Source organism: Anolis sagrei, chromosome Y (genome assembly GCF_037176765.1).
Source record: "Anolis sagrei isolate rAnoSag1 chromosome Y, rAnoSag1.mat, whole genome shotgun sequence".
Taxonomy (NCBI): domain Eukaryota; kingdom Metazoa; phylum Chordata; class Lepidosauria; order Squamata; family Dactyloidae; genus Anolis; species Anolis sagrei.
The window spans coordinates 65,888,473-65,959,775 of record NC_090035.1 but is presented as its reverse complement, the minus strand read 5'-3'; the positions used below and the strand labels follow the sequence as shown (position 1 = coordinate 65,959,775).

General features: G+C 42.0%; 4 protein-coding genes across 4 annotated transcripts; all 4 read right to left on the bottom strand.

Annotated features, from left to right (window-relative positions):
* Positions 1-609: 609 nt before the first annotated feature.
* LOC132780643 (galectin-7-like) lies at positions 610-7,394 on the bottom strand. Its single transcript, XM_067462149.1, has 4 exons — positions 7,300-7,394; positions 6,213-6,301; positions 3,590-3,791; positions 610-1,146 (listed from the first exon to the last, which is right to left on the bottom strand). Exons 1-4 carry the CDS (start codon positions 7,324-7,326, stop codon positions 868-870), a joined length of 597 nt encoding a protein of 198 aa, XP_067318250.1. The 5' UTR covers positions 7,327-7,394; the 3' UTR covers positions 610-867.
* Positions 7,395-23,530: 16,136 nt separating this feature from the next.
* LOC132781582 (galectin-7-like) lies at positions 23,531-29,318 on the bottom strand. The gene is made up of 4 exons (XM_060785858.2): positions 29,220-29,318; positions 26,825-26,913; positions 25,444-25,648; positions 23,531-24,026 (listed from the first exon to the last, which is right to left on the bottom strand). The coding sequence occupies exons 1-4, from the start codon at positions 29,244-29,246 to the stop codon at positions 23,787-23,789; spliced, it is 561 nt and encodes a 186-aa protein (XP_060641841.2). The 5' UTR covers positions 29,247-29,318; the 3' UTR covers positions 23,531-23,786.
* Positions 29,319-44,648: 15,330 nt separating this feature from the next.
* LOC137095657 (protein NKG7-like) lies at positions 44,649-54,533 on the bottom strand. Its single transcript, XM_067462420.1, has 5 exons — positions 54,511-54,533; positions 52,401-52,645; positions 47,923-48,072; positions 46,346-46,480; positions 44,649-44,719 (listed from the first exon to the last, which is right to left on the bottom strand). The coding sequence occupies exons 1-5, from the start codon at positions 54,531-54,533 to the stop codon at positions 44,649-44,651; spliced, it is 624 nt and encodes a 207-aa protein (XP_067318521.1).
* A 3,302-nt stretch (positions 54,534-57,835) lies between these two features.
* Positions 57,836-60,967, bottom strand: LOC137095528 (lens fiber membrane intrinsic protein-like). The gene is made up of 4 exons (XM_067462287.1): positions 60,670-60,967; positions 59,402-59,566; positions 58,963-59,097; positions 57,836-58,297 (listed from the first exon to the last, which is right to left on the bottom strand). The coding sequence occupies exons 1-4, from the start codon at positions 60,842-60,844 to the stop codon at positions 58,236-58,238; spliced, it is 537 nt and encodes a 178-aa protein (XP_067318388.1). The 5' UTR covers positions 60,845-60,967; the 3' UTR covers positions 57,836-58,235.
* Positions 60,968-71,303: the final 10,336 nt, after the last annotated feature.

The following is a 71,303-nucleotide window of genomic DNA, read 5'->3' as shown; positions in this document are numbered from 1 at the left end:
GCAAAACCAATATTTTATTCTATGTTAGGATATTTATCCAATGCTGAGGGGGTTTATGTTGTGCTCTCACTTCAAGAGTTTAATTCATAGTACCTACTAGTTCCATCTAAGGCAAAGATAAAGGTTTCCCCTTGACATTAAGTCTATTCATGTCCTACTCTGGGGGGTGGTGCTCATCCCCATTGCTAAGCCGAAGAGCCAGCGTTGTCTGTAGACACCTCCAAGGTCATGTGACCAGCATAACTGCATGGAGCACCATTACCTTCCCACCCAACGGTACCTATTGATCTACTCACATTTGCATGTTTTCAAACTGCTAGGTTGGCAGAAGCTGGTGCTAACAGCAGGAGCTCACCCCACTCCCTGGATTCGAACCTCCGACCTTTTGGTCAGCAAGTTCAGCAGCTCAGCGGTTTAACTGACTGCACCACTGGGGGCTCCCTAGTTCCATCTAGAATAAACAAAACACGGAGTGTGCGGTGGTGCCATAGTCAGACACACGCTTTAGATTTTTAGAAAGGTGACTTCAGTACATTTAGGGAAAAACTGAGTTTGATTCCATGATCAGGAATACTCCCTAATTCCAGAAATAAAGTCCAGTCTCTGTGATTCATGCCAACAAGCAATGCTGTTTATTCATGTATAATGATGACAGGTTTTGCAAGTATCCTCATATTCAAAGCAGTGGCAGAGAGAGTGGAGAGAATAAATGCTCATAGAAATCAATCTGGTCATTTTTCATAGCAAAAATTTTTTTTCAGGTACATTCTGTTGGACTAGATTACATAGGTAGCAAAGTGTGCGTAAGCAGGATTTCATGACAGAGGATTGGTCACATGCCTCCAATTCTTTAATTGCACCATAAAATCAGTAACGGCGGCAGCCACAGCGACATGGAACGCAGTAACAGCGATAACAGTACCATCTCACGCATGGTCTGCAAGGCCTGCAACATAAAACTGGGCGGCAACGCCTGGGGCAATGCAGCATGCCAGGTGACTGCATCTTATCTCCTGGCTGGTTGTCCTTTTCATCCAGCAGACTGACAAACTCAAGCTCCACATTTCCTTCCACCTGCAGGAAGTGTATTTTCTCAGGAGGGATGTGTTGTTTATATTGGTAGGTCTCTTCCTCATTGACCACCACCTAGAATGACAGGGGATAGAAACTGTTTATTTTGCATGGCACCCTCCTCCCAGAGTGGCACTCAAAGCAGCTTTTATAAACAACTAGCTTGGGGACCCAGCAACGCCTGGGTGATTTGAAAAAGGCATTGTTTGGTTTTGGGTGTTAGGTATTCCCAGTTTGGTGGGGGTGAACAACAATTCCCAGAATCATGGGTGAATGCTCCCCAAATTTGTCCAGTATTCAAAGTTGGCCTTCTTGGGTCTGTGTGCCATTTGATTGAGATCTGTTGTCAGTTGGGTTTTGTGTTCTCTGGATGAGGGTGAACTACAACTCCTAGATTCCCAGGTCAATCACCCCTAAACCCCACTTGTTGGCCATGATGGTTCTTTGTGCTAAGTTTGGTCCAGATCTGTCATTGGCTAGGTCCAGTGTTCTCTGGATAAGGGTGAACTACATATGAAAGATAGATAGATAGATAGATAGATAGATAGATAGATAGATAGAGATAGAACCAGCGCGAACTTTAAGATCTTCCGGGGAGGCCCTTCTCTCGCTCCTACTACCATCACAAGCACGGTTGGTGGGGACGAGAGAGAGAGAGAGGGCCTTCTCGGTGGTGGCCCCCCACCTCTGGAATGCCCTTCCTAGAGAAATAAGACAGGCCCCATCCCTCCCCTCCTTTTGTAAGAGCTTGAAGATTTGGTGGTTTAAACAATCCTTTGAAAACGACTAGTTCTATCTCAGCCCCAGATATTGTTGAATATGGCCTTATCTTTTTCTACCACTTATCCAGGTCACTTCCTCCTATTAGGTCCCAGAAATGAACAGCCATAGACTATACCTATTATTGTTGTTGCCTGCTATAGCATTTCATCTAATTTCCCGGGCCCTCTAAAAATTACACTAGCCTCAGCCCAGCCTTTTTAAATTGCCTTGAACAGGCAGGATTATTTTAAATATATATGTGCTATTGTGATTTTTTATGCTTATATTGCTTTGTTAATTTTATGTTTATGTTGTTTACTCTGTATGTATTGATGATGTTACTTGGAAACCGCTCTGAGTCCCCTCAGGGAGAGAGAGCGGTATATAAATAAAGTTTTGTTGTTGTTGTTGTTGTTGTTGTTTAGATAGATAGATAGATAGATAGATAGATAGACAGACAGACAGACAGACAGACAGATAGGTTACCAAAGTTAAAAGATAAGTAAAACTTGCCAAACTAGAAAGCCATACCTGCTTATACATTAGAGGCATGTTTAAATAAAAATGTGTCCAATTACCGGTGAAGGACAAGGAAGGGTACCAGTCTAATCTGCCATAAAAGGGAGTTTCAGAGGTGGAAGCAGCCACCAAGAATTGACAGATGCTACAATCTTTGTCCATGGCTCTCCAGATGGCTTACGCTGACCATAGCTTCCATCAATGGAAGTCTATGTAAAATGTCAGGTATGCTGTATTTGCTTGCACAAGGTCTGTACCCGTGGTTGCACCAAAGCAGCTAAGGGCACCTAGGTTGTGAGCTCCCTATCCAGAGACTGGCTGCAAGAATGCACCTAGGAGTCATCCAGCTGTTCTGAGAAATATGCAGATGAAGTGGTAATGTTGTGTGTGTGTGTGTGTATATATGTGTGGAGCATAAAGGCTATTTCCTCTTTTCTCCCAGGTCATGCAAGGAAGCACACAGATATAGCTCCAAGTGCATTTGAGAACTAGGGTGAAAGGAGAACACTTCGATCAGTTAGTTGAAAAGGCTATTTTCCAACTGCTGCCACCACCGCAAAGACCCCTTCCACACAGCTGAATAAAACCCCACTTTCTGCTTTGAGTTGTAATATATGGCAGTGTGGATTAAGATAACCCAGTTCAAAGCAGATATTGTGAAATGTTCTGGCTTGATATTCTGGGCTTATATGGCTGTGTGGAAGGGCCTTAAGACAGTTACATTGGTAAATTTAGGTAGTATGTACCACTTTTACTGCAATGTACAGTTAACTTAATGGTTCCATATTTTATGATGGTTATGTATAAAGATTTTCCTCATTTTTATAGTCCCACCTCTCAAAAGACCTTAAACATCAACACCAAAATACGTTGGCTCTTGTGCAAGCAAGTAAACATCTCTTTATGGTATCTTGAGATGTCATCCTTTCATACGGAGTGCTTTAACCCAACATCTCAGTGTCCTGCAAACTTTAAATGCAACCTATGAATGTTCCCTCCCTCAATTTTTGAGAGAAGGAAGAAAAATCCAGTGATTTCAGTGGGGAATACTCTGTTCTTCTATTATGTTTTCTGCATAGAGAAACTGCAAGTCGCTTCTGGTGTGAGAGAATTGGTTGTCTGCAAGGACACGACCTGACACAACCCAAAAAAAATCTGCATAGAGGAAGTAACAATGTTAGCTGCCCTCCACCATATAAAAGCTTAGAATATCATTCCTCATTCACACTATTCATACCTTGAAGCCTTCTTCTTCAAAGATAAACTCCAGCTGAAAATCCTGCCCTTTAGCAAAAGGGAGATTGCTATACTTTTCTTCCTCGTTTAGGATTTTGTTCAGGAAGCTTTTCAATGCCATCTCACTTGAATCATCCAACTTGATCAGAAACAATAAAGCGTCCGCGTCTTCATCCTTACCACACAGGAAACTCACAACGAAGCTTACAGAGAAACAAAATGGTGATTGGTGAATATTGAGTGTGCTACTCAGAATGAGAGCTACCCAAATGAAAACTAGTCTTCAATGGTCATGCAGAAGAGGGAATTTCCATAGGTATTGCTCTCTAGGCATGCCTAATCTACTCCTTTTGCACAGCCATTAAAAGAAAGAAGGTGCTCAGATGTTTACTCTGGCAACCATACTGCACATTGGATTTCCAGCCCTTTAAATCTTAATTTGCATTTTATAAGTTTAGAAACAACTAAAAGAAATTAAGGAAGAGGTCAGTACATATGCATCATGGCTTCAAGCTTTGTGATTCATGGTGAGATAAGAAGTCTAAGCCTTTTGTACCTTATAGTGGGTTGCTTCAGTCTCATGAGCTTTGCCATTGGTTGAAGATATGATGTAGTTTCAGTCCAATGAAAGATACAATAATTGAACCCATGCTGAAGCTATGCTTTACTAAATACTTGTTATCTACTTCATCACACTAGAGAATGAATCCACTTTAAATCCGGTTGCTTCTTCCTGAAGAATTCTGGGGTTTGCAGTTTAGGGAGGAGCCTTTAAAAGCCTCATTAAACTACAAACCCCAGAATTCTGCAGGAGGTAGAAACCAGATTTAAAGTGGATTCATTCTCTAGTGTGATGAGATCCGTTGTCTAGTAGAAATGTGCAAAACAGCAGAAATCTGTTTTGGTTTTGTTTTTAATTTTGGATGACCCCTGTTCCATTTTGGGGGAAATTCGGGAGATCCGGAGGGGCAGGGGTGCATTTCAATTTGTAATTAGAAACCTGGAGTTCCGTTTTTGTTTAAGGAAGATTCGATACATTCGCACCAATGAGGAAACTTGCAAGGCTTGTCTTTCCATCATTTTTATGGCTATCCAGATGGAACTTGAGACACTTGTAAGACACATTTGTGACTGCAAGTCTGCCAAGTTTCATGACATTTTGCTCATCCACTGATTCTTGGGAAATCTATAATTTTTTAGCAATAACATTTTTAAAAACCACAACAGGAATTTCTGGGATTTGAAATCCAAAACAGCACATGCCACAAGAGGATAAGGTTAATGGACAGAACCAGCCCCCTGATTGGCTGAGAAACATGATGCAGCTGACTGTGTTCAGGAACATTCAGGAGGCTTGTTTCCCTGTCATTTTAGGACTATCAAGATGAAACTTGCTATTCTTGTAGGTTACTTTATCAACTATAAGCCACCCTAATGCCAGAATATTTAGCTAATCTACTGATTTTGGGAATTTTAAACAAGTTTTTACTAATGACATTAAAAAAAACCAAGGTATCATCTGGAATTTTTCCAGAGAAACAGAACAGAGGAATTATCTCCCTGATGCTAATTCAACTATGAAAAAACTGTCAAAATATAAATGAACCTAACAAACTTTTCCCGGAATACCGGAGTGGTGGGGGTGTTTTGTTTTGTTTTGGTTCTGTTTTGGTCTTTCAGCATTTTCTTTCAAATCATCTCTACTACTGAAAGGAGGAAACAACTTGCAGGGGAAAAAACAGGGAATTCTGGGACTTGAAGTAGAGGAGAATGGAGGGAAAATGGCCTGTGACTAGCTGAGGCAGACTATGTGATGCAGCAATTATGACTGTGCCCAACTTCATCTCCCTGATGCTAATTCAACTATGAAAAAACTGTCAAAATATAAATGAACCTAGCAAACTTTTCCCGGAATTCCGGAGTGGTGGGGGTGTTTTGTTTTGGCCTTTCAGCATTTTATTTCAACGGTTCATATCCACAGATTGCTGAATTTGGCCAAAACTTGAATCGACTACCAGAATTTCGCACACCCCTATTGTCTAGTTCTGGGAACACTACCATAGTTCCATAGAAGAAAGGGAATAATACCTATATACTTAACACACTGAGAAAGAAATGTCTTTGAAAAACCTCTTTGGTAAAGTTAGGATGGGAAAATGAGGCAGTCATTTTGTCTTCCTATACAGCAGTTATAAGCCAATTGTAAACAAGTTTCCTAATAGGTATATCATCTTTGTTTGTTAACAAGTCTCCACCATATTTTGTTTTAAGTGCATTCAACCCCACAAGCAGTTTAAATAAAATTTTATTGTTCCTGGATTTTGTTGTCTATCAGTTCTCTCATTGTAATTGTTTTTTTCTTCCCTACCTCTACTTTGGATTTGTATTCCAATTCTTTCATGAAACATTCCACATTTTCTGGACTTTTTGCTATAGTGTACCATGTCACAAAATTCTCTTGATTCTCTTGAAAAAAATATTCCCATCATTCTTTAGTATAATGCATTACTACAGTACCCATTCTATACCTTATTTACATAGATAGAGAGATAGAGAGATAGATAGGTAGATAGATAGATAGATAGATAGATAGATAGATAGATCTAAGTGATAAGTGAGCCCACCTTTTACCATCCTTGGGCACTGAACCTCGGATCCTCACACGTTTTCCTTGATCAAGTCCATCTGGTAACTCAGTGCAATAAGGGACCTTCTAATAGATAGAAAAAAGTAAAGGCAAAGCTGTTTTAGGTGCTAATGCACAGCATGAAAGAGATACTAGCTCTGCAATTTTAAGTTCCAAAACCAAGATGTTACAAACAAAAAAAAAATTCTGACTAATGGTAGCTTTAAAGTAATCTTATCATTGAACTATAAAAAAGATAGGAGTCAAGGTCCAAAAGGGTAATGAATGTGTACGCAACACTATATTTAGCCAATGTATTCATGATACCTTCAATCTTGTACAGTAAACACACACACATATACACTTCAATGTGACAGAAACATGGAAGAATCGTTCAATACATTGTTTTAGCTGCTAGACTGCTTTATGCACAGAGATGAAAAGGAAGGACTATTCTGTCTCAAGAATATTCTTTTGATGAAATTGTTTGACTTGGCCACTTTGATTAAAGGAGAACCATTAACTACCTTTTAAGACAAATTTGCAACTTATGATTGTATTTTTGAGAAAACATTGAAGGAATTATCAGTATGGCTATCAGTATTCAGCTTTGATTAATAGTGCTTTAACAAAAATAAGGACAAATGTTTCTCATATTATGAAATTAAAGAAAATACGGGAAAGGAGCAATTACAACTATTATATTAAGTGAGTAGTTGGGAATAATGCATTTCTTCCCCCCCCCCCCCGCCCCCGGTTTTGTTTTCTGTACTTTTGAATTTTAGTTGAATTATAATAGGATAGTTTAATTATTTTAGTTGCAGTTTAGTTGTTTGTGTTTATGTAATTTTTATTTATACATTATATAATTAATAATATTTGTAATGGTTTACTAATATAGAAAACACACAGATATTTGAGACAAAGATTCTTCCAACCCCACCTTTCAGTCCCATTTTAGAACCTGTGGAAGCAAAGATAAATTAGCACCTTACTCAATATATCTTTCACCATCTCTTCGGACAAAATGTTGTCTACTCCACAGAGATGGAATTGAGGAGCTAAGAAAAAGTGATCATTCTTACCAATTTCTCCTCTGGAACATGAGCCATGGTTTCAAAAACTCTGGAGGAAGTTCTTCTAGTGATGTTTCCAGCTGCTTTCTATTGTGAGACAAGTAAGCAGGGAGTACCTTATATGCAGCTCTGAAAAGGTGGCTCTCTAAACGCCCAAACTGTGCCATCCAATAATAGCAATGATTTACACCCAGAGGGTGTAAATCATACTCTTTTCTTTGGAAAGAGTCAGACTCAGGACAGCGGTTTTCTCTTGAAAAAAGGTTGAAAAATGTAAAGGGGAGAGGCTGAAGAATTATACACAAACCTGAAATCATTGTTGGGTTGAAAACTACCTCTTTTGGGTTATTTTTTATAATGAGGTAGCAGACAAAAAAGGAGCATAGGCAATGGTCCCCAACATCCCTTCCAGATCTAATTAGTTCTATTAGTTTATTAATATGTTTGCAGTTGTGCACCTTTTACCACTCTGCTTTGGACTGTAAAACTTCTTTCCTCGTAGCTCGAGGATGATTGTCCTCCAAGTGTAGTGTCTTGGCGGTGGGTCCGTAGATGGCTCTGGAGCCCTATTCTTGATCCACATTTTCTCCCACAGTGAGGACATTGGTTTCCAGGTGGAAGGTGGTCCTGGTCAGGGTTAGCTTGATATGCCTTCCTCTTGGCACGTTTCTCCCTTTCACCCTCCATTTATGCCTCTTTGAATTCTGCAGCACTGCTGGCCACATCTGACCTCCACTTAGAGTGTTAAAGGGCCAGGGCTCTGTGTCTATGCCACAGTTTTTAAGATTGGTTTTAAGCCCATCTTTAAATCTCTTTTTCTGTCCACCAACAGTAACAACGTTTATTACAGTTTATTATCCACCAGACTTTAAGAAAATTTTGACTGACTGACTGACTGACTGACTGACTGACTTCCAGGTGCTCCAGACAGACTAAAGAATTTTTGGCATGTATTCACTTGGCAAACCTAATACAGTGTAGGCATGGCACACAATATAGCTGCTTATCAAATCAACCGAGGGTGCATCCACACTGTGAAATGAAAGCCACTTGTATGGACATTGCTCAATGCTATGGAATCTTGGATTTTGGGGCTTCAGGAGTGTAGCACTGAGCCCATCTTGTCTGGCTAGGAACGGACACTTTGCCCACTTCCCCTAGTGGCTGCAAGACCATACTGGGATTCCACCCAGCTGGAACATCTCGTGCAATTCCAAAGAAATCCAGCATTAGGATGTATCTATGGGCATATTGATGTGAAAGTAAGATCATTATTCTTTTATCAGTGTTTGGGTTTGTTAGAACCTGATCCAGACTAATATATGTGTCAACCCCATGTTCAGCTGTAATTAAACAGAGTTTTAGCTTATTTTTATCCACTTAGTTGGGTCTCACTAAACTGTTGTTGACCATACAGAGCAGAACTAATGCCTGAACCCAAATTGAGGTCTCCCTGTATTTGGTTCTCACATAGTGACAACTACAAAAATGATCAACATTATCACGTTCTCCTCCCATCATGCCATCCTTGCTGGCTACACTTCTTCCCATCTGTATCTTAAGGGTGGAATCTGAAAATCACTTTCCTTAACTTTGTCTGATATATTTTAAAATCTGTTTTTGAATCATAGAGTTGGAAGAGATCACAAGGGCCATCCAGGCCAACCTCCTACCATGCAGGAACACACAATCAAAGCACCTCCAAGAGATGGCCATCCAGCCTCTGCTTAAAAACCAAAAGAAATGGGTAATGGTCTATGGGCTTGACAAGCTTTGTCAGCCTCTATTATATCTTGCGTTTTTGCTCCAGGTTATTTTATCTTGAGTTATCTTGTCAGCTCGCAAACCACTTCTTTCATAACCCTGAGCAGGGAGTCCCCTACCACCACCACATATCTTTTTGGAGGTTTGGCAGGAGCCATTTTATGTGTTGACTCTTCCAAGAGCATCTGCACAATCTTTGCTGCGCTTCTTCTGGTTCTACATAATCACTGATGAATTGATTCTGTAGCTCCAAAACTATGCCCCATATTCTAGGCAGAAGTTAATAGAGTTCTTGCAGTCATGAATTCCTTGACTGAATTGCATGTCACCTCACTACCTCTGACGATGCTTGCCATAGATGCAGGCAAAACGTCAGGAGAGAATGCCTCTAGAACATGGCCATATAGCCCGAAAAAACCTACAACAACCCAGTGATTCCGGCCATGAAAGCCTTCGACAATAAATTGCATGCCGTATGTAGACATGGTTAATCTTGACTGTTCTGCTCCGAGCATTCGCCTTCACAGAAGGGTCCCACATTCTAGTTTGAGAATCTGGCACTGAAGCTGAACCACCACCACAGCAGGGCTGGGATTATCCCTTCCATCACTATTGATGGGTATTGATGGGTACGACCCATCAATAGCTGGTGGTAATCCTGTTACCTTCCCTGGTGCAATGGGCTCTTTCCACTTCAGTTTCCACTTCTCTCTCTCTAATTCTCACTTACTATCCATGTTCCTTTTATTTTATGTTTATATTTGCCATTTTTGTTTGTTTGTTTTTGAGAGCTGAGATTGTGAAATTGCACACACACACATATATAATAAGAGTATGACAAAGTATGATCGCTGGACCATGAATAGTCAAATCTATGCAATTGTATCATTGAATAAATATATAAAAATTATAAGAGTATGACAAAGTAGAGCCCCCGGTGGTGCAGTGGGTTAAAGCACTGAGCTGCTCTGGTGGGAAGGTTACGGCATTCCATGCAGTCATGCCAGCCACATGACCTTGGAGATCTCTATGGACAACGCTGGCTCTTCGGCTTAGAAATTGAGATGAGCACCACACCCTAGAGTTGGACACGACTGGACTTAATGTAAGGGACAACCTTTACCTTTACCTATGACAGAGTATGATAGCTGGACTATGAATAGTCAAATTCATGCAATCGTATGATTGAAGAGAGGTGTGACATCAAACGTGCTCAACCCAATATGTAGCAATGATAATGCAGCTATAGTGGAATAGTGGGTTTCTGCAATAAAGTACCCAAAAGAGCAGAATAACAGAATAACATTCACTTCCCTATACCAGGTACAACTTGATGTACTTCTGTCATGCTTGCAAACACAAAGACCTACCTTTAAAAACCCCTACACATTTTACTCATTTTAATTAGTGCTTCTACCTCTCCCCCCCCCCCCAAAAAAAACAAATGTTTTCAAGAAAGTAGTTGTTTTGTGGATTATAAATGTTTTAATTGGCTTCCCAGGAACACTTAAGCAAATTGAAACACAAACAATGCTTTGGTCATTTTTTTTCTCTTCACAAGAAAACAGCCGGGGAGGTGTGTTTCAACACCACTGAATTTCTATGGAAAGCTCAGGTCAAGTAACTAAATGTCCTCGTCGTTCTTTGAAGCAGGGCTCTGCTCGAGGTTATATTGACCTGAGATTTCCTCAGAAATTCAGCTTCATATCATGTCTTTATAAAAGTTTTCTACACTTGGCCAGGAACACTGAATCTGCCTCAGAGAGAAAGCATATTTCTTTTCGCTAGACAAAAAAGAGAAAGTTGGGGTGGTCTCCATTCCCAACTAAGGATACCTCTCCAAGGTAAATCTGTCTTGGATGAGAGGAGACCACGCCTGTTTAGCACTAAACCTTTCTGTATAAATCGTTTTTGAATCCGTGCTCTCCCCATCTTCATATATGAGCCCCTTTTTCGTTTTTAAAATCTAAGAACGGCAAAAACTCGAGGCTTAACAGGTTCGAAGTAGTTCACCCCTGAACTCCTGTATTTTCATAGTTTTGAAGTTTAAGCTATATGCATCCTAAAATAAACTTTGGATTCTAAATACTTTTGGCATTGTGTTTATTTGTCAATTAAGAAGCATATCTTAATGTTTTCTAACTTTTGTAACAAGGAAAATGCAGAATTCAAAAGATGAAGAAAACCTCTTTTGATTTAAGATAACATTGGTTGTTGTAGGTTTTTCTGGGCTATATGGCCATGTTCTGGAGGCAATTTTTCTCCTGACGTTTCGCCTGCATCTATGGCAAGCATCCTCAGAGGTAATGAGGTCTGTAATAGCTCTGAGGATGCTTGCCATAGATGCAGGCGAAATGTCAGGAGAAAAATTGCCTCCAGAACATGGCCATATAGCCCGGAAAAACCTACAACAACCCATGGATTCCGGCCATGAAAGCCGTCAACAATACATAAGATAACATTGTGCATTATCACATTACACTTTGTTGTTGTTGTTGTTGTTGTTGTTTATTCATTCAGTCACTTCCGACTCTTCGTGACTTCATGGACCAGCCCAAGCCACAGCTCCCTGTTGGCCGTGGCCACCCCCAGCTCCTTCAGAGTCAAGCCAGTCACTTCAAGGATACCATCCATCCATCTTGCCTTGGTCGGCCCCTCTTCCTTTTTCCTTCCATTTTCCCCAACATAATTATCGTCTCCAAGCTTTCCTGTCTTCCCATTATATGGCTAAAGTACTTCATTTTGCTGCTAATATCCTTCCCTCCAATGAGCAGTCGGGCTTAATTTCCTGAATTATGGACTGGTTGGATCTTCTCGCGGTCCAAGGTACTCTCAGAATTTTCCTCCAACACCATGGTTCAAAAGCATCTCTCTTCCTTCGCTCAGCTTTCCTTATGATCCAGCTCTCACATCTATAGGCTACTATGGGGAAGACAATTGCTTTAACTATGCGGATCTTGGTTGCCAGTGTGATGTCTCTACTCTTCACTATTTTATTGCGATTGGTCATTGCCCTCCTCCCAAGAAGTAAACGTCTTCTGATTTCCTGGCTGAAGTCTGCGTCCGCAGTTATCTTTGCACCTAGAAATACAAAGTCTGTCACTGCCTCCATGTTTTCTCCCTCTATTTGCCAGTTATCAATCAGTCTGGTTGAATTTTGATGTTTAACTGCTAACCAGTTTTTGTACTTTTTTCTTTCACCTTGGTTAGAAGCCTCCTCAGCTCCTCCTCACTTTCAGCCATCAAAGTGGTATCATCTGCATATCTAAGGTTGTTAATGTTTCGTCCAGCAATTTTAACTCCAGTCTTGAATATATCAAGCCCTGTATGTCACATAATGTATTCTGCATACAAGTTGAATAGGTTGGGTGAGAGTATACAGCCCTGCTGTACTCCTTTCCCAATCTTAACCATTCTGTTGTTCCGTCATCTGTTCTTACTATTGCTACTTGGTTATTGTACAGATTCCTCAGGAGTCAGAAAAGGTGGCTTGCTATCCTCAAACCACCAAGAACTTGCCACAATTGATTATGATCCACACAGTCAAAGGCTTTAGAATAGTCAATAAAACAGAAGTAGGTATTTTTTTTGAAACTCTCTGCCTTTCTCCATTTCTCGAATTACATTACAATTCTACATTTCCTAGAATGATTCCATCTTATGAGATATGGGATTTGCAGTTTGGAGGTGGGGGAAAGGCTTTCAGAATGATCAGTCAGAGAGTTCTGGGGCCCCAAAAAATGGCAAACTTTGAGCTTCCATAACATGAAGCCTTGGAAGTTACATTGGGGTTATAGCACTATAACTGTGTAGTGTGAAGGACCCCAGAAGATACAAATAAGTACCATACCAAACAATTTGCACAACAGAACATTCCAGATCTGAAAAGAAGTTCTGGGGTGGAGTTTCCAATGCTCTCCAGCTGCAAGTAAATGTTGCAACTACTTTAAGGAAGTAGTTGCAACAGTTGTCCTACAACTGACCTGGGTCATAAAAAATACAACTCACTAGGCATTGTGTACAAAGGAATGGGGCACCAGCTCAAGCCATAAGAAGAACCAAATACAGTAGAGTCTCGTTTATCCAACCTTCACTCATCCAACGTTCTGTATTATCCGACACAGTCTGCCTCCTGCCCGGATCCACAGCTGTTTCAATACATTGTGATGTGTTGGTGCTAAATTCATACATATAGTAATTACTACATAACGTTACTGTGTATTGAACTGCTTTTTCTGTTGATTTGTTGTAAAACTCAATGCTTTGGCACTTAATTTGTAACATCATAATGCAATTTTTTATTTAATAGGCTTTTCCTTAATCTCTCCTTATTATCCAACATTTTCTCTTACCCAACGTTCTGCCGGCCTGTTTATTTTGGATAAGCGAGACTGTACTGCATGAGTAAAAATTCTGTGTAAACCTGGCATCTCTTCTAAACAATTGTGAAAACAGACATGCCAATCATGATGAGAAAACCTATAACCAAGCTTGGGGGGGGGGGGGAGAGGGCAGAAGTTATGTTAAAATAGCATACATATACCTATTTGTCATTTATTCATCATCTCTCAACCTACCAGGCCCCCCAAGCCGATGCTCTAAGACTATTAAAACTTGAGACACCAAATGCATAATTAAAACCAATCAGCACCTTGGAAAGCCAATGCAATTTTAGATTGCATCAATACAGGTGTAGTGTTTAGATCACTGAAAGTAACAGTAGCACTTGGTTCTGCTTTGATTAGGCCTCACCTGAAATCCTTTCTCTGGTTCTGGGGAGAATATGAATAAGCTAGCAAGGATCTAGAGAACAAGCCCTATGAGGAGTGGCTGAAAGAGCTGGGCATGTTTAGCCTTCAGAAGAGAAGGCTGAGAGGAGACATGATGAAGGCCATGTATAAATATGTGAGAGGAAATCATAGGAAGGAGGGAGCAAGCTTGTTTTCTACTGCCCTGGAGCCTAGGAAGCGGAACAATGGTTTCAAACTACAGCAAAGGAGATTCCTCCTGAACACTAGGAAGATCTTCCTGACTGTGAGAACTGTTCAGGAGTGGAATACGGAGACAGAGCTAATTAAAGAAAACATGATAAAATGGGCTAGAGACTTCGGGCACTCCATCCTGCTCAGAGAATGGGAGATCATCTGGAGGGAAAAAATCAAATATGCAAAGTCAGCCAACATAATGGAAAACTGGAAGAAAATGTTTTTCCGATGGCATATTACTCCTCAACATCTTGCCAAATTCCAAAAAGGAATAAACAATAACTGTTGGAAATGCGGTAACCAACTAGGCACTTACCTCCACGCTTGGTGGCAGTGTAAAAGAGTAAAGAACTTTTGGCTGGAGATACATAAGCAAGTACAAAGAATTTTACAGACTAAATTCGAGTTCAAACCGGAGTATTACCTCCTCCATCTGCTGGACTTCAGTCTTGATAAAAACAAAGACAAGCTATTCTACCACCTGACGGCTGCAGCAAGAATACTAATTGCAAGCTTGTGGAAAAAGAAAGATCTACCTACAATACAATCCTGGTTGCTTAAAGTAAGAGACTTGATGGAAAATGATACTCTGGCAAACTGGATTTATGACAAGAACAAGAAAAATAAGACAGACTGGCATCTGTTAAGAATATTTCTAAAAGAAAGGAAAAACATATTATTACCAGAGTAGTGAAGAGATGTGAAAGTGATATAAAAGTCAAGAACTACATAATTGAGAGCTCAGGAATTTAGCTTCCCGTAATCTAGATTGGAAGTCAACTTTGTTTTTTAAAATGGTTTCACCTATCACTTCCCCCTCCCAGCCTATCCTTTCCCCTCCCTAATCACACCCCCCCCCCGTTTCCCCTCCCTCTCCTCAGTAGCAAGCAATATTGTTAATAAATTTTGCAATGCAAAATTGTTAATAAAGACATTATAAAAAAAAAGAAAAGAAGTGGAACTGTCTGGCCCAGAGTGTGGTGGAGGCTCGTTCTTTTGAGGCTTTTAAGCAGAGGCTGGATGGCCAACTGCTTAAAATGTGATTTGCCTGTTTCTTGGCAGGGGGTTGAACTGGATGGCCCACGAGATCTCTTCCAACTCTATAATTCTATGATTCTAAGCTAGAACACATCCAGAGAAGGGCAACCCAAATGATCAAAGGTCTGGAACCAAAGCCCTACGTGGAGTGGCTTAGGGAGCTGTATATGTTTAGTCTTGAGAAGAGAACATGAAAAAATGACATGATATCCATGCTTAAATATTTGGAAGCATGTCATATTGAAGATGGAGCCAGTTTGTTTTCTGCTGCAACAAGGACATGGAGCAATGGATTTATTTTGTGTCAAAAGCATTGCATACATAAGTATAAAACTGATAAAAATAGAAGGAGTACAAGGGGCTAAATAATTTTTGACCAAAACTGGGCAACAGTGACCACATTGTCTGTAGCTTTAAACAGTTCATAGAATAATAGAATCATAGAGTTGGAAAAGACCTTGTGGGCCATCCAGTCTGATCCCCTGCCAAGAAGCAGGAAAATCGCATTCAAAGCACCCCCAACCAATGGCCATCCAGCATCTGTTTGAAAGCCTCCAAAGAAGGAGCCTCCACCACACTGGGGCAGAAAGTTCCACTGCTGAACAGCTCTCAGTTCTTCCTCATGTTCAGGTGGAATCTCCTTTCCTGTAGTCTGAAGCCATTGTTTTTCATCTAGTCTCCAGGACAGCAGAAGACAAGCTTGCTCCCTCCTCCCTATGACTTTCTCTCACATATTTATACATGGCTATCATCTCAGCCATCTTTTCTTCAGGCTAAACATGCCAAGCTCTTTAAGCCGCTCCTCCTTGTTCTCCAGAACCTTGATAATTTTAGTCGCCCTTCTCTGGACACATTCCAGCTTGTCAACATCTCTTTTCAATTGTGGTGCCCAGAATTGGACACAGTATTCTAGATGTGGTCTAACCAAGGCAGAATAGAGGGGTAGCATGACTTCCCTGGATCTAGACACTATGCTCCTATTGATGCAGGCCAAAATCCCGTTGGCTTCCTCTGTACATGAAGCAGGGCATCGTGGACAAGCATACAGGTGCGGAGTTGTTTGTTCTGCTCCACGGTTTCACAAGGTGGAGTAGATTTAGATAGTTCCATTAGGCCAGGTTGTCTTTTGATCTGCCTACTCCACTTCTGACTCTGTTCAGGGATTTCCAAGTTGACCATTCTTGGTTTGTCCCTGGAGGCAGACCCTTGTGGGCAGGCCCGTAGCCAGGATTTCAATTCGGGGGGGGGGGGGGGGCTGAGTTTGTTTCGGGGGGGGGGGGGGGCTGAGTCTGAGTGAAAGAGAGTCTACCCTAGCAAACCTTTTGTATCGTTACCCCAATACCCCCATGCATATGGGATATATTGAGTATGGTGATTTATGATATGAATAAACATAACAGTTTAAATAATGCACCAGTAAGGCCATTTCGCGAACCACCATGAGAATTTCAGGGGGGGCTGAAGCCACTCAAGCCCCCCTCCCCCTGGCTACATTCCTGCTTGTGGGGGACCAATGGATGCAATCTACAGAAAAAGACATCCTACCTGACTATTAGGAAGAACTTCCTGATGGTAAGAGCTGTTCAACAGTGGAATATGTTGCTGCAGAGTGTGATGAAGTCTCCAACTTTGGAAGTTTCTAAACAAAAGCTGGATAACCATCTGTTGAAAGTGCTTTGATTGTATGTTCATGCATGGCAAAGGGCCGGACTAGATGGCCTTCATCGTCTCTTCCAAACAATTCTATAATTGGTGGGAATCAGAATGCTTTTTGATTGTAGATGAACTATAAATCCCAGCAACTACAACTCTCAAATGTCAAGATCTATTTTCTCCAAGCATATTATTCTGGCTGGTCCTCAAGCATGGGCTTTGCTTTCTGCCCTACCCCAAAAGATGAATTGCTCATTGATGGAACATCACAGCTGTTAACATTATTTTATCAAGAACATGGCCACACGTTTATGAAGTCTGAGTCAGCCAACTGATTACAATATGAACTCATCTAAGCACTACAAGAATGTTGCCAGTGTCCATAACTTGGACACTGCCCAAGGAAAGTGATTGTGGATGAGATCATTGGGGATTTCCCACTGCTTGTGGAAAGTAAGGTGCAGGAAGCAATATATATAAATGTACATGTTTCTTAAGTTATATATTTGTGTGTTCTCATCTCCACATGAGCCTAGGGAATTTCCACACTGCAAAATTATAGCACTATGATTCCACTTTAACTGCAATGGCATTTATAAGTTGGTGAGACCCTAGAAATCTCTGGTGGTGTTTATCATTTGTACAGTTTTATTTCAAATGTGGTCTTTTCCTTTTTAAAGCCAAAAGACTCTCAGTCAATCAAGCTGTCTTTCAATTGTCTGCATCAATACTATTGGAGCCCCTAGGTTAAACCCCTGTGTCAACAGGACTGAAGACCAGCAGATTGGAGGTCTGAATCCAGTGTAGAGCACAGAGGAGCTCCCTCTGTCAGCTCCAGCTCCCCATACAGGGACATGAGAGAAGCCTCCCACAAGGATGGTAAAACATCAAAACATCAGGGCACCCCCTGGGCAACATCCTTGCAGACGGACAATTCTCTCACACCAGAAGCAACTTGCAGTTTCTCAAGTCACTTCTGACACCGAAAAAAAATCAAGACTATTGTAAAATATGTCACAACTCTATATTGTGTCTATATTGATCTTTTTCAAAAAAAATGTCATGATAGACAATGAATATTTTTCCTACAAAAATACTTTTTGTATGGAAATCTATAACGATGTTTGGGGCACCCTTAAATTTATATGTCTTCTATGTTCTCCTGATATTATTCTGGCTGGTCCTCAAGCATGGGCTTTGCTTTCTGCCCTACCCCAAAAGATGAATTGCTCATTGATGGAACATCACAGCTGTTAACATTATTTTATCAAGTGCTTGCCTTATAAAGTGCTTGCTAAACTCATTGTGTGATGGAGCTTTGGAATTGGACCAATGCAGATCCAGGAAAGGAAAGGCTTGCTGTGATGGTAAGGAGGATTTTCCAACTTTTGGGGGAGGGGGGAGGTCAAGATACAAGATACACCTCCTTCGATTTCCTGAGCCTGGGGAGCATGGGATTGCTATGAAGATGCCATCTGGTGTAGTGGATGACATTGGGTCATTTTTTAAACCTGAAGTCAAGCTGGATAACCCAGGTTAAAGCACATAGCCTGTGTACATTGTTTGGATGCCCCAGGCTGATGCGAGTGCTACACTGCAATTTGTGACAGTGTAGATTGGACCAATGTATCCCAATATATGGTGAAGTTCATCCACAAGAGTTTCTCTTTCACTCACTTGAGCATACCTTAAGTCAGTGTTTCTCAACCTAAGGGTTCAGAACCCCTGGGGGGGGGGGGTTATGAGGGGGTGTCAGAGGTGTCACCAATATATCAGAAAACACAGTATTTTCTGTTGGTCATGGGGGTTCTGTATGGGAAGTTTGGCCCAATTCTATCATTGGTGAGGTTCAGAATGCTCTTTGATTGTAAGTGAATTATAAATCCCAGCAACTACAACCCCCAAATATCAAAGTTTATTTTCCCCAAACTTTACCAGTGTTCACATTTGGGCATATTGATTATTTATGCCAAGTTTGGTCCATATCCATCATTGTTTGAGTCCACAATGTTCTCTGGATGTAGGTGAACTACAACTCTAAAATTCAATGTTAATGCCCACCAAACCTTTCCAGTATTTTCTGTTCATCATGGGAGTTTTGCATGCCAAGTTTGGTTCAATTTCATCGTTGGTGGAGGTCAGGATGTTCTCTGATTATAGGTGAACTATAAATCCCAGCAACTACAACTCCCAAATGATAAAATCAATCCCCCCAACCCCACCAGTATTCAGATTTGGGTGTATTGGGTATTTGCGCCAAATTTGGTCCAGTGAATGAAAATACATCCTGCATATCATATGATTCATAACAGTAGCAAAATTACAGTTGTGAAGTAGCAACGAAAATAATTTTATGGTAGGAGGTCCCCACAGCATAAGGAACTGTATTAAGGTGTCGTGGCATTAAGAAGGTTGAGAACCACTGCCTTAAGTGTTTTCAAAAAGATATTTCTAAAGAAATGACTGGATTCTTCCACCAGATGTCTCAGTTCACTTGCTTTAATGTTGTAGAGACTCTCTGCTCATTTCAGCTTTAACCATCCACATAAGAGACAGACAGAGCAAGATTGCTAACATGCCTAAAGCAAGTGCTTTTTCAACTGTAATTTGTCTTTATAGGCCAATTTAAAAGATTTGCACCTCAACAAAGAAACATCAAGAGGCCAAAATAGATAAAAGCTTGTATCTTCACTGCCTTCCTGTACTTATTTTGGAAAGAAATTCAGTGTAGACCAGTTCCAGAAACCTAGTAGTTTAGTCTTCCAGTATTGCCGTCCCCAGTGTTGGGGGAGCATCCTCGTGAAACACATTTGTGTAACCCTCAATTTTCTTTTGCTATTGGCTTCTGTGTGGCTTTGGACACATCTACATGGGCTACAAAATCCATTATCTGCTGTTTCACAATGCTGTCCTAATAAAATTTATAGATATTTGATACACTGCACTCAAATTACTAAGTATAAAATTACAGCCCGTCAGGGAAAAAATAGAAAGTTATCAGTTAATCCAGAAATACAATTTTATTTATACATAGCCAGGAATAATTACTCAATTAAGATTGTCCTACTCTTGGTCTCGCCTTCTTCGCAGTCATGACTAGTGAGGACAAGAGACAGGGCCTTCTCAGTGGTGGCCCCTCAGCTGTGGAATTCCCTCCCTAGGGATATTAGATCAGCCCCCTCCCTCTTGACCTTCCATGAGAGAGTAAAAACATGACTCTTTGATCAAGCCTTTGGGAAAATTGTACAATACACAGATATAGAAATATGTGCAAGGACTATTAGAATGGCCCGGATTACGGTTATGGATAGTGTGGTTTAACAGTGGTGATATTGGTTTAAACGTTTTGATGTGTTTTATAATTCTATTTAAAATGATCATTTTAATTGTATATTATATTTAATGGCATCAAAGAGTTGCCTTTGTGTAAAGCTACCTTGAGTCCCTCCAGGGATGAGAAAGGTGGGGTAGATATGTCGTAAATAAATAAATAAATAAATAAATAAATAAATAAATAAACTACAGTACCTGATAAGTAAGTGTGTGGATTGCTAAAAATTTAAAGGAAGTACCAACCACTTTATTTTAGAAGCTGATTCCATATTTCAAAATTGTAAACAGGGATGGGTGCCCACACATCCAGCAGTGTTGTAATTTAAAGAAAACATCCTTTGAATTGGAAGGCTTTCATGCTTTTTATAAGGTAGAGTTGTGTTTGTGGTATGTGTCATTGTTATTCTTTAATTGCAATTGTTTTCTCAGATAGTTAGGTGTTTGTCATTGGCTAATTCTTTGTAGTTTGTTGGTTATACAATAGAGTCTCACTTATCCAACATAAACAGACCGGCAGAACATTGGATAAGTGAAAATTTATTTAATTTAATTTATTCGGAACATTTATATCCCGTCCTTTCTCGACCTCCAAGGAGGGACTCAAGACGGCTACAAGCAGGCAACAATTTGATGCCGAAACAATAAAACAAATCATAAAATACAGTCAAATGCCTAAAAAATACATATCAATATACATTAAAACAGTTCACCAGGTTAAAACATTGTCCAAATCCATCCAAATTGTGGTCCAATAAAATCTCAACATTGCCAGTAAAATCAATCTAATCTGCAAACGCTTGCTCCCAAAGCCAGGATTTAAGTTTCTTCCAGAAGATCAAGAGGTAGGGGGCAGATCTAACTTCCTTAGGGAGGGAATTCCATAGCCGAAGGGCTACCATGAAGAAGGCCCTGTCTCTCATCCCCAGCAAATGTGACTGCAATGGTGGTGGGACCGAGAGCAGCCCCCCCCCCCCCCGGATGATCTCAAATTCCTTGATGGTTCATAGGGGGAGACACTTTGCACAGGTAAACTGGGCTGGAGGGATTAAGGAAAAGCCTATTAAACATCAAATTAAGCACCAAAACATCATGTTTTACAACAAATCGACAGAACAAGCAGTTCAACACATAGTAACGCTATGTAGTAATTACTGTATTTACGAATTTAGCACCAAAACAGTCAAGAGTTCTTTCTTTCTCCCACCCCGGACACTATTCCGGACAGGAGAAAGACTGCATTGGATAATACAGAACATTGGATGAGTGAAGGTTGAATAAGCAAGACTCTATTGTAATAAAATTTGGTGTATTTAAAATATTTGTAAATCTTTATTTTAAATAATCATTTTTTAAAGCAATAACAGGAACAACCAGGCACAGTTGTAAGAAAAAGATAACAAAGTAGATGTTCATTAATACACTGTGAGACCACATATTAACCCCTGAATTATTTCAATATTCATAATTCATGATGTGCTGCTCAGACCCCTGCACTTTGACCTAGAATGGTCCCACAAGGTTCCATTCTAGCTTCCATGCTTTTTAATATCTACATGAAACTGCTGGGAGGGGTCATCTGGAGTTTTGGAGTTTGGTGCCATTTGTACGCAGATGACACACAACTCTACTACGCCTTTCCACCTAACTCCAAGGAAACCTCTCAGATTCTGGACCAGTGCCTGGCAGCTGTGAAGGACTGGATGAGGGCTAACAAGCTGAAGCTTAATCCAGACCAGACAGAGGTCCTCCTTGTCAGTCACAAGGCTAACCGGGATATAGAGTGGCTGCCTGTGCTTGACAGGGTTACACTCCCCCTGTCAATACAGATCCGCAGTCTGGGGGTCCTCCTGGATTCAGCGCTAACGCTTGAAGATCAGGTGCCGGCACTGGCTCGGAGGGTCTTCACACTATTAAAGCTTGCGCACCAGCTGTGACTGTACCTCAAGAAGTCAGAACTGGCCACAGTGGTCCATGCCTTAGTCACATCAAGATTGAATTACTGTAATGTACTCTACATGGGGATGCCTTTGAAGATGGCTTGAAAACTGCAATTGGTACAAAGATCAACAGCCAGAGTACTAACTGGAGCTGGCTATAGAAACACACAATGCTCCTATTAAACCAGTTCTATTGGTTGCCAATAAGTTTCTTCAAGGTGCAGGTTATTACCTAGAAAGCCCTAAACGGTTCGGACCCTGACTATCTTAGTGACCACATCTACCCCTATGAACCTGCTCGAGCATTGAGATCTGCCGGGGAGGACTTCCTCTCAGTCCCACCACCATCACAAGCATGGTTGATAGGGATGAGGGAGAGGGCCTTCTCGGTGGCTCCCTGTCTTTGGAATGCCTTCCCCAGAGAGATTAGCCCTCACACTGTCCTTCTTCCAAAGGGATCTGAAGACTTGAGTGTTTAAACAAGCTTTTGAGAATATCTAGCCCAAAGGTCCGCAATCAATAACACAGCACCACACTTTTATCTCATGCCCTGTTCCTTAGCTACAATTTGCACTATCACATTCCCTTGTCTTGTTTACAGTTTAGCCATGTCTTACAGTAGTTGGCAACATAGATCATTGGGCATCGTTCTGAGTTTGACCTGATATATATATATATATATATATATGGTTTTTACTTTATTGTATTTTATTGTGTGTTTATTTTCTGATTTGTCTTGGCACATTGTGCCATATGTAAGCTGCCCTGAGTCCCTTTGGGAAGATGGAGGTGGGGTACAAAATTAAAATTATTATTATTATTATTATTATTATTATTATTATTATTCACCAGAACCTCCTTCGGTTCATCCCTTGGACTACCTGTTCTGTCTCTATCACAGCTCTTCCTTATCTGGGTCATTTCCCCTCCCTGTCTCCTGGCGGAGTCCACCCTCTAAGTTTGTGCCCTTTCTTCACACCATTCTGATTTTCTATGGGTTAAGGTACACTTATGAGAGACAACACACTGGATTGACAGAGATCTTGAGTGACAACTGCTCAGTGGGAATGACCAAATTGAGAAGCATAACAGCCTCAAAATGCTTCAAAGAAGAGAGGTTATAAAACAGGGTGCTCCAAAGTATGGTGGCAACTTGAGAGACTTTTGGAGTCAGTGCAGTAAAAGAAACGATGTTACTACTCTTGGGTGTTTTGAGCATCATTTAGAAATGTGTAAGAGGGGTTGAAATGTAGTCAATGAATTAATTATATTTTAAAACCAGATTGAAATGCAATGGCTGCTGTCACCACATGAGCTCCGTAGTAATGAAAGACTAATTTATTAAAGAGTCACCAAATCAGTTGCAACGAATTCAAGGTGCCAGAGAATTCTGTGTTGCTTTTGCAAATACAATTTACAATTTGAGTTCATACTCCTTCAGGATTCTAAAATGTTATCATTTGCTCCTACTGTTTGTCTCAGTTCCAAAAGACACTCCCTCCCCGAAAAAATACAGACCAATCTCTGTCATTTAGATCAGAAAACAATGCTGTTTATTCATGTATCAAGACAAGTTTTGCAAAGTATTCTCATATTCAAAGAACTTGAGATAGAGTGAGGAGAATCTTATAGGAATCAATTTTTTTCCCTGTTGGAATAGATTAGTTAGGTGGCAAAATGTAAGTACGCAGGTTCACATGACAGATGATTAGCCAAGTTCCCCCAATTATTTTATTGTGCCATAAAATCATCAATATGTGACACAACCACAGCAACATGGAGTGCATTAACAGCAACCATACCATGTCACACATGGATGGCAAGGTCGGCAACATGGATATGGCACACAGGGCCTGTAGCAATGCAGCATGCCAGCTGACTGATTCTTATCTTCTGGCTGGTTATCCTTTTCATCCTGCAGCCTGACGAACTCCAGCTCCACATTTCCTTCCACTTGCAGGAAGCGTATTTTCTCGGCAGGGATGCGATATTTATGTTGGAAGGTCTCCTCCTCATTGACCACCACCTACAATGTCAGGGAACAGGGACTATTTATTTGTTTGTTTGTTTGTTTTGCATGCCACACTTCTGCCAGAGAAAGTGGCTTTTGAAAACAAATACATTAAAAACATTTATCACATAATCTAAAAACAATGAAAATCATATGAAAATACAACTTTTAAAGCAATTAAAACATATCAAAGTTAAAAGGTATGTAAAACATATAACACTTCCTTAAAAATGTCTCCACCTTCCGGGGAAAGGCAAGGAAAGGCACCACTTTAGCCTCCTGTAGATGGAGTTCCAGAGTGTGGGAGCAACCACAGAGAATTGACTGATGCTGCAATCTTTGGCTATGGTACTCCAGGTGGCTCACATCAGCCTAACCACAGGATCTATTAATGGAAGTCTCTATAACATACCAAGTACAAGTATACTGCACTTCCTTGTTCAAGGTGTACCAAGGCAGCTGGAAACTCCCAGGTTCTGGGCTCCTTATTAGGAACTTTTTGTAAGGATGTATCTACAAGCAATCTAGCTGTTCCAAGAAATATGCAAATGAAGAAATGGTATTTGTTTTTGTGTGGAGCATAAAAACTATATCTTCTTCTCCAAGCCATACAAAGATAGTTGGAAATGAAAATGTCTCCACCTGACAGCTAAGGCAAAGGAGGGGACCTCATATGACCTCATCACATGAGTCTTCAGCGGAGTCATAGGATGCTTTCTTCCCAGTTGAGCCACAAAGCCTCACACTACCCATCAGATGATACAAGCTCACTTCCATCGAGGTTCTATGGCTCAACAGGGGTGCAAATGTCCTATGACACTGTGCCCAGAACACAGGGGGCTTTCTGTGTGCAAGGTCTGCCTTGGTTCATAGGTGTATCATGGCAGCTGGAAGCTCCCAGGTTCTGTGCTTCCTTATAAGGAACTCGTAAGAATGTATCTAAAAGCCATCTAGCTGTTCTAAGGAATATACAAATGAAGAAGAAATAATATTTGTTTTTGTGCGGAACATGAAAACTATGTCTTCTTTATCCTCCAGGCCATACAAAGATAGTTGGAAATGAAAATGCCACCATCTGTCAGCTAAAGGCAAGGCAAGGGACCTATCTTGTCTGCCATAGGCTTATGACCTCATCCGATGAGTCTTCAACAGTTATAGGATGCTTAGTTCCCAGTTGAGCCATGGAGCCCCACACCACACATCAGATGATGCCAGCTCACTTCCATCAAGACATTGTAGCTCAACTGATGTGCGAGTGTCCTACGACACAGTGCCCAAAATGTAGGAGGCTTCCTGTATGCAAGGTCTGCCATGGTACATAAGTGTACTAAGGCAGTTGAAAGCTCCCAGATTCTGGGCTTCTTATTAGGAACTCATTGTAATAATGTATCTGAAGGCTCATACAAACACTCCTCATTCATCATATTCATACCTTGCAGGCCTCTTCTTCAAAGATAAAGTCCAGCTGAAACTCCTGCCCTTTAGCAAAAGGGAGTTTGCTATGCTTTTCTTCCTTTCCAAAGTTTTTATTCAGGAAGCTGTTCAACACCATCTCACTTGAGCCATCCAACTTGACCAAAACCAACAAGGCATTGTCGGCTTTTTCTTCCTTTCCGCACAGGAAACTTACAGCAAAACTGACAGAGAGACAAAGCAGGGATTGATTAATAGTGTTACCCAAGGGAAATTTTGCCTGTATAGTTGTATAGAAGAGGGAATTCCAGGCAGGCATTGCCTGTTACTTCTGCTGAAACTCCTCCTCCTAAACCAATGCTTCTCAACCTTCATAGTGCCGCGACACCTTAATACAGTTCCTCATGTTGCGGAATTATTTTCATTCTTATTTCATAACTATAATTTTGCTACTGTTATGAATTGTATTGTAAATATCTGATATGCAGGATGTCTTTTCATTCACTGAACCAAATTTGGCACAAATGCCCAAATTTGAATACTGGTGAGATTGGGGGTGATTGATTTAGTCATTTGGGAGTTGTAGTTGCTGGGATTTATAGTGAACCTACATTCAAAGAGCATTCTGAACCCCACCAATGATAGAATTGGGCCAAACTTCCCACATAAAACCCCCATGACCAACAGAAAATACTGTTTTCTGATGGTTTTTGGTGACCTCTCCGACACCCTCTTGCAACCCCCTCAGGGGTCCCGACACCCAGGTTGAGAAACACTGGCCTAAACAGTCACTAAAGAGACCTGGGCAATCATACTGGACATAGGATTCCAACTCTTTTGAATCTTGGTTTTTTTTTGGGGGGTGGGGGGGGGGGGGGGGGTGGGGGGGTTAATACCAATGGTTCCCAGCCTTTAGTCCTCCTGCTGAAGGAGGACTTCAGCTCTCACAATTCCTAACAGCTGATAAGTTGGCTGGGATTTCTGGGAGCTTAAGTCCAAAACACCTGGAGAACCAAATATTGGGAACCACTGTTTTATACGTTTCTAGTTTTTATACAGAAAGAGAATATCTTTCAGGAAGAAGTGTATGAGGCAAAGCTAGGAGAACCTCAAAAAGTTGTCAGCATGTATGTATCATGGCTTTAAGCTTTCTGATTCATGGTGAGATTAAAAAAAATCTAACATTGTTGTGGCTGATTCAGCCTCATGAGATTTGCAACTGGTTGAAGCTATGGATAAGTTTCAGTCTGATGAAAGTGACAGTAACTGCATCCATGCTAAAGCTATCCTTGAAAAACTTTTCCCAGCATTTCCTTAGGAGAAATAATTATTGTAGCACCCATTGTAAGTCTCATCTGTGCATGTATCACCCACACTTCTGAAGCAATGAAGAAATTTACCTTTTCCCATCCTTGAGCACAGAACCTCGGATCTTCACAATTTTTCCTTTGCCAAATCCATCTGAGAACTCAGTGCAATAAGGGATATCCTAAAAGAAGGTAGAGGTAAAAGTAAACCTGTTAGTTTCAAGTTGTGAATATAGACCATGAAGCAGATGCTAGCAATGTGATGCTAAGTTGCAAATCCAAGATGCAGCAAACGAAATGCAGTTATCGCCTTGAGATATGAATAATTGAATTTTGAAAAATGTGGCTTGTTGTACAAACAAGGATGGATGATGAAGCTTCAGTCAAGACACCTTTTCCCCATGATAAGTTTCAGGAGTTAATTTCCCTTCCTAGTGGTAGATTTCTATCACTTCCTGTTGTCCTATCCCTGTTCTTAATTATGAGTCATTTGTAAGTCGGGTGTTTGTCTGTACTGGGTGCATTTAAACTGCAGAAGTAATGTAGCATGACACCACTTTAACTGTCATGTCTAAATGCTATGGAATCATGCAGTTTATAGTTCTTTGAGGTATTTTACCCTTTTCTGTCTGAAAGCTCTGGCAGCACTAGAAAGTACAGCTCCCATGTTTCCATACCATTGACATATGTCAGTAAAAGGGATGTCAAGCTACATGAATTCTATGATGTTAACGTACCTTCAGTCTCATCACCTGCCAAAGAAATGCCACCTTTCAATGAAAGGTTTAATATAAATAATAAAATGCACTAAACTAGCAATTGCCCTTTATTCTAGGACAGCATTTCTCAACCTGGGGGTTGGGACACCTGAGGGGTCGTGAGGGGGTGTCAGAGGGGTCACCAAAGACCACCAGAAAACACAGTATTTTCTGTTAGTCATGGGGTCCTGTGTGGGAAGTTTGGCCCAATATATTATTAGTGAGTTTCAGAATATTCTTTGCCTGTAGGTGACTATAAATCCCAACAAATACAACTCCCAAATGACAAGATCTATTTCCCCCAAAATCCACCAGTGTTCACATTTGGGCATATTGAGTATTTGTGCCAAGTTTTGTCCAGATCCAGGCATGTAGCTGGGGGGGGGGGGGGGGGGGGCTTTGGGGGCTTCAGCCCCCCCTCCCGAAATTCTCATGGTGGTCTGTGAAAAGGCCTTACTGGTACATTATTTAAACTGTTATGTTTATTCATATCATGATCTGATCACCATGCTCAATATCCCATATGCATGGGGGTATTGGGGTAATGATACAAAAGGTTTGCTAGGGTAGACCCTCTTTCACTCAGACTCAGCCCCCCCCCCCCCCCCCCCCCCCCGAATCAAAATCCTGACTATGGGCCTGTCCAGATCCATCATTGTTTGAGTCCACAGTGTTCTCTGGGTGTAGGAGAACTACTACTCCCTAAACTCAAGGCCAATGCCCACCAAACCCTTCCAGTATTTTCTGTTGGTCATGGGAGTTCTGTGTGCCAAGTTTGGTTCAATTCCATTGTTTGTGGAGTTCAGAATTTTCTTTGATTGTAAGTTAACTATAAATCCCTGCAACTACCAAATGACAAATTCAACCCCCCCCCCCCCCCAACCCCACCAGTATTCAAATTTGGGTATATCAGGTATTTGTGCCAAATTTGGTCCAGTGAATGAAAATGCATCTTGCCTTGCGTTACATTATGATTCACAACAGTAGCAAAATTAAGGTTTTGAAGTAGCAATGAAAATAATTTTATGGTTGCGGGTCACCACAACATGAGGAACTGTATCAAGGGGTTGCAGCATTAGAGCCGCCGCAAACTAGCCTCCTGCAGGAGCAAACTGTGCGAGCACGTCCCTGACGTCATGAGTCTGCGCCTCTCTCTCCATCCCTTTCTCTGCCTCTTTCTCCGTGCCAGAGTGGTTTTTCCTTTGCTAGGGCAGCATTGCCAGCGTACTCTCGTTGTTGGCTGAATTCAACAACGAGAGTACACTGGCAATGCTGCCCTAGCAAAGGAAAAACCACTCTGGCACGGAGAAAAAGGCGGAGAAAGGGGCGGGGAGAGAGGGGGAGACTCATGACGTCAGGGACATGCTCGCACAGTTTGCTCCCGCAGGAGGCTAGTTTACGACGGGTCTTAGGAAGGTTGAGAAACTGACAGTCCAAAGCTGACCTGCTCCATGGTTGTCTGCAGCCTTTTTCCTCCTGCTGTCCCTGTCTATGCTTACCTGGATAAATTCTTGTTTTTCACTGCACTAGAGTTTCCCCTATAGGGTCTTTGGGTCTATTAATAAAATCAATGAAGAATTTATTACCACCCATATTCATTTAACTACATGGACTGTTTCATAAAGAAGGAAATCCAGCAAAGCCCAACTTTTCACCATCTCTTCTATCAAAAGGTTGTCTCCTCCACAAACATGGAATGAGAAGTCAAGAAAAAGCAAAAACATTCTTACCAACTTCTCCTTTTGAGTCTGTGCCATGGTTTCAAAGACTGTGGTGGAAGTTCTTCTAGTGCTGTTTACAGCTGCTTTCTGTTGTGAGACAAGTAAGAAGAAGACACCTTATATGCAGCTCTGAAAAGGAGGGTGTCCAAATGTCCAGATGCTGTCATCCAATCAGAGTACAGCACCTTCATCCGACCCCGAATATGTCAATCATGCTCTTTTTCTAAAGAAACGAGACAACTTCAAAGTCAACACACCTCTTTAATTTCCAAAGAAAAGGTCAGAACTTGTGCAAACAAAGGGAAGGGCTGAAAGTTTATGAGCCAATTTAAAATTGGTAATGAGTTGCAAAGTACCTCTTTTTGGCTTACTTTTGATAATGAGGCAGCAGACAAAAAGGGAGCCGGAACATCTAGTGGACAGCCCCAAATTAATTCACCACACATCAAGAAAACATTGGTTTGTGGTGAACTAATTAGATAGGGGATTTATTTTGTGCCTTCTTGGAAGGCATGGGATAAACCCAGTACTTTCGGTGTCTGGACTACTACAGTCCAGACACCATTCCCACAGTTTACTGGGCTAAATTAGCCCAGTTAACTGTGGGAGTACCCACCCCCACCCCTGAACTGTGGGAATACCCACCCCCCTCCCCTAAAGTCCCCAGACCTTTTTGAAAAGTAGTGAAAACTTACCCGGCCTCCATTTCAGGTTTGGAGCAGCTCTCCCGGTGCGTAGAAATGATGAACCAAGAGAGCAGGAGGGGAGGGAAATTGCCCTTAGCGTATCATTTCTACACACCGGAAGAGCTGCTCCAAGCCTGTAATGGAGGCCGGGTAAGTTTTCATTACCTTTCAAAGGGATCTGGGGGCTTCAGGGGAGTGGGGTAGAACCTCCAGGCGTTCTCCCGAGCTAGTCCCAGGAGAATGTCTGGACACCCCCCCCCCCCCCGAAAGCACATGCTGGATTGTGAAAATGATACTGGATTGTGGTTTAATGATGAGACGACGTGAATGGCTTTTTGTATTATTGATATTGTTGATGTTTTGATGACGATGTTTTTTGGTATTGCTAGATTGATTTTAGATTGTGTATTGTAATTTGCACCCTGTCCTTTCTATGTTGTACACCGCTGTGAGTCGCCCCCGGGCTGAGAACAGCGGTATATAAGCACAGTAAATAAATAATAAATAAATAAATAAATGCTTTCTGGGGTATGTGTAAACAGGCCCCCATGAAAATCCATGTTTTTTAAACACAGATTCTCCTGGGATAGCAGCCTGTGTTGAACCGCCCTCACCCCATCTTACAGTCAGAAGTTAGCAGTAGCAGATTCCATCACTAAATAATGTGTTGTGTGGAGACATGGTTAATTTTGTCTGGTCTGATGTTCCTCTCATTCATCTTCACAGAATGGCCCTACATTCTGGTGTGAGACTGAGGACTTTACTGCATGAAACAGGCAAACTGGCATTGAATCTGGACCATCACCAAAGCATGGCTGTTACATATCGCAGAACACCATGTGCATCTCTCTGATAGTCTGTCTCCTCCCTGTGATTGTCCCATCCCTCACTATTGGCTGGTAAAACCTATTAATAGTTGCCAATCCCATAACATTCCCGTCACCTTCCTTGGTGCAATGGGTCCTTTCCACTTCTATCCCAGCATGCCAGCAGCAACATCAGGGGTGGGATTCTCTCCCTTCCTACTTCTCACTTGCTGTTCATTTTCCTTTTATTTTATACTAGCTTGGGTACTTGGTATTGCCCAGGTCATTAGAAGAAGTTATGGGTGTACTACAACTCATATCATGCCAGATAAACTCCCAGAAACTCCATCAATACTTAAAGTTTGTCATGTTAGACAAGTTTGCTGTAGATGCAGCATCGGTGGAGTTCAGTATGCTCTCCAGCTGCAGGATGAATTACAGCTCCCACCATGTTGGGTCAGTCCCGTGAAATCCCTCCAGTATGTTCAGTTGTTCATCGGGGTTCTGTATGCCAAGTTAGGTTCAGGTCCATCATCGATGGGATGCAGAGTGCTCTTTGATTGTAGGTGAACTATAAATCCCAGTACCTACAACTAAAAAATATCAAGACCAATTCCTCCCTCCCCCTCCCCAAACCCACCAGTATTCAAATTTTGGCATATTGGGTATACATGCCTCGTTTAGTGCAGATCCATTGTTGTTTGCTTTCACACTGCTCTCTGGATGTAGGTAAACTATAATTCCTATAAATCAAGGTTATTTTTCCCCAAACCTCTCCAGTATTTTTGGTCATTAGTTCTTCTCTGTTTGTTGTGTAGACAGAGTTGAAAAGAGTAGGAAAGGGTTAATGGAGAAGCGGTTTGTGGGATCATGCAAATTCTACACCAATTGAGAGAGTAAGGAACACTAGGAAGTCTGTGGTGGAGGAAACATGTAAATTCTAGGATGAAATTATCCCCAAATGAAAGCATTCTTGGGTGGTGGGCAGTATGAAATTTGGAGGGGCGGGGGACACTGACAAAGGTTGGGCTACATGTTGCAGTGCTCGCTTTAACCTGAAATGTTATTGGAGGGAGGGCTTTTGGTGGGTCCTCACTTACTTACTTACTTAGGCGATCCCTCGTTGGCCGAGTAGGATAGTCTTCCAGGATCAGTGTTCTGGTGGGTCCGTAGGTGACTGTGGAGCCCTACTCTTGACCTGCATCTTCTCCCGCAGTGAGGGGATTGGTTTCCAGGTGGAAGGTGGTCTCGGTCGGGGTTGGCTTGATGCGCCTTCCTCTTGGCACGTTTCTCTCTTTCACTCTCCATTCATGCCTCTTCAAATTCTGCAGCACTGCTGGTCACAGCCGACCTCCAGCTGGAGCGCTCAAGGGCCAGGGCTTCCCAGTTCTCAGTGTCTATGCCAGAGTTTTAAAGGTTGGTTTTGAGCCCATCTTTACATCTCCTTTTCTGCCCACCAACATTCTGGTTTCTGTTCTTGAGTTCGGGGTAGAGCAACTGCTTTGGGAGATGGTGGTCGGGCATCCAGACAACGTGGCCGGTCCAGCGGAGTTGATGGTGGAGGATCATTGCTTTAATGCTGGTGGTTTTTGCTTCTTCCAGCACGCTGACATTTGTCCACCTGTTTTCCCAAGAGATTTGCAGGATTTTCCAGAGGCAGCACTGATGGAATCGTTCCAGGAGTTGCATGTGATGTCTGTAGACAGTCCACGTTTCGCAAGCATATAGCAGGATTGGGAGGACTGGTGGGTCCTCGGCACTGTGGGTTAAAGCTGTTTGTGGTAGCGAAGGCCTGCCTGTGGAAGTGGGAACCCCAGCCACATATACAGATACATATTTTCACTTTTATTAGGTGATATAGATATAAATATAGATATAGATTTTATAATTAAGAGGTTCATCTGTAAAGTAAGGTTACAAGGCACGTAGCTCTTGTGGGCAATTTTCACGGGGAAAATTGGTATCACTGCCGTGTAGCAGGAATCCAGCAGAAGCGAACAAGCAGTGCCAGTGATCAGTAGCTCATCAATTGGTGTTATGGTGAAGGATAGAGATGAGCATCCTCAGTCCATTTCCCTTCTGTCTGTCTCTTTCATGACAATGCGTGTCCGCACACCACTCATGCAACACAAGAGTTGTTGACTTCATTTGGTTGGGATGTTTTAAGCCACCCCTCTCACAGCCCCGATCTCACACCCAGTGACTATCATCTGTACACTAAATTGAAGGAAGCCCCTGGTGGCGCAGTGGGTCAAACCCCTGTGCCAGCAGGACTGATGACCAATAGGTCAGCAGTTCAAATCCGGGAGAGCAGGTTGAGCTCCCTCTGTCAGCTCCAGCTCCCCATATAGGGACATGAGATAATCCTCCCACAAGGATGGTAAAACATCAAAACATCCAGGGCAATTCTCTCACACCAGAGGCCACTTGCACTTTCTCAAGTCACTCCTAACTTGAAACAAACAAAAAAAACTAAATTGAAGGAAAAGTGGGAAAGACTATTCCGACGAGGAGGAGGTGAAAATAAAGTGATGAACTGGCTGAAAAAGGAGGAGGGAGACTTCTATAACACAGGCATCAAAAACTCAAATTTGAACTGAATGGTGATTATATGGAAAAATAATGTTATACCTATATAAGTTTTATTAAAATACTAGTCGTCTCCTGCCACGCGTTGCTGTGGCCCAATCTGGAAAATAAAGTAATGAGAAAGTGTTGGTTTCTAATATATTAATTTCTTGATGCTTGTAGGTAAACAGTATTTCTTGTTTATTTGTCAGTGTTGATGTGGAGATTATCTGGTTTGCCTACTCTGGAACATGCAAAATATAATTGTCCTTTTTTAGGGGTCCCTTTCAATCTATGATACTATATCTCTGTGTGTGTAAATCATATCTATCTATATCTATGGTTGGATGGCTCTTTGTCAGGAGAGCTTTGATCATTTCTTCTTGCCCTGGTGAAGGGAGTTGGACTGGATGACCTTAAGGCAGCATTTCTCCACCTGGGGGTCAGGACCCCTGGAGCGGGGGTTGTGAGGGGGTGACAGACAGGCCACCAAAGACCATCAGAAAACACATTATTTTCTGTTGGTCATGGGAATTCTGTGTGAGAGTTTTGGCCCAATTCTATCATTGGTGGGGTTCAGAATGCTCTTTGATTGTAAGTGAACTAGAAATCCTAGCAACTACAACTCCCAAATGTCAAGGTATGTTTCCCAAAACTCCATTTGTGTTCAGATTTGGGAATATGGAGTATTTGTGCCAAGTTTGGTCTAGATCCTTCATTGTTTGAGTCCACAATGCTCTCTGGATGTAGGTGGACTACAACTCTAGAACTCAAGGTCAATGCCCACCAAACCCTTTTAGTGTTTTCTGTTGGCCGTGGGAATCCTGTGTGCCACGTTTGATTCAATTCTATCGTTGGTGGAGTTCAGAATGCTCTTTGATTGTAGGTGAACTATAAATCCCAGCAACTACAACTCCCAAATGTCAAGCTCTGTTTCCCCAAAACTCGATCTGTGCTCATATTTGGGAATATGGAGTATTCGTGTCAAGTTTGGTCTAGATCCTTCATTGTTTGAATCCACAGTGCTCTCTGGATGTAGGTGAACTACAACTCCAGAACTCAAGGTAAATGCCCACCAAAACCTTTTAGTGTTTTCTGTTGGTCATGGGAAACCTGTGTGCCAAGTTTGGTTCAATTCCATCGTTGGTGGAGTTCAGAATGCCCTTTGATTGTAGGTGAACTATAAATCTCAGCAACTACAACTCCCAAATGACAATACCAATTTTTGAGTGATGGTCACCCCTTGGGTTAGTAGGTGTCTTTTGGCCAAATTTGGTGGCAATTAATCTAGCAGTTTTTGGGTTTCTGGATATCCCTCGTATATTCTTCATTTGTTGTTTGTTTGCTTTTGAAAGCTGGAATTGCAAAATAGTATGTTCACACAATAAAGTCCCAAAAGAGCAGAAAACCTATATCCATTTCCCCTATACCAGATACAATTTGATGTACTTCTATCAGGTTTGAACACACAAAGACCGACCTTTTTTTAAAAAAATCCTATATGTTTTGTTCATTTTAGTTAGTGCTTCTCTTCCCACCACCTTCACCCAAAATGCCCCAGAAATAAAAGTTGTCTAATTCGGCTTCCCAGGAACACATGAGTAAGCTGAAACATAAACAATACTCAGGTTGATTTTTCTCTTCACAAGAAGAGGTATGGGGAGGTGTCTTTGAGCTCCACTGGACTTCTTTGGAAATCTTAAATCAGCTGCCTAAATGTTCTGCCAAAAAAAGAAGGCATTTCCTTAATAAAAAATGCAGTTGCAATTAATGCTTTGAAGCAGAGTTAGACATTGTTGGATTTTTTGTTACATTGACTTGAGAATTCCATAAAATTATTTTCGTTGCTACTTCATAACTGTAGTTTTGCTACTGTTATGAATCGTATTGTATTTTCATTCACTGGACCAAATTTGGCACAAATACCTGATATGCACAAAATTGAATACTGGTGAGGTTGAAGGATATTTATTTTGTCATTTGGGAGTTGTAGTTTCTGGGATTTATAGTTCACCTATGATCAAAGAGCATCCAGAAGTCCACCAATGAAGGAATTGAACCAAACTTAGCACACAGAACTCCCATGACCAACAGAAAACAGTGGAAGGGTTTGGTGGGCATTGACCATGAGTTTGTGAGTTGTAGTTCACTTATATCCAGAGGGCACTGTGGACTCAAACAATGATGGATCTGGACCAAACTTGGCACAAGCACTCAATATGCCCAAATATGAACACTGGTGGAGTTTGGGGAAAATAGATCTTGTCATTTGGGAGTTGTAGTTTCTGAGATTTATAGTTCACCTACAATCAAAGATTCCCTTGAACCCCACCAATGATAGAATTTGGCCAAACCTCTCACACAGAACCGCCATGACCAACAGAAAATATTGGAGTGATTTAAGAGGAACTGACAGTGATTTAGGGGAGATGTAGTTCACCTACCTCTGGAGAGCACTGTGAACCCAAATGACTATGGATCTGGACCATATTTGGCACAAATACCCAATACACTCAAATTTGAATACTGGTGGGGTTGGGGGAGGGGGTTGATTTATAAACTTTTAATGTTATGCTTTTTTGAAAAGAGAAAGCTATACTTTAAAGTTTTCTAGCTTTTGTAATGAGGTGAATTCATGTATGAGTGAAAATTTCTGCAAAATGTTCTTGCCTTCAAAGAAAAGGAAGGATTTACTTAACAGGAAAATAGTTTGTTGCAAGGGACAGCGATCACAGTTCCTTTGTATTAAAAAACCAAAGAAAAGGGGAAATGATTGGGACACTGAAGGGAGAAAGCATTCAGTTTTTCATCTGCAAGAGAAAGAGAGCAATTGTATGATCAAGGGAAGAAAGGGTTAACTTATCGTATATACTCGAGTATAAGCCAACCAAAATATAAATCGGGACACTTAATTTTACCACAAAAACTAGGAAAACGTATTGACTCAAGTATAAGCCAAGGGTGGGAAATGCACCAGCTACTGGTAAATTTCAAAATAAAAATAGATACCAATAAAATTATATTAATTGAGGCTTCAGTAGTTTAATGTTTTTGAATATTTACAGAAAACTGTAATTTAAGATAAGACTGCCCAACTCTGATTAAACCATTATGTTAACATTCTTCAATGTAAATGTGCTTATGTATTCTTCCAGTAGTAATAAATGTAATAAAAATAGTAATAGAGTAAAATAATTGAAATGCAATAATAATAATAATAATAAAATAATAAATGTAATAATAATAATAATAGAGAAAAATAATACATGTAATAACAAGAATACAGAAAATAATAAATGTAATAAAATTATAATAATAGAGTAAAACAATGTATACGTAATAATAATTGTAATAAATAGGGTAAAATAATAAATGTAATAATAATACTAATAACAACAACAGAGTAAAATAATAAATAACTTTGACTCGAATATAAGCCGAGGGGGGCTTTTTCAGCCTAAAAAAGGGCTGAAAAACTTGTTTTGTTCCTGAGTATATATACGGTATTCCTTTGCGAAAAAGCAGGATGGATCATATCCCCCACTAACACGTGGCTAAGACGTTGTTGCACTGCAGGTCAGGAAAAAGCCTTCCGACTTTAAAACACACCACACGAAGAGTGAAGAAACAAATCTTCTTTTATTGAAGTTTAGAAATAGCCAGAAGAAAAAATGCTTGTAAGAAAATAAGAAAGTTCCAAAAAGTAATAAGTCCATAACAGGTAGTAACACAAAGCAATGTCCACACCGGATATAACAGCAATCCAAGACAGCAATTATCCAGACAGGAATCAACAGAATGCAAAGACAACCCAAAAAGCTAAAAAAACTCCACAAGAACAAGACCCCTTGAACAGAATTTTCATGGCACATGAACTTGATTTCCAAATTATGAATGATCTAACAGGTTTTCCCTTGAGGCAAACCTTATATCCCAAAACTCAGAAATTGGTTTCGCTTTCCCCACATTTACCTCTTATCAAGCGAAGCCTTTCAGAGCGACGTAAACACTGAGTTTGCTGTCGATCCTGGTTAATCTCCAGCCACCTATTTTTCAGCTCCCTATCTGGCTGCTCATTAAAATTCCCAGGTGTCAGATTGTTTTCCAAACCCAAATCTTGAGAGCTCAGAGAGAGAGGGAGTGAACCATCATTGCTAGGCCCAGCAGGAATATTCTCATGAGAAACTGCCCTTTGCACTGGGGCCTTTCTGTCATTGTCTGCATGAAAATCATTGACCAAACCATCTCCATCTTGTACCTCAGCCTTGGCACCATCATTTCTCTCATCATTTCCCTCATCATTTCCCACATCATGATCCTGAAACACAAACTCAGGCTGATTCCTAACAGAAGTATTTCCCTCATTGCATTACAAAACCCACTTTCTGAAGATGATAGGAAGCATGTTTAGAATTCCCAAGATGGAGAAAATCTGTTTTCATTTGAAACAACTGTGCATCATCAAACTACACTTTGTAGTTTGTAGTTTAGTGAGGGCCAGGACCTCTCTGGCTGAGAATATTCAAGCCCTCTCCCTAAACTACAATCCAAAGAAGTTGAACGAGGGTGAACCAGGAAATAACAAGCAGGCTAGGTGGACATCATTAAAAAAAACTGGCAAGCATAGTGAAGTCTCTGTTGCAAAGAATGCACATGGCTTCTGCAAAACTTGTTTTATAACTTCTTTTTTACAGAATCTTGAAGCAAAAAATAAACAATGAGCAGGAGTGAACCCAGCATTGTTTAGTTAGACTTATGGGATATGAGCTGAAACCTGATCAAAGAATGGAAGGAGGGCATTGAAATAAACTGTCACTTCTTCCAAGGAAGGGTGTGATCAATGACCTTTTGGGGAATAGGTGCTTTTGTATTTGGAATGGCATGCTTGAGATCGTCAGTGTTCATGCTCCAAACAATACTTTCTAACAGAGCCTCATTATAAGGACCTTGAGAAGCATTGGGGACCATCTGTCTAGCAAAGGAAAGCATACAGTTAGATTCTCAATTGTGCCATTTCAAGTTCTATCTTCCCATCACACATGTTTTTCTCTTCAGGTTTTCACCTATTGTTGCCTGCATCCAGAACCATCACACAGGGAATCCTTTTCTCCACCTTTCTGTATTACTTCTCCACCCACTGTGTTCTGAATTCCCTCCTTTCAGAACTTTCCATCTCCATTTCAAGGATGAAGGGCAATGGATGATGGCCATAAGTAGATAAACGCCATGTGATGGGCTCTGTGCCTCTACGTCCTTGAAATGGTGATGAAGTGTCCTACGACGGTAAAAATGCTCCATGTGATGAGGTCATAAGTATTGAAGTGGCAAATGAGATTTAAGGCAAGCAAATGCAGAAGCAGGAAAGTCAGTAGAAAAGGATTAATGCAGTCAGTTAATTGTTGCTGAGCTCAAATTTGAGTCAATCATATTTACAATGGAAAGGGAGGGAAAACCTAACTATTAATGTATTGTCAAAGGTGTTCATGGCCAGAATAACTGGGTTGTTGTAAGTTTTTCGGGCTGTATGACCATGTTCTAGAACCATTCTCTCCAGATGTTTTGCCTGCATCTATGGCAGGCACAATCTCCAAGGATGCCTCTCATAGATGCAGGTGAAATGTCAGGAGAGACTGCTTCTAGAACATGGCCATACAGCTTAAAAAACCTACAACATTAACAATTAACTTTGCATTTTGTTGGGATTTACATTTGCTAGATGGTTGTATTAAACGACTTACCAGAATGAAGCAAAGAAACAATATTTCAACCCCAAAAGATTTTTTTTTAATATTTTGACACTAGAAAACAACTGCATGAAACTGGGTTGTTGTAGGGTTTTTAGACGGCATGGCCATGTTATAGAAGCATTTCCAACACACCTCACAACCTCTGAGGATGTCTGCCAGAGATGCAGGCAAAATGTCAGGAGATAATGTTTTTAGAACATGGCCATGCAGCCTGAAAAACCTACAACAACCCAGTTATTCCAGCCACGAAAGCCTTCAACAATACAACTGCATGATTTTTTTAAAACCCCGTTTCTCATCCACCCCACCAAAATATCTTATCTTAAACTTCCCTTATAATCTTATTTCTGTATCTCTGCCTTTTCTTTAGCCTTTTGATTGCCATCTGGATCACAGAAAAAGTCCCAGGGATTCAGGGATTCAACATTTGATTTCCTGAGACAGGTGAGAAACATCTGTAGAAGATGTGAATACAAAGAAGACCACCCCCTGAACATTTTCCTAACCATTAATGGAAATGAGGAGTTTGCGTTTTGTGTTTCAGCAATGTAATTCTGGTTCTTTGGAGTCTGCTCTTGTGGATCAAGAACTTGCATCTATGTATGGAGCTCCAGACTTCTCTCTTCCCCAGTATCTTCCAAGCTGAGAAGAGACGGGCAGTTAAAAATGTCAGTGAGGAAGAAGTAGGGTGGTGGGTATAATGAAGCTGTGAGGACTGCTTTCCTTCCACACTATAGCCCTCTCTAGAGCAGTGTTTCTCAACCTGGGGGATGGGACCTGGGGGGTGGGGTTGCGAGGGGGGTTTCAGAGGGGTAACCAAAGACCATCAGAAAACCCATATTTCTGATGGTCTTAGGAACCCCTTTGTCAGAGAAGGTTGGAGATCTTCTCTCCTATCCTTCTCTTCCTTTTTTGGAAACAGAAGGTGAATCTTCCCACCAAAAGCCCTCCTCATACTGTGATTGGCTGGCCTTTCATCTAGCCTCTCAGCTAAGGGGGGGGGGGCTGTTTCTGAGACTCCAAGTGCAGAAAGGAGAGCAGGCATGCCCTCCCCTAAATCACTGTTGATTCCTCCCAAACCCCTCCAGTATTTTCTGTTGGTCATAGGATTCTGTGTGGGAAGTCTGGTTCAATTCCATCATTGGTAGAGTTAAGAATGCTCTTTGATTGTAGGTGAACTATAAATCCCAGCAACTACAACTCCCAAATAGCAAGGTCTATTTTCCCCAAACTCCACCAGTGTTCACATTTGGGCATATTGAGGATTCATGCCAAGTTTGGTCCAGATCCATCATTGTTTGAGACCACAGTGCTCACTGGATGTAGGTCAACAACAACTCCAAAACTCAAAGACAATGTCCACCCAACTCTTCCAGTATTTTCTGTTGGTCAAGGAAGTTCTGTGTGCCAAGTTTGGTTTAATTCCATCGTTGGTGGAGTTCAGAATGCTCTTTGATTGTAGGTGAGTTATAAATCCCACAAAATTTCGTCCAGTGAATGAGAATACACTCTCTATATCAGATATTTACATTATGATTAATAACAGTAGCAAAATTAGAGTTGTGAAGTAGCAACAGAAATAATTTTATGGTTGAGGGTCACCACAACATGTATTAAGGGGTCACAGATTTGAAAGATTGAGAATCACTATTGTAGAGAGAGGTGAAAGATGATGGCCAAGATTCCTTTTCCCTCTACTTAGAGAATTGTAAAGTTGCTGGAAGTAGTTTCCTCCTTCTTCTCCTCCTCCTGTCTAATGGTGGTTGCTGCTTTCCCAAGTCTTTACAACTACTATTGGGGGCAGAGTTTTGGACAGAATGAAAGTGACTAGTAAATAGCTGCTTTCATCCTATCCAAGAATAGATGCATGTACAGACAAACTGAAGAAATTGTGGCTGAGATCCCCTATGTTGTCAATGTTCTAACATTGTAGATAGGTCTTATAATATCTGCCACCCAACTTCATAAACACCCCATATTTGTAGCCTGATGGCACTCTGACCAAAGTGTTTTTATTATCAAAGCCCTGGTGGGAAATTGTGTCTTCAACACTTTCCTGGACTTGGCGTGGAACCAGCATGCCCAGGTTTCTCTAGTCGCCTTTGTAAATGTAAAACTTAATCGTTTTTTAAGCTATTGTTTTAATGAGATTTTAACTGAAATGTTTTAATCGTAACCTCTAATTCTATTTTATTATATTTTTTAGGTTTTTAAATTGTACCATTTCTAATGTGTCTCTGTCCTGAGAGAAAAGCATGGTACAAACGCGACAGAGGGGGAGGAGGACAATCACTCAAGAGATCTCTCAGAGTTGTGCAACTCTGTTTATTCCTAGGCACCCTTGGAGAGTGTGGCGGGCATCATTTCACAACACCTTAATCTCAAGTTCCTTTGAAATGTTTCAGTCAGAGTGCAGCCAAGCTCCAAAGGTCAATTTGGAAGTCACATTTGGTCATTCAATATTGCAAATGTGGAAACCACCTTATGATCTTCTAACTGCTAAAGAAGATGTTGATCTAATGACTGGATTTGATTCAGAATGAAGGTGCCTCTATTCTATGCTATAAAAATAATGCTTTCGCTGCCAGGACTAAAAGCTATGAAACTGTGGATGTTAGTTTAGTGAAGCACTCTAAAGACCTTGTAAAGCTACAATTTCTTCATTCCCACAGCATTTAAAGTGGTGTCAAACTGTATTAATTCTCCAGTTTAGATGGACCTTGAGTTATATTTACATGAGTCTTGTTGAGGTCAATATTCTTGACGTGATCAATCAATAATTTTGTGTTAGTCCTCTGTGTAAACTCCCCTTTCCTCATAGTAGGTCTCTATCAGTTCATAAAAATTGTTTCCCTTATTTCCTTTCTATAAAAGCAACACAGTTAAATAAAGGTGTTTCATAATTCCATAGAATTCATCCCCAAAGCAATTCTCCTTACCCAGACCTGAGTGCTCCATGGAAACATGAGGACAGTAGACAATACATAAGCATAAGCCAGTACAGTGGAACCTCAACTTATGAGCATACCAACCTAAGAGTGTTTTGAGTTAAGAGCCATTGCTCAGTCCATGCACTAGCACGAGAGTTCAGGACTTTAGAGCTTCAAGGAAGCAGCCTTCGTGACTTGTGCCTTGTTCACTTTTCCACTTTGGGAGATTGTTGTCTGATTTGCTCATGTTTGCTTTGAGAAACTTTGTCTTAGTTGATTTTGTGTAGCTTTTTATTCCTCATATGTTTGGGAGAGATAGAGAGCAAGAGAAGGAGGGAGGCTGTAATGAGTCCAGTATGAAGAAAATGATGCTTCTGCCTCTCCACTTTGTGCTTCCTTGCCACAACTTTGTGCCTCTACCATTTTAAAGTTGATCTTTCTTTTCAATTGTTCCATATGAATGTGCAGGTTTTGACTTGCTGTTACACTGGCCAACATGCATGTCATTGCCTCAAATGTGCTTCCTTGCCATAACTTTGTGCTTCTACCATTTTAAAGTTGGCCTTTAACTTTTTTATTGTTTCGTGTGCATTTATAAATTGTTTGTTATTTATAAAGTACATTTTCTTATTTAAAAACATGCAACAAAAATGGGGGGGGAGGGGGGGTCCGAAGAGCTGTAACAAATTAATAGCATTTCAATGCATTCCAATGGGAAAATTCAATTTGAGATAAGAGTGATTTGGATTAAGGGTTCAGACACAGGACGAATTACACTCTTAACTCAAGGTATCACTGTAATCAAGATTGTGCTAAAGTGGCCTTGCCCCAGGTTGCCCTGAAACAGCCCTATGTGGTGTATAGTCACTCAGGGTGCAGATTTGATAAATATGAATTTAATATGATGTGTGGGAATGAATGGAAGAATGGAATGATGTGTGGCTGGAGTTAATAATTTTGGAAACACCAGTACAGGGTTAGTCAAATGCATAGGCCAATAAGCTAACCCTGTATAATATTAAGGCCTGCAATGACTAACTACCTGCTTGCTGGAACTGTGATCAAAACCTGCTAATGAGAATTGATGAGAACTGTAACAATGGTTCTTTCAAGTTAGGGAAATGTTTGCAACATTCCTTATGTTAAGAAGGAAGTCAACATAAGATCAACACCAATCAAGAAGATCAACATCTGGCCAGGAAACTGAGATGGAGCCAGGATGGAAGACGTCTGTCATTAATTTATAACTTTGGGACTACATCAACAGAATATTCCTATAAAAGACTCAGTCTAATAATGCCCAAAGTGTGACCGACCTGAGGAGTCTGGTTCACCCGCTATGTTCTGCTCCATGGGAAGGAGAGAGATAGTGTACCTATGGATAGTGGCAAATCTGCACGGGAGCAGTCTGGTCACTTTGTGGCTTCTTTTTCAAGGGAAGAGGAAGAAGTGTGCTTTTGGAGTCTTGGATTTTGTGCAGGGAGTCAGGTTCTGCTGTATGGAAAACAGAGATCTAGTGCTTGGCATTGTTCTTAGGGAAAGAAGTTTTGGCATTTTGGCGTTTTGAAGTTTTGGCGTTATGGAAGTTTTGAAACTATGCATTGGCAGGCTGCAGGAAAGCAGCATCTGGCCTAACAGGTGCTTCTCCAAGGAGGGAGAAAAGGATATGGTAATATTTTGGATGCATGTGGATGAATGCGTGTACGTGTGTGAATGTTGAGTGAAAATGTAATTCCACTTTGTTTGTTCGTTAACCAATGTAATTGTAAATCCAATGTAATTGCATAGAATCTGTATGTCATTCTTTATCTAAATGTTTTTTGTAATCTGATATACCCTCTCACACTGAAAATTGCAAAAAAAAAAAAAAAGAACCTATGCTTTAAAATTATTGAAAAGTCATTCATGGCAAGAATGCTTCTGGAACATGGCCATGCAGCCTGGAAAACTCACAGCAACCCAGGAAATTTTAATCCAAGTGTGTCCTGATTGAATCAACCCTGCTTATCACCATTACACCACTTGCTGGATGAAAAATGAACGCAGACCTTAACAACAAAAAATATCCTCTTTAATCACAAAAGAATTATGTACAGTCTCACTGCAAAACTCTGCTGGACTTCCGTTTTTCCACTTGCAGGAAACAAACACCAATGAGTGATTCCAGTGGACACAAAAAATAATGGCTGCCATAAACCAGAATTAGCCTTCACGTGTATTTTCAAACAATCATTTAGTTGCTCCAAAATGTCTTCAGGTCCATGTGCTTCCTACTGGTCCTTTTTGCTCCTTCTCATGTCCTGGATTGGGCAAATTGTGGTTTTTTCTAATAGCCTATCATTGGGTTTATATACATCACAGTTTGTCTCAAAGGCCACTCTCTTTCTTTTCTAGAGCAGAGACAAATAATATGTTGCCTCCCTACAAAAAGATATACCTACTTTACCTTGTTTGGGCACAACAAGATACAGGGATTTGATCTGATTGGAAGAGGAGGAGTGGACCTGAAATCCACTATTGATGGTCAAACCATGGGATCTGGCAACTACATATGAACTGTAACAATAAATTCATTGTAATTCACTGTGCCACCCTTCCGATACTCCCAATAAAGTTACATGACACCCAACTATAAGACAAAAACAAACCAATTCTTGAAATAGTCATCTACAAAACCAGACAATCTGCTACTTATAGTTCTTCATATATCTAGGGAAGACTGGATCCATTGCTCAGAGACAATTGTTTTGTGAGTCAGTACTAGCAGTATACCTAGAGGAGGAAGAGAAAAAGAACTTATTTCATGGTTCCTAAGATAAGGTACATTTCTTGCTTGTTTCATAGGAAAATGTAATGGTGATAAGCACTGTTTAACAGGGGAATAGACTACCTTGGAATGTGGTGTAATCTCTTCCACTGCAAATATTTAAGAAGACGTTTTAGTTGTGGATATTAGATATAGCTGGAATTTGGGCCAGGTGACCCTTGGAGTCTCTTGAAGCTCTATAATTTGAAACATCCAAAGTTCATTTCACGTTACATTACAATTCCACTTTGTCATGATTCCATCAAGGATTTCCAGTATATCTGTGTTTGGGATGATAATCCAGAGAGCTCTGGTGCATCAACAAATGACAAACCTTCAACTTCTATTAGATGACTCTATGGACTTCTCCTGAAAGGACTTCAGGAGATACAATCATAGAATCATAGAGTTGGAAGAGACCTCATGGGCCATCCAGTCCAACCCCCTGCCAAGAAGCAGGAATCACATTAAATGCACCTGGACAGATGGCCATCCAGCCTGTTTAAAAGCCTCCAAACAAAGAGCCACCATCACACTCCAGAGCAGAGAGTTCCACTGTTGAACAATTCTCACAGTTAGGAAGTTGGATTGTCGAAGGCTTTCATGACCAGAATTCCATCTGAACATGAGGAAAAACTTCCTAACTGGGTTGTTGTAGGTTTTCTGGACTGTATGGCCATGTTCCAAAAGCATTCTCTCTTGACATTTCTCCTGCATCTATGGCAGGCATCCTCAGAGGTTGTGAGGTCTCGCAAACTCTGAGGATGCCTGCCGTAGATGAAGCCGAAATGTCAGGAGAGAATGCTTCTAGAAAATAGCCATACAGCCTGAAAAACCTACAACGACCTAGTTAGGAAGTTCTTCCTCATGTTCTGGTGGAATCTCCTTTCCTGCAGTTTGAAGTAATTGTTCCGTGTCCTGGTCTCCCGGGCAGCAGAAAACAAGCTTTCTCCCTATGATTTCCCCTCACATATTTATACATGGCCCTCATCTTGTCTCCTCTCAACCTTCTCTTCTGCAGGCTAAACATGCCCAGCTCTTTAAGCCACTCCTCACAGGGCTTATTCTCCAGACCCTTGATTATTTTAGTTACCCTTCTCTGGAGACATTCCAGCTTGTCAACATCTCTCTTCAATTGTGGTGCCCAGAACTGGACACAGCGTGATTCCAGGTGTGGCTTGACCAAAGCAGAATAGAGGGGTAGCATGACTTTGCTGGATCTAGACATTAGACTCCTATTTATGCAAGCCAAAATCCTATTAGCTTTCTTTGCCGTCGTGTGACATTGTTGGCTCATGTTTACCTTCTTGTCCATGAGGACTTCAAGATCTTTTTCACACGTACTGCTGTTGAGCCAGTCGTCCTCCATTCTGTATATTTGCATATAAAGATATAAAGAAGTACAAACCTACAGGACCTATCTTGTTCATTACTTGGGGGCTGCCCATACTAGAAAAATTGTGCAACAGAAGGTCTGAAAAAAAAGTTTTGCGGTGTGGTTTCTAGAGATCTCCAGCTCCACGTAAATGTTGCAACTGCTTTAAAGTAGAAACCAACTGACCTGAAAGTCCTGGGTCACAAATACAACTCACCAGTCATTGCATACAAAGGAATGGAGGCCCAGCCCAAGCCGTAAGAGGAACCAAATATGAGTAAAAATTCTGTATAAGCTTTGGATCTCCTGTAAAAAGTTGTGAAAATAGACATGCCAATCATGATGAGGAAGCCTATAACCAAAGGAGAGAAACAGAAGTTATGTGAAAATAATGTATTTCTTTACTTCTCTTGTTTATTCATCACCTCTCAACCTATCAGACCACCACCCCACTCCCAAACTGATGCTATATGAATGTCAAAACTTGAGACATGAAATACATAATTAAAATTCAATCAAGATATTCCAAAATTCCTATTTGAATATAGTTCTAAAATCAGACAATTAAAAGCAAATTTGAAAATGGCCAGATCAAATTCCCTTAAGTGAAGAACCAGACATAGTAGAGACTTTGTTGACTGTTAGACACTTCAAAAAGATGGAGTAAGTATGATCTCTCTTGGAAAGCATTTCAGAATGAGGGCTTTGCACCCAACTGTAGCTTCTGAATCGCTGAGTCTGAGTGAAAGAGGGTCTACCCTAGCAAACCTTTTGTATCATTACCCCAATATCCCCATGCATATGGGATATATTGAGTAGGGTGATCAGATCATGATATGAATAAACATAACAGTTTAAATAATGCACCAGTAAGGCCTTTTCGCAAACCACCATGAGAATTTCGGGGGGGGGGGGGCTGAAGCCCCTCAAGCCCCCCCCCCCTGCTACATGCCTAACACAGGATGTCATCAACCCTACTTTGTTTGTGGGTTTGTGTGTGTATATGTGTGTGTCAGAAGCAACTTGAGAAACTGCAAGTCGCTTCTGGTGTGAGAGAATTGGCCATCTGCAAGGATGTTGTCCAGATGTTTTGATGTTTTACCATCCTTGTGGGAGGCTTCTCTCATGTCCCTGCATGGGGAGCCAGAGCTGACAGAAGGAGCTCATCCACGCTCTCCCCGGATTTGAACTTCTGACCTGTCAGTCTTCATTCCTGTCGGCACAAGGATTTCACCTAGGGGTCCTCAAACTAAGGCCAGTGGGCCGGATACGGCCCTCCAAGGTCATTTACCCGGCCCTCACTCAGGGTCAACCTAAATCTAAAATGGCTTGAAAGCACACAACAACAACAATCCTATCTCATCAGCCAAAAGCAGGCCCACACTTCCCTAATAAGTTTATATTGGTTAAAATTGTCCTTCATTGTAATTATTGTATTGTTTTTAAGTGTTTTTTGCACTACAATTAAGATATGTGCAGTGTGCATAGCAATTCATTCATGTTGTTTTCAGATTATAATCCGGCCCTCCAAAGGTTTGAGGGACTGTGACCTGGCCCTCTGTTTAAAAAGTTTGAGGACCCCTGGTTTAACCCACTGCACCACTGGGGGCTCCATCAACCATAGTGATGCCACTGTATCTAGCTCAGTATTATGTACATTGGTAGTTTTTCTCCAGCGTTTCCAGCAGGAGATTTTTCTAGCTGTACCTGGAGATGCTGAAAATTTGACTTGGGATCTCTTGCAGGCATGCAGGCATGTAGTTTATATCTACAACAGCCCAACAAAATGATTACCTGTAAGGAAGCTCAAGAAGGCAGCGGTTCGGACCACTGATATGCCGTATAAGTCATTGTGTTCAAAAGAGACACAAATGCATAGCAATGAGATGAGTCCACAGAAACAAGCCATCAATAGAAATCCTCGGGTCACATGGATTTGGGGGGCTGTGAGCCAGAAAAAAATAAGCGTTATGGCTGGGATCATCTTAACTTATTGTTGTTGTATGCATTCAAGTTCATACCAACTTATGGTGACTTTAAGCTGAACTTATCATGAGGCCTCCTTGGCAAGATTTCTTCAGAGTGAAGAGGAAGGAGGTACAAATTTTTGTGGCTTGGTGTGGTTACAATGACCAACTAATTTCCACAGAAGTGCCAAATGGAGGTCAAGTAATATCAGAACAAAGAAAGGCACTTCTGCAAAGGACAATCATACGTGGTCTGCAAGCAAACCTGTAGCGGGGGGGGGGGGGTTAGGGGTTCAACCCCCCCCCCCGAAAAGTTTCAGATTTTTTTTAAAAACCCAGTTTACTCATGAATTTTAACTGGTTAACCAAATCCCCATGCTAAGTCTATGAGATGCAAAAAATTAAGAGTCCCTCTAGAACTGCAAACACTATCTCAAGCAAATATTTATTTATTTATTTATTTATTTCTTGTTCGAACTTATATGCTGCCACTCCCCTGGGGCTCGGAGCGGCTTACAATAACAGGCTAAAATCGAACACAATTTTAAAACAATTTAAAACAATTTAAAAACAGCAATATCAGAGATCAAAGTCCCATCGAAACAGATATGTCTTACATGCCCTGCGGAAAGCTGATAAGTCCCGCAAGGCACGGACTTCAGGTGGTAGAGTATTCCAGAGTGATGATGCCACTACTGTAAAGGCTCTGCGTCTGGTTGCTGTTAGACGCAAGGTCTTGACACTGGGAATTTCCAATAGATCTTGGTCCTCAGAACGAAGGGATCTCTGGGGTTCGTAGGGGGTGAGGCGGCCCCTCAGGTACATCGGCCCCAGACCATGCAAGGCCTTAAATATTGACAATTTATTCACACTGTCATTACTTGCAGCAATAGCCGATGTAGTGAAGCAACCAAGTTGGGTGTGTGTGTTGAATGCTCTCGTTAAGGAGGCCAGACTTGGTGGAGGAGGTTGACAGGGGCGGAGCTACGGGCTATTGAAGGCTGCTCTGCCCCCTGCTGTGCTCTTTGCTTCAGTGTGAGCTAGAAGGCAGGTTTCAACCCCCCCCCCCCGAAAATTTCAACCCCTCCCAAAATTTTTTTCTGGCTACGGCCCTGTCTGCAAGGGCTATCTAGAGGGAATGGTTGCTTTAGCAAGTTCCAATACTAGCGTGAAGATTAGGGAGATTTGCAAGGCTCACCTTCACTTCATTCCACGAATTAAGAAAGATAATCCCCAAAAAACCCCAAGGAGTATGGGGAGCAATATTTTTAGGCCCTCTCTTCTCTCTGATGTCCAAGATGGGATTTTTAAAAATTCTTATAGGAAGTGACACAGAAGTCACTGGTATGTTTTATTGATTAGGCCATTGGCCGTACCAAAAACATTTGACAAACACATACACATACAGTACAACATAAGTTAAAATAAACAAGCTGTTAAAAAGGTTCTGATCCAGATCAAATATCTGCATCACCCCTACAGCTTACCCCAATCGACTCTAAATATTCAGTTCTTAGCGGTGTTGCTTTAAATAGGAAAAGGGCCATTCTGTATGTTATTTTAGCATTCTGGCCTGCCAATAAAGATGTCATTTTAATATACAGATCCAAATGTGTTTTATTAATAACTAGCTGTGCCCACCACGCGATGCTGTGGCCAGCCTTCCTCTTTCTCTCCTTCCTTCCTTTCCTCTTTCCTTCCTTTCCTTTCCTTTCTTTCTTTCCTTCTCTCCTTTCTTCCTTCTCTTCCTCTTCCCTTCCCCCCCCTTTTTTCCCTTCCCATTTCTCCCTTTTCTTCCTTCTCTACCTATTCTTGGATTGCAACTCCCAGCAGTCCTCCTGATCAATCTATCTATCTACTTACCTATCTATCTCCATCTTATCTATCTGTCTGGAGGATTGTTGGGAGTTGCAGTCCAGGAATAGGAAATTGAAAATACGCAGGGATTGGAATGCTCTCGAAGAAAGCTTGCATCTTGGAAGCTTTGCATTTGGATCATCCTCCTCTCCTAAAGGGCCTGGTCAAAGGGATGCTGGGAGCTGTAGTCCAGAAGAGGGTGTAGATATGCTATTGTGTGTTTTGTTTGTCGGGGAGTCATTTTTGCATATGCGCTGCTTTTTTGCTTTTTTTTTTTGGCATTTTAAGTCCCTTCCGCTGTGTTTTTCAGTGTTTTTATGAGTGATGGTCACTTGTTGGCCTGATAGGTGTATTGTGTCCAAATTTGGTGTCAGTACATCCAGTGGTTTTTGAGTTATGTTAATCCCACAAACACACATTACATTTTTATTTATATAGACTAGCCATCCCCTGCCACACGTTGCTGTGGCCCAGTCTGGTGATCTGGATACGTAATGAGAAAGTGTTGGTTTCTAATATATGTTACTTCTTTATGCTTGTGGGTAATAGCATTTCTTGCTGTTCCTTTGTCAGTGTTGATGTGGAGATTGTCTGGTTTGCCTACTCCGGAACATGCAACATATAATTGTCCTTCTTTAGGGGTCCCCTTCAAATCTATGATACTGTATCTGTGTGTGTGTGAATCATATATCTGTCTATATGAATGGCTGGATGGCTTGTTAGGAGGGTTCTGATTACATTTTCTTGCCCTAGTGAAGGGAGTTGGACTGGATGGCCTTAAGTATTTTCTGTTGGTCATGGGGGTTCTGTGTGGGAAGTTTGCCCCAAATCTGTCATTGGTGGGGTTCGGAATGCTCTTTGATTGTAGGTGAACTATAAATCCCAGTAACTACAACTCCCAAGTATCAAGGTCTATTTTCCCCGAACTATATCTGTGTTCATATTTGAGCATATGGAATATTCGTGCCAAGTTTGGTCCAGATCCATCATTGAGTCCACTGTGCTCTCTGGGTGTAGGTGAACTAAAAGTCCCAAACTCAAGATCAATGCCCACCAAACCCAGTATTTTCTGTTGGTCATGGGAGTCCTGTGTGCCATGTTTGGTTCAATTCCATAATTGGTGGAGTTCAGAATGCTCTTTGATTGTAGGTGAACTATAAATCCCAGCAACTACAACTCCCAAATGACAAAATCAATTTTTGAGTGATGGTCACTCCTTGGGTTAGTAGGTGTCTTGCAGCCAAATTTGGCAGCAATTTGTCCAGTGGTTTTTTAGTTATGTTAATCCCACAAACGAACAATACATTTTTATTTATATAGCTATATGGCCCAATGTATTGTTTTCTCTATTTCTTGTACAAGTTACAACTAAACAGTACATGTGCAATATCTTCTTCCTCTGATTCTCCACAGATATAAAATGGTTCATTATATGGAACTTGGTTAAACCTTCCATGTTTGACCATTGTATCAATTGGCACAGAAGTCAATTCTGGGTCACCTCATGATGGAAAGATCCCTCTCCTTGGTGGAAAACTGTAAAATGTGGTGAAATTGACCCACACACTGAACTACACACCCCTTGGGGCCATAGAGTCCTGAGGGGCACTGAGGTCATGATGGGTGGCTTTGGGGTATATATTGATTAGAAGCAATGGGATACACTGGTGAGGGACTCAGAAGATCTAGATTCTAGAGCAGTGAACCACAAAGTGCACTGAGTAATCTGGGGTCATTCCGCATTTCTCAAACTAAGTCGACATAAAAGACTGTTATAAGGTTAAAGTGAAATGATGCAGCTACACTGTAGTATGAATGCAGTCCAGCATCACTTTAACAGACATGAATAAATGCTATGGAATCCTGGAAGATGTAGTTTGATGAGACAGCAGCAGTCCTTGGCAGAGAAGGCTAAAGATCTTGTAAAACTACACTTCCTGTAATTCCATAGTATTGAACCATGGCAGTTACAGTGGTATTAAACTCCATTCATTCTACAGTGCAGAAATATGAATAGATGCCACCTTGAGGTCATTGGAGAAAATAACAACACAGGCCTTTCATACAAAACTTTTTTTTTCAAAATTGTAGTTGTATTTGGGGGTGGTAAATTGGAAAGGGAAACACTATAAAATTCCATATGCATAAAACTTCTTCTATTTCAATTAATCTGGTATTTTTTTAAGGAATGGTCATAAACCATAATAAAGACTGATTGATTGATCTGGGTCAATTGATTAATTGACATATATCTGTTCATTGACACATATATCTAGTGGAACCAGTGTGGCATAATGAAATATATATCTTGGACTATGATTTTAGAGAACAGGATTGAAATCCCTGCTTAGCCCTTGGGCAAGTCACACTTTCTCAGCTTCAGAATACTCCATGAAAGTCACCATAAGTCTTCAATGACTTCAAGGCATACAGCGGGAGAGGTCTTACCTAATAAATGGAACCGATAGAAAGTGCATGTTGGACCCAAGCAGATCCTCCAGAGTCCACCATGGACCAGTCCTTTGCGGGTAGATTCCAGCATCCAGTAAGACGTACTCAGCGAAGTGAATTGTACCACGAGACTACCTGCAGAGCAAATCCCACTGCTGAACTTCAAGGGATCTGACAAGAATGGGTTTGCTTGCTGTGACTCCACGCTACTTGTGTCTCTCAAGGAAACGGTGGCATGTTCTCTGTGTGAAGGGGCAGAGGCAGCATCATTAATGGAGCTCGGAAGTGTTACTTTCTTGGAAGACAATTCACAAAACCCTCCAGCTGTCACTGAAGGGGCTAACAGGTGATTCTAGGCACTGCAATCTTTCAAAAACACCATTTCCAAAGCTCTTGTTAAATTGCAATCCTGCTAGATAAAAGTACAGCAGGTATCATGAGATTACCTGGTACACTGAAAAGACAGTGATACTCGGTAAATTGGAAGAAAGAGGAAGGCTGCAGCATGAGTGGATCAAGTCAATCAAGAAAGTCACGTTCATAGAATCATAGAGTTGGAAGAGACCTCATGGGCCATCCAGTCCAACCCCCTGCCAAGAAGCAGGAAAATAAAATTCAAAGCACCCCCAACAGATGGCCATCCAGCCTCTGTTTAAAAGCTTCCAAAGAAGGAGCTTCCACCACACTCCGGGGCAGAGAGTTCCACTGCTGAACGGCTCTCACAGTCAGGAAGTTCTTCCTAATGTTCAGATGGAATCTCCTTTCCTGTAGTTTGAAGCCATTGTTCTGTGTCCTAGTCTCCAGGGCAGCAGAAAATAAGCTTGCTCCCTCCTCCCTATGACTTCCTCTCACGTATTGCAAGACATGTGCAGAACTGACAATAGCAGAGTATCTAGAAGATCTCTCTTTCATATGCTCTCTACAAAATCCAAGCTAACTTCTAGAGACAGATAGATAGATACATAGATAGACTATAGAACTGTGCTATAGCAGTGGTTCCCATTTTTTTTCTTTTTTCTTACCAGGGACCTCTTAACCAGGGAACACTTTGTTGAGGGACCACTTTCCAACATTAGTACCAAAAGCGTTACAAATCAGTTTTTGGCCAACTTTAGATTTGGTTTGGTTATTTGGGGTGCTAAAAATTGCATTAGAGAGACCACATCAGCTCTCGTTTCTGATACAGAACATATGCCATCCAGTAGTCGCCATCTTCTCACCCACAGAAAACCATATTTAAGAAGCCTCGGCACTATAAGAGGGTTTTGTAAGACCTGTTGCTTTCATTGCAACATAGAATCATAGAGTTGGAAGAGACCTCATGGGCCATCCAGTTCAACCCCCTGCCAAGAAGTAGGAAAATCAAATTCAAAGCACCCCCTACAGATGGCCATCCAGCCTCTGTTTAAAAGCCTCCAAAGGAGGAGCCTCCACCACACTCTTCGAAATGTTCAGATGGAATCTCCTTTCTTGTAGTTTGAAGCCATTGTTACTACAGTGTAGTAACAATGAGGCTGAGGCCCATATTTTAGTTCCACGGACCACAGGTTGGGAACCACTGTGCTTTAGGATAAATAGAATCTGATTCTTCATTAATTTCATTTATGAAATAAACAGTATATAATTTTAGCATTTTTTTCCTGCTGTGAGAAAAAGTCTCCAAAGCTGTGTGGATTTTAAAGGCACACAGGAACTGTCTTAAAACCTGGATCCAGATGTGATCACTATTTTCATTATTACACACGGAGTATCTATGAATCTATCCACATTATCTATCTATCTATCTATCTATCTATCTATCTATCTATCTATCTGGGTTGCTGGGTTTCTCGAGGAGTCTTAGAAATCTGAGATGGTGGCTTAGACATTGGACTTAACAGGCAGGGCTTAAAAGCTCCTGGAAATGATATCTTGTGGGAATGGGAGACAGACTCCAGCCATGCTTTGTAGACTGAGGTGCCACATGATGTGGGATGACTGCAAATAAGAGTCAAGCAGAAAACAAGCCGTTCTCCTCAAATTGTATTCTTTCTCATGGAAGCCTTAAGAATGAGGATAATCCCTTCCCCACTTTTTCCTCCCAGAAGAGGTTCTCCCTCAGCCACACCTTTCTGTATTTCGATGTAGCATTTTGGGAAAAAGGGGACGATGGCAAAAGAGTGTTCTCTTCCTGAAATCAAGGACAGTTACTTCGGTGACCACCACTGTCCCATCCAGTGCCAAGTGTGGGAATTCCAACCAGCCACCTGCAGGGATTCCAGCCAATCAGATTCAGGGCAGCCAACAATGGAAAGAGTGCTGATCTCTTCTAATCTTTGGAAAGCATGTCACATCTTTCTTCACATCGTTGCATTCTTATGTGAGCAGATTCCAACCCCATTAGGTTGCTGTAAGTTTTTCGAGCTGTATGGCCATGTTCCAGAAGGATTCTCTCCTGACATTTCCCCTGCATCTATGACAGCTGGCATGCCACGAATGAACTCCAGGATTCAAGATAACAGACCTCATGGGCCATCCAGTCCAACCCCATTCTGCCAAGAAGCAGGAAAGTTGCATTCAAAGCACCCCCGATAGATGGCCATCCAGCCTCTGTTTAAAAGCTTCCAAAGAAGGAGCTTGGGCAGATTCACATGGGAGAAGAGCAGAGCATTGGGAGAAGACAGAGCAGAGCATTCTGCTTTGTCTGACTCTGGCCATGGTTATTTGAAGGATATTATTCTCCCATATGAATCTGTCCATTCTTCAAGATGTTTCTGAAGAGGCCCTTCTCCCTGAACCACCACCCTTATCTTTTTGTGGGAACCCAGAAGACAGCCTTCTTGCTGGCTGCTTTAGGAAATCCCTTTCCTAAATACTTTCCTTTGCATTTAGTTCTTCTTGTGTGCCTTGGAGTTGTTTCCAACCTGTGGTGGCTGTAAGGCGACCCATCATATGGCAAGATTTGTTCAGAAGAGGTTTGCTATTGCCTTGTTTGGAAGCTAACTTGCTCAAGATCTCCCAGTGGGTTTCATGGCTGAGCAAGGATTCAAATCCCGTTCTCCGGAGTTGCATACAATGCTCAAAACTACTACACTATGCTGGCTTTCTGACAGCTCAATTACATTTCTGTATGCTGTGCTTTTTTAAAATAAGCTGCATTGAGTCCAAGACTGAGGAAAAAGTGGTATGATAAGGATAATTTCTGGTTGCAAACCCATTTTGCTCAAAGTCTGCTTTTATTTGCCTTGTTCCAGCTTCAGAATTCCTCTGCACAGAAGATGCATGTAGATGTTGTTGGTGTGAGATGCTTTTTTTGGACTTTTTCTGGCCCTCGGCATTAGCAGCCCTTGATTAATCACTTGCTAAAGGTTATTCCTTGCTGCCAGAACTATCTGTACTCCAATATTGCCTTGAAGATAAGGATTTAATCCGAGGATTAAAGCTGCTGTTTTTCAAAAACACTAACGAATTCAGCCCCACCCATCTTTTTATGTTTCAGACATATTTACATTTGATGAATCCCCTGGTGGTGTAGTGGGTTAAACCCTTGTGCCGGCAGGACTGAAGACAGACAGGTCGGTGGTTCAAATGTAGGGAGAGCGCGGATGAGCTTCCGATGTGAGCTCCAGCTCCCCATGTGGGAACATGAGAGAAGCCTCCCACAAGGATGATAAAACATCAAAACATCCGGGCATCACTTAGGCAACGTCCTTACAGATGGTCAATTCTCTCACACCAGAAATGACTTTCAGTTTCTCAAGTTACTCCTGACATGGAAAAAAAAATACATATGAAATTCTACAAAATGGATTGTGCTCTTTATCTTTTTCATAGTATGTATCTGTACTACTGTGTTGTTATATAAAGGCTGGTGGCATTCTATGCTTTATCTGAAACCTGATTCACTTGCATTCTACAGAATAATAGTCCTGTGATGTTATGTTCATGTTAACTGTGGAATCATGGGATTTGTAGTTTGGTGAAGCACTAAAATTTACTGGCAGAGAATTCTAACTACTACATGAAATCCTATATTCCAGGATTCTAGTCATAGGGTTGTTTTGAGTGTTTTGGGCTGTACGGCTATGTTCCAGGAGCATTCTCGCCTGATGTTTTGCCTGCATCTATGGCAGGCACCCTCAGAGATTTGTTCAGAGGTTTGTAGAAATGAGGCAAGTGAGGTGTATATATATCTATGGAACATCCCTTTTTTGCCCTGGGACTGGCCAGGAGGGAGGGTGGGGTGGGCCCAGAAGGGGGTGGGACTGGGAGTGGGGTGGGCCATGAAAGAGGCGGGGCTGGGTTGGGGGCAGGAGGGGCAGGGTGAGGTCAGGTCAGGAGGGGCAGGCCAGAAGACCTAATTATTCCTATAGCAGTATAATGGAATCATAGAATCAAAGATTTGGAAGAGACTTGTGGGCCATCCAGTACAATCTCCTGCCAAGAAGCAGGAAAATCGCATGCAAAGCACCCCCGACAGATGGCCATACAGCCTCAGCTTAAAATCCTCCAAAGAAGAAGCCTCCACCACACCCCGGGGCAGAGAGTTCCACTTTTGAACAGATCTCACAGTTAGGATCACCCTCAGGCTTTCCTCCCAGCATAAGGATGGGCTGCTCACCCAGTCCTTATGCTGGAAAAAAGGTGATGCTTTGGAGGTCCCTCAGCCCCTGCCTGCTTCTCCCTTTTGCCAGCATCTGGATGGAGCCTTGCCTTTTGCTGACTCTGGGAGATGTAAGAGCAAGCAGCAGGTGAGGGAGTTTTGGAGCTGCTTCGCCCGCCACTTGCCTCCTCACCCAGGTAATGCTTTTCCTGGCATCAGGACAGGCCTTGTCTTGTCCTGATGTCGGGAGAAGGGGGAATCAAGTGATAGATGAGGCAGCTTTGGAGCAGCTCCACTCATCACCTGCCTCCTTCTTCATGCTGGGCTTCTCCCAGCATTGGGACAGAACCACTCGCCTTGTCCTTATGGCGGATGGAGGGCCCATGGAACACACATGGTGACTGAGAGGACTCTAGAGGGCTCCCAACCGCTGCATGCCTTCCTCCCACATCTTTTTGGCATAAGGACGCAGCAGGCTGCCACATCCTTAGGCTCAGACAACGGGGCAAATTTTGAGGGCCGGACATAAGGGCCCAGAGGGCCGTATCCAGCTCGCAGGCCTTAGTTTACCCCTGCCTGTTGTGGAACCATGGGAGATATAGTTTGGGGAGGCACCGGTACTATTTGGCAAAACAAGAATAGGAGAAAATGCAACTACATTTCCAGGGACACCACAGCTTTGATCCATGCAAATCTTGGCATGCTTGTAATTTAAGGCTAATGTCCTTTATTTTCAAATAGATGACTATTTCTATTAGACAGAGGTGTTTTTAAAAAATATTTTATTTAAGATTTTTAAAACTTAACATTTAAATAATGAACCTGAAAAAGTACAATCATTTGAGGGAAATATCAACATTATTAAAAATAACTCAAAGTGTTGTGCTTCCAGTTTATCTTTCTATGCCGTCATATTCATTTTTATTCTGGGGAGGCTCCTTCTCCAAGCACTTCATATGCAGAGCCTAGATCAGTCAGTATTATTGTTCTTAGATTCCAGACAAGGTGAAAGAAGGGAGTAACAAAATCACCCAGTGAGTACAAAAGCTGAGATGAAATTCAAATCATGGACCACCAGACTATGCTGTTTGTCTCTACGCTACACCAGAAAACAGGTCAAGGGATGTGTTTGTCTGTAAACATTATAGTCTTGAATGGTTGGTGTTTTTCTGGAAGCATTTCCATCCCTTTCCATGTCCCTGGTTTTTCAGATGCAACTCATACATTCTGTTTCAGTGCATTCTCTACAGTTAGCAGATGCCAGCTAAGCGCTGGCATTTGTGAATCTTGTAGGCACACATGTAAAAGATACCTGCGGATCAGAAGGCAAGATAGAAAACAGAAAGGTGAAAGGTTATATACTCTTTTCACATTGGAAATAATTCTGTAGCATCACATGAAAAAAAATTTCGGGGAGGGTTGAAAATTTCGGGGGGGGGGGGAGTTTTGAAAATTGGGGGGGGGGTTGAAAATTTCGGGGAGGGGGATGAAACTTGCCTCTTAGCTCACACTGAAGCAAAGAGCACAGCAGGGGCAGAGCAGCCTTCAATAGCCTGCAGCTCCGCCCCTGTCAACCACCCCCACCAAGTCTGGTCTCCTTCATGAGGGCCTTCAAATCTACCCCCCCCCCAACTTGGTTGCTTCGCTACATCGGCTATTGCTGCAAGTAATGACAGTGTGAATAAATTGTCGATATTTGCTTGAGATAGTGCTTGCAGTTCTGGAAGGACTCTTAATTTATTGCGTCTCATAGACTTAGCATGGGGATTTGGTTAACCAGTTAAAATTCATGAGTAAACCAGGTTTATTTTTTTTAACCTGAAAAATTTCAGGGGGGGGGGTGGTTGAACCCCTAACACCCCTCCCCCCCCCCTCGCTACAGGCCTGGGCAATAGTCAGGCTTTCATTTCACCTTTGGAAGGGCTAGTGCTAATGGGATCAAGACTGTTTCTCAAGAGTGAAAAGCACCAGGATTACCTGCAAAGAAAGTCAACAAGAGGGCAACCCATCCCAAGATGTAGGACCAGGAGAAGCGCCAATCTCCAAACCGTTTGCCCAGGAATTTGACAGTGACTCCGGTGTAAAGGCCCATTGCTAAAGCTATGAACAGTGCTGGGTAGGACAGTGGAGGAGAGAGAAGAAAGTTGAGAACAGAAAAGGATGCAGTTTAGTCTTCAAAACAATGGAAATCATCATGATAGCCAAGATTGGATCAGGCAGGGTTGTCAGTTTAGGATCATCTCAGTCCTGCCTGGGACATTATTGCTGGATGAAATACAACAACTGAATATGCTGGCAGCAACAACAACAAAAATGACAACTCAGTGGTGACCTGGCTGAGAAAGAGTATTTTAGGTTGTTTACATGGTTTGAGCTGGTTTGGAAAGGAGGCAACTCACACGAAAAAGGCACTTACCAGACACAAAGAACAGGACGCCAGCCACAAAGGACCTATTGAAGCGCTGAGAAGTGGAGAGCTGGGCGAAAGAGAGAATCCCCGTAATGACGCCAGCAAAACAAGTGAGGGCAGAAAGGATCATGAAGGCCCGGATGGTGTTCCAGTAGACTGAAGGGAATAAGACTGAGAGAGCAGCTCACTGATAGGTGATGGAAGGTTCAGAGAAACAATCTTTCATCATGATAGTTGCTAGCACAAGGTTTGGCACCTTTGAGGCACAGCCTAGAAACAGACCCACGTTGGACTGGGGGAGGCATTTCCTTGGGCATCCAGCCAACACGGTCATCCTGGTACCTTCTCAACTAAACTGTGAGCTTCTAGACTGGAGACACTATTGCAGAAGCCTATTATTCCACAGCAGTTGTTCATGCACTGTAGTGGCAACATACTAAAATAGGAACCCTCGCTATTGCACATCCATGGATTGTTGCAGGTGCACCAATTTGCCAAGCTGTGGTCACATTACTACATAAGCCCTCTTGTACGTCTGCTGCTCAGCAATTTTTCAAAATATTTTTAAAAACTATTTCACATTTTCAGTTAAGGTTATGTTTTTAAAAAAAACAAACAAATTAAATTTACAATCAAAAATGGCAAGAGGGAGACCAAGAGAGTCCAACCATCTGACACCTACCTTTTGCCATTGGGTCAGTACTTTATTACTACCAAAGAAATGTGAAATTAACTCCACCCTTGGGTCTGAAAATGCCTTCCCTTTCTTGTGTTTAAGCAGTCTGGCCCGGGGGTTACATCCAGCCTCTGAATGCTGTTTTTGTGGCCCTTGGCTCTTTCACATTCCCAGAATGCCCCTTGTCTCTCCAAAAATAAACGAAGCCTCCCCTACAGCCTCCAAGATGAGCAATTCATCATTTAAATACACTGCAGAAGCCTTGCGGTCCTATTTAATTCCAATTACTTATTATAAAACCGGTAATGATGTTTTGGGCAATTCTATTTTTTACTTTTCACTTCTTTGAACAGTTTGGACAGTCTGCACTGGCTCCCTGATCTGGTACAGTTGCCCATCTCTTCCCAAAAACATGACATGTTTTTAACAATTAGGATATGGTTCTTTGCCCAATGATTATCCTATCCAACACATCTGGAAGGCTACAGTTCAGTAAAGCCTTCCCCAGTGAATTCTGGGAGCTGTAGTCCAAAAAGTAAGCTTGTCAAGTTGAAGTCTGGGCTCCCTTTTGCACCCCCAGCTCCAAGCCGCCTCTTACCGATCCTCTCCATCTGCATGTAGCATTTGCCAGGGAAGCAGTACCTCCAGAGCCCCTGGTGAGCAAAGGTGCCAGCGAACCGGTACTGCATCCAATAGTCGGTCACTGTAGACACCACCAGGAGGACGTTCCCCACAGAGGCACAGAGTAAGCCTCCACCCATGAAGCTGTACATCCCTGCCTTAATTCTGGAGAAGCAATGGAAGAGATGCAAGGGTTAGTGGAAAGGTGGAAGCAAGAAAGTTGGCAGGGTTGCTATTTCAGTTTTCCTTAAAGCACTGGTGCTCAACCTGTGGGTCCCCAGATGTTTTGGCCTTCAACTCCCAAAAATCCTAACAGCTAGGATTTCTGGGAGTTGTAAGCCAAAACAACTGGGGACCCACAGGTTGAGAACCTCTGCTCTAGAGAGCTTGGTGGTGCCTCTGGAGATTAAAAATGCAGCCCTAGGACATACAAATGGCCTACAGGCCACACTTTGCTCACTACTGCTTGTAATACTATTTGGGGGAGGGGGGGCAAAGAGACTTTGGAGAGTGCCTTTGAACTAAGATTTCAAAATGATTCAGTCTGGCATCGAATTTCCTCTTAGACAGAAGAGATGAACTGATTCATTGTGTCCTATTTTTGACCTCCTGCCTTCTCCTTTTGTGTATACGAGATAGGGAACCAGACAGTGGAACCAGAGAGCCGGGGAGGAAAATCAGATTTAAGTAGTTTTGTTGCACTAAACCTTCTGAGATATCTACAAAGGAAGGTAAGCCAACAGTTCCCTCCAGGAGAATGCCTCTAGACCATGGCCATATAGCCCGAAAAAACCTAAAACAACCCAGTTCTCTCCAGCGTTATACTGCCACTGCAACTTGAAGTCCCGTCAAACTGTCCAAGACAATTAATTCAACCCATCCTTCGTGAAGTCCCCTTGAACGTAGGGAAGTAACCATCCTACCAGTTCTCTGAACTACAAGGGTCCAGTCCTGTATTTCTAGAGTAATGCTCAGAACTGTATAGTTCTATATGTTTCATTTTGGCTTTGGATACATGATGGGGACTGTGGGCTCTCCAAGTATTCCAATTTCCATCATTTCTTATCATTGCAACTAGCAAACTACCCGGAAGACGCATAATCTCATCTGATTTCAGAAGAAAACAAAGGCAGTTGTTTTGACACGAGACTCACCTCAGACAAAGGTTTGTTTCTCTCCTTGTTCCTCTCTCTATCATTATGTCATTCAGATGAAAACAAAGGCTACTGCACTTGGATAGGAGACTAACAAGGAATACCCAAATACTACAGGTATTGTAGAGACAATGCTACTGGCGAGAATTTGCATTACTGGGCTGGATAGATTGATGGCTTGACTCAATGTAAGGCTGCTCCTTTTGTTCCTCACCATTGCTTACTCTTACAAGAGATGCAGTCCAAAGGCCAAACAACTGGAAGGCCAAATGTCCCCCCCCCCCTTCTTTTCCATGCATTTTTGTGTACATTCAAGCTGTTGTGTACATTCTGATTTACAGTTACCTTAACATGGAGTTCTCAGAAAGCGAACTACATCTTGATCTTAGGATGAGAGAGGGAAATCCAGGCCTGGGCAGGGATTTCAACCCTGGTTTCCCAAAGTCTTAGCCTGAATCTACACTTCCAAATAATGCCATTCAAACTGCATCATTTGGTACTGTAAATCCAGCCTTTAGTCTGACACTCAAATGACTATAGCATACTGGCTCTTCTATGTATTGATAGCACAACTGTCTCTATGAATACTTTGAATTCATAGCTTTGAGCAGGGATTTGAACCCTGGTCTTCCAGTATCCTCATCCAACACTCAAACAACATCACATTAGTACTCCTATATATTCATAGCACATTTTAAGTCCAACTACAAGCAGTCCCTGAATTACAAACGTCCAACTTACAAATGACTTACAATTACAAATGGGGGAAAGACGTTCATTTCTGAAAGAGTTATCATAGAGAAAAGGTGTCCCCACTGAAGCTTTCTCTCTAATCCTTGTTTTCACAACAAGCCACATTTTTCAAAATCCAATTATCACAGGAACAGGAAGTGAGGTTCAATCTTCTGAACAGGGGCACATACAGAAAAACAAATGCTACATGGGTCTTAACCCTTCCTTGTGGTAGCAAAAGCTTATCTATTCCATGTTGCATGGAATTAATGATGTGGTAGAGGAATAAGTTGTCTTTTCTGCAAAAGTCAGATTATGAATGTCAAGATCCAAAAGTCTGCTCTTGACTGACTTGCAGGCTTCCATATTTGTTAGCATTAAGAGTGTGTCCAAAGACTGGCAATTGCTTCAATTTTACTGAGAATCAAAGAATACCATTCTGAAATAAAATTATCTGATAACAGAGAGGAAATAAAATGGTCAGGGTCTGCTTGAAGATGTATTTGCAGTAGGCTTGGGCACAGATTCATTATGGATGTTTACCTTTGGCTTGTTCAGTTGTGTTGGCTTTCATCCCTGACTGCCCAAGTCTCCAGTTCTCAATGAGCAGTTAAACTGGATAGATTAGAGTGAGGGGGATTCGTGAAGCTAGTTAGCTTCAAGAAACTTTCCTATCAAGAATGGATTTCTTTTATCTTTAATAAGCATATTATTTTTGATCCTATGAAGTTGTGGATCTGCAATCCTGTTCCATCCTGTCGAATGGAAGCCAATCCTTGCTCGTAAGTTTCTGTTGCTTATGAACTGTGCATCGGGCACTCTGCTATATTTTTGTGGAATCACCCCCAGAGAAGGTTATTTTTGAACCTAACAGCTCCTGATTCCCAACAAGTTAGTTTGGAAGCCTGTAATGGCATGGGCTTCGCTGCCATTCTTTTACCAGTCACAACAGAACAGTGGCTGTCGAAAACCGGCTGCTTTTGGTTATACATGGAGTGCAGGGAGGGAGGCAGCTGCTAGAAGGAAAGTGTGAAGGGGGAAAAGGCACCACTCCAGCATTTCCAAAGAGAGGGCTTTTTAAAGAAAGCCCAAGTTAAGATACCTCCAGGTCGATCCCTCTTCCTTCCTTGGGAAATAAGAAACCTCCTTAAAATGCCTTGGGAAATCACCTGCAGCACCTTGTCTCTTGTAGAGTAGAAACAGCTTTAACAAAGCATTAAACCTGGTCTCCTCTACAGACAAAAGGGAAAGGATCACAGAAAGACTGGTATCTTAACTTCAGTGCTTTTAATCCAGGTCTTAATGAAGGATATAAGGACAACAATGCCTAAAATGATGGGATGCTGAGCCTGTGGGAAGTCCCCTCCCCTCATTATCACCAATGGGTCGGATAGAAAACTAATCTTTTGACTTCCCAGATCCAAAATGGATTTCTGTCCTTCTGAATTCAGGAGGTTCCTGAAAAACCAACCAGGACCCCCACTGGAATCCAGGACACTGAAATGGATCACAGTTTATCTGGATTGCACAAGCCTATTAAGCAGCCATTTTTTAAAGCTCTCATCCATGCCAATGTTTAAAGTGTGGTTTGACCCTGTTCTGACTTACAAACCAATTCAATTTAAAAACAAACCTACAGAATCTATCTTGTTTGTAACTTGGGGACTGGCTATATAGCTATGTACAACATTTATTCAAAGCACATTGTATTTCCAACAATCCCATCTATCCCCACCCCTTGTCGTTTCTTCAGCTGCTGTCCAAAACAGAAAACACATCTCCAACTGGTGATAGTCCTACCTGGACACCCTGGGAGTCACCTGTTTCCACTCTTGTCTTTGTGTTCTGGACTCCCCACAAAGTGTTTCCAAGCCACTCCAATTATGGTATCTATTGCTGGGTATGTTCAAAGGTCTCTATGCCTGACTGAAAACAGAAGGTGAAGTTTGCACGAAACACAGCAGTGTGGTTGCTTCCAACATGCAAATATGCACCGACAGCAGAGCATTCTCTGGAGGCAATGAAAACTGCTGACTCTCCAATCATGGGGGCAGCCAGGCTTCCATAAAGGCACCCACTGACAACGAAACCCTATATTAGTCAATTGACTTGCTTAGAGATCAGTCGACTCATCCAGAAAGGGGATTTGAGCTGCTGCCTTGCATTGCTGCATTGTTAGGAACACCAGAGCTGGCAACCTCCGCATCTCTTGGGACTACAACTCCCATCAGCCCCAGCTCACCATGATGCTTGGGAATCAAGAGTGTAGCTGCTATGGGGCATTTTGCGCTGACTCAATAAAAAAAACTGTGGCCCCACCACGATGATCTTTTCCTTGAGGCCCCAAATATCTAGATTCTGCTTCCAAAGAACAAGAACAGGTAAAGTGACAAAAATATTACAAGTAGATACCTGCCTAGTCTATGTGTTCACATTTTATTGAGATACCTGCCTAGTCTATGATATTTTTTTCTGTGTCAAATCATTGCATAAAAAGCAATGCTTTGGGGTTGGATAGATTAGACGTTTACAAGGAATGTCACTCAGGGGACGCCCAACTGTATTTATTCAGAGGAGGGTTTTCCCGTGTATCTGGATGTACTTGGATGACTCTGGAAACCAGGGGTGAAATTTTGCAGACCGTCCCAATGGACAAACTTATGTATTGGAGAATCTACAGTGTGACTTTTCCATAGCAAACAAAATATATTTTTAGTAATGTTCCTAATGTTTTTCATTCACCAACGTTTATCAATTTATGCTACTTCTGACTCTTTTTAATTTTTTGTGATTCTTGCTTGGAATTGTTGACATTTTTTTCCAACTAATATTTGTCAGATGGCAGCTTAAACCTTTGTTATAAATTGGGGGACATACTTGAGCAGTATATTGTGCAATGCACTTTAAATATCTGTGTTTACAACAAATGAGCAGAGCTCAATTCAGCCACAGGAGGTCACCAATACACAGTGTTTCATGGGATCACTTTCTAGGAATTCATTGCCTATCTAGGAGCCCCCACTACCGCAATGGGTTAAACCCCATGTGCCGGCTGGACTGCTGACCGATAGGTCAGCTGTTTGAATCTGGGGAGAGCAGGTTGAGCTCCCTCTGTCAGCTCCAGCACACCATGCCAGGACATGCGAGAAACCTCCCATAAGGGTGGTAAAAACGTCAAACATCAGGGCATCCCATAGCCTAGGCAGTCTTTGCAGACGGCCAATTTTCTCACACCAGAAGCGACTTGCAGTTTCTGAAGTCGCTCCTGACACACAAAAATCCCTAAGACCCCATCTACACTGCCATATTTAAAAATCCAGATTATCTACTTTAAACTGGATTATATAGCAGTGTAGATCCAGCCTAAGACAAGACATAGATTCCAAATAGAGATTTTGATTTAACCAAGGGTGCATCTATTACTGTTGTTTGTTTGTTGTTGTTATTAGATACACAAGAGTAGTACACAGCAAACAAGATCACTATACTGGCTTTTGCATTGGATCACACATAGGATACTTCCCAAGTTTATATGACAATGTGATGTATCAGCAAATAATGTGTGCAGATCTGAGTAGAGTGGCCTTTTGCAGCTGACAAATGGTGATTTTGTCAGTGCCAATTGTTTTTAAGTGCTGTCCAAGGTCTTTAGGCACTGCACCCAGTGCACTGATCACCACTGGGACCATCTTTACTGGCTTGTTCCAGTCTTTGTATATTATTGTTGTTGTTGTTGTTATTGTTGTTATTATTATTATTATATTCTGCTTTTTCTCTCCACAAGATTGTATCTACCCTGTAAAATACCTTTTAACACTAGTTTCTCTACCAGAGTGTTGCTGCCTCAGCAAACTACATTTCCCATGATTCCATAGCATTGAACCATGGCAGTTAAAGTAGCGTTGAACTGCATTAATTCTACAGTGTAGACCAGGCATGGGCAAACTTTGATCACCCAGGTGTTTGGGGCTTCAACTCCCAGAAATCCCAGCCAGCTTACCGGCTGTTAGGAATTGTGGGAATTGAAGTCCAAAACACCTGGAGGGCTGTTTGCCCATGCCTGCTATAGATTCACCCCTCGTGTCATACGGGAACAAAGACAACAAAACATCCCAGAGCCAACACCGTATCATGTTTGCAACTCTCTTTCTGTAGATGGGGCAAACGGATCCACGTGAGAACAGGAAAACATCACCAGCTGTATGACAATGAAATACAAAACACAATCAATCACAATGTAATTTTTCTTTGTTAGGCTTCAATGTGTTAAAGGAATAACATGGGGTTGCCTCCGAAGATTGTTCAGAAGCTTCAAGTAGCCAGATTATTATTAACCGGAGCGGCGTTCAGGGAACGTACAACACCCGTTACGTCAGCTTCACTGGCTGCCCATTTGCTTCCAAGCACAATTCAAAGTGCTGGCCTTAGCCTATAAATCCCTAAACTAATGGTTCTCAAGCTGTGTGTCCCCAAAGTGTTTCCCACAATTCCCAGAAATCCCAGCCAGTTTACCAGGTATTAGGATTTCTGGGAGTTGAAGGCCAAAACGTCTGGGGACCCACAGGTTGAGAACCACTGCAACGGTTCCGGTCCAGCGTAACTGTCTGAACGTATTTCCCTTTATGATCCAGCACAATTGTTAAGATCTTCTGGGGAGACCCTGCTCTCGGTCCCGCCTCCATCACAGGCACGGTTGGCAGGGACGACAGGCAGGGTCTTCTCAGTGGTGGCCCTGTGGCTGTGAAACTCCCTCTCCAGTGTCATCAGAACAGCACCCCTTACTCTTAAGCTTCAGGGAAACTCTTTTAAGACCTGGCTATTCAAGCAAGCCTTCTGAATTAAAATGACCTATGATGACGAAGCAATCGGTTTAATGTTTACAAAGCTCAGTTGGTGCTAGACCTTTGATATGTTTGAATAATTTGAAAGATTATTTATAATTGATTTGCATATGTTTTGACAGTTTTAATATTGTGTTTTACTGTTATTGTTGGAATCTGGCATTGAATTATTGCCATTGTTTGTAAGCCACCTTGAGTCCCGCCCTGGAGTTGAGAAGGGTGGCGTATAAGTTCAGTAAATAAAAAATAAGCATCAAGTGACTTAAGAGAATAGATCTTAGAATCATAGAATCATAGAGTTGGAAGAGACCTCATGGGCCATCCAGTCCAACTCCCTGCCAAGAAGCAGGAATATTGCATTCAAAGCACCCCCGACAGATGGCCATCCAGCCTCTGTTTAAAAGCTTCCAAAGGAGCCTCTACCACACTCTGGGGCAGAGAGTTCCACTTCTGAATGGCTCTCACAGTCAGGAAGTTCTTCCTAATGTTCAGGTGGAATCTCCTTTCTTGTAGTTTGAAGCCATTGTTCTGTGTCCTAATCTCCAGGGAAACAAAAAACAAGCTTGCTCCCTCCTCCCTGTGACTTCCTCTCAGCCTAGACAAGTGCCTGGCCGCTGTGTCCATCTGGATGAGGACGAACAAGCTGAAGATCAATCCCGACAAGACAGAGGTCCTCCTGGTCGATCGCAAACCAGGCCGGGGTATAGGGTAGCAACCTGTGTTGGACGGGGTTACACTCCCCCTGAAGCCACAGGTCCGCAGCTTGGGAGTCCTCCTGGACTCATCGCTCACGTTTGGGGCTCAGGCGTCGGCAGTGGCCGGGAGGGCTTTTGCACAACTGAGACTTGTGCGCCAGCTGCACCCATACCTCGCCAAAGGCTGATCTGGCCGTGGTGGTCCATACCTTAGTCACCTCTAGACTGGATTACTGCAATGCGCTCTACGTGGGGCTGCCCTTGAAAACGGCTCGGAAATTCCAATTGGTCCAACGGGCAGCAGCCAGGATGCTAACGGGGGCCCATTACAGAGAGAGGTCAACCCTTCTGTTTAAGGAGCTCCACTGGCTGCCGTTTATTTTCCGAGCCCAATTTAAGGTGCAGGTGCTTACCTACAAAGCCCTGAACGGTTTGGGACCACCCTACCTGCGAGACCGCATCACAGTGTACGAACCCACACGCTCACTCCGGTCATCAGGAGAGGCCCTGCTCGTGATCCCGCCCGCGTCGCAGGCGCGTTTGGTGGGGACACGGGACAGGGCCTTCTCTGTGGTGGCTCCCCGCCTCTGGAATGCCCTCCCGAAAGATCTCAGACAGGCCCCTACCTTGGCGGTTTTCAGAAAGAACCTGAAAACCTGGCTCTTCCAACGTGCCTTCTCAGATTAGGAACCCCACTACCAAAGCCCAGAAGCACTTTAGTAGAGTTAAGATCACCCTCACCGCACACTGCACTTATATTTTAATCCCATATCCCTCCGACACTTCAGCACTTTTAATCCTGTACCCTACTCCTGGCCGGCTCAGTTTTTAATAATGTCTTGTTGTACTGCTACTGTTATTGTTTTCTGCTTTAACTGTTTTATTTGCTAGGTATTGTATTGTTGTATTGTGTTGGGCTCCGGCCTGTTGTAAGCCGCATCGAATCCCTTGGGAGATGCTAGCGGGGTACAAATAAAGTAATAAAATAATAATAATAATAATAATAATAATGCCTTCTCTTCTTCAGGCGAAACGTGCCCAGCTCTTTAAGCTGCTGTTCATAGGATTTGTTCTCCAGACCCTTGATCATTTTAGTCGCCCCCCCTCTGGACACATTTTAGCTTGTCAGTATCTCTCTTGAATAGTTTTTCCATAATTATATCTATTATCTTTGTTACTCGGTGCCAATAAAAAGAAAAGCAAGCACTCCAAGAAAAAGGCAGCCACGCAGTGTTGTCCAAGAAGTGGCTGACCGCTTAAGCAGTGCCACCTTTATTGCCAATAACAAACAAGAAAACATCATGTATTTAAATATAACCATGACATCTTTATATTTATGGTGTGAAAGGAATAAAAGTTAAGCCCAAAGAAATTAGGGTTGTTGAACTACATAACTTCAAAGTGCAAATCCCAACACAAGTATTTATCTTCAAGGCACCTCGGGTATACAACATGAAGACATGTGGGGTTCTCCGGGTTTTTTATAGTGTCTGCATTGTGCCCACCAGTTCAATAGCTGCTAAGGCTAACTATCTGGATCAGGTATGGACAAACTTGGGCCCTCCAGGTATTTTGGACTCCAACTCCCACAATTCTGAACAGGGAGAAAAGGAAAGGGCCTGAGGCTGTTCAGAATTGTGGGAGTTGGAGTCCAAAACACCTGGAGGGCCCAAGTTTGCCCACACCTGATCTAGATTGTCAGCAACACAAATTAGCATCTTACAAGTGACTGGCACATGCGTTTGTTGCCAAGTGAAATCCCCAAAGTGGTACCGATGGAGGAAACACCTTTCAAAATATTTCTTATGCAAAATAAAACTCAAAGTTGAAGCTAAAGTAGAAACTAGAATCTTCCTGTGCATCCCTTAGCTTTCAATTTTGTTTTGTGTGAAGTGTCCAAATATGTGACACCTCTCCACTCTGAAATAGGACATTCTCGGTGCTTTGGCATCATGTGATTGATATATACGCAGCTTTGCCCTCTGAACTTCCCAATCAAGGAGAATGCTGCAAATGTCAATTAACATCTAACACCAACATCAATATCTGTATCAACGGCAAAAGCAAAAGCTTAGAACAGTGGTTCCCAAGCTGTAGGTCGCCAGATGTTTTAGCCTTCAACTACAAGAAGTCCTGGCTGGGATTTCTGGGAGTTGTAGGCCAACCTGGGGACCCACCGGTTGAGAACCACTGGCTTAGAAGAAATGCTGCAATTTTCACGGTACAGCTTATATTAAAGACAAACAGAATAAACACCTTAATCCTTCAAAATAGGATCAGGCACAAAACGTAGGTGAAGGACCGCTTCACACGGTACAATATTCAGAGTTTTTATCCTTTCGCCACAGAGCATGCCAGCTCCCATCATACTTCAGAAAAGTACTTTTGGGGCGGCTCCATGGACGAACTGAGGGGGAAAAAATCCCACCACTGTGGCTGGTAAACCATGGGAGACTCCCCTTGCTTCTATTGGGAAAGATGGGGTGAGCCAGTTTAAACAGGCTTCCTTCCATATGATGAGATAGGGGAAGCCGGGATGGTGCAGGACGCGGGGCTATACGTCCTCAAGCTCTCTGGGTGGGCACCGCCAGAACTGTCACGATTCGCAACGATACTGGCTGATTCCGGCAGTGAGTGTGACAAGGTGGAAAATGAGATATTTTGGTAGCATCCTACCATTGAGTTATATGAGTGTGAACTGCATTGGCCATTTGCCAAGCTAAGCAATGGTGTTATTTTAGCAGAATGATGACTAAAAAGCCACTGGGACCTACTGTATTGGGGATGCACCCTCCCCTTCCCTCAAAATTGCACATTTCTACTTTCGTGCACTTTCCAAGCAACTGAGACACCTTCAGCTGTCCAAATATTTTGGACTACAATACCGAGAACCCCTTGCCACTCTCCACAACAGCTGAGAGTTCTAAAAGGTATAGTCTACAGCAAACATGTGGCCTTCTAGGTGTTTGGACTTCAGTTCCCAGAATTCCTGTCCATTGGACAAGCTGGCTAGAGCTTCTAAAAGTTGAAGGCCCAAAACATCTAGAGAGCCACAAGTTGGACACCTCTGGTCTAAAGCATCTGAAGGAATGCATATTTTGGTTAGAAAGGATATGCCACTGGGATGTTCTTTTCTACACCATAAAGGAGTAAGGCAGGTAAAGAACTGTTGAATGGAAACTCCCAGGG

Bases quoted from the DNA above. Each gene is read 5' to 3' on its own strand.
- LOC137095528 (XM_067462287.1), bottom strand. From the start codon at position 60,844: ATGTACAGCTTCATGGGTGGAGGCTTACTCTGTGCCTCTGTGGGGAAC. The intron at 59,567-60,669 runs GTAAGAGGCGGC...CTGCTCTCTCAG, and splicing joins CATGCAGATGGAGAGGATCG to TCTTATTCCCTTCAGTCTAC. The intron at 58,298-58,962 runs GTAATCCTGGTG...TCTGATCCGCAG, and splicing joins CTTGTTGACTTTCTTTGCAG to GTATCTTTTACATGTGTGCC.
- LOC132781582 (XM_060785858.2), bottom strand. From the start codon at position 29,246: ATGGCACAGACTCAAAAGGAGAAGTTG. The intron at 25,649-26,824 runs GTAAATTTCTTC...TCTCTCTGTCAG, and splicing joins GTGCTCAAGGATGGGAAAAG to TTTTGCTGTAAGTTTCCTGT. The intron at 24,027-25,443 runs GTATGAATATGA...CTGACATTGTAG, and splicing joins TTGAAGAAGAGGCCTGCAAG to GTGGTGGTCAATGAGGAGGA.
- LOC132780643 (XM_067462149.1), bottom strand. From the start codon at position 7,326: ATGGCTCATGTTCCAGAGGAGAAATTG. The intron at 6,302-7,299 runs GTAAGAATGATC...TCTATCTATTAG, and splicing joins ATGTTCCAGAGGAGAAATTG to AAGGTCCCTTATTGCACTGA. The intron at 1,147-3,589 runs GTATGAATAGTG...CTGTCATTCTAG, and splicing joins TTGAAGAAGAAGGCTTCAAG to GTGGTGGTCAATGAGGAAGA.
- LOC137095657 (XM_067462420.1), bottom strand. From the start codon at position 54,533: ATGCTACATCGAAATACAGAAAG. The intron at 52,646-54,510 runs GTGTGGCTGAGG...CCCTTCACACAG, and splicing joins CTACATCGAAATACAGAAAG to AGAACATGCCACCGTTTCCT. The intron at 44,720-46,345 runs GTGAGTTGTATT...TTCCTCCTCTAG, and splicing joins TCCTTTGTATGCAATGACTG to GTATACTGCTAGTACTGACT.